A 72089-nucleotide genomic window follows, 5' to 3' on the forward strand; every position below is an offset into this window, starting at 1 on the left:
GAAATATTTTTTGAGATCAAAAGGGGGAGAGATATTTTTTAAAATTGTGAAAGCAGCAGATTGTGAGTAGGAGGAAGTTGTGCCTCTGGTAAGCAGTGGAGTAGGAGGAAGTTGTGCCTATGGTAAGCAACAAATTAGGAAGAAATTGTACCTCCTGTAAGCAGCAGACTGTAAACGAAAGCTTCGTCCCAATTAAAGGAGTGGATTAGTAAAATCCTTGTGGTTTTTGCCCAATGTGAGAACGTAGGTCGGGTTTGGCCAAACCTCGTTCAAATTCAGTGTCTGCGCGCTCTCTCTCTCTCTCTCTCTCTCTCTCTATCTCTTTTATATTTCCGCCCTTATATTCATATTATATCTGCTATGCATGTTTTAAATGTTGGTATATATGAATATCTAAAATACGTGAGAATAATTGGGTAATACTGAATTAATTAAGATATCTACTAATTAAATCAATTTAGTTATATAATACTGAAATTGGTGTATATCCAAATTTGTGGATGTATGGTTGGATTTTCAATTAAGGATTGAAATACCAAAATATTTTTAAATACCTAATTTGTAGTGACTTGGAGAAATTATGGTATTTAAATAATGAAAAAATGGGGAAAAATGAAATTGTATTTTAATATTTAAACAGGGTCTCGTCGACGAACACAGGGGATTTGTCGACGAGCACACATAAGGGGATCGTCGACGGGGACGTGTCTCGTCGACGAGAAGATACCGAGAGGATATATCACAGTTCTGAATTTCGTCAATGAGGAGTAAGCATTCGTCGATGAATTTCCTTCTTGACCTCGTCGACGAAGTGACGTGACTCGTCAACGAAGGCTAGTGTATATGTGACGACCTGCTTAATTTCTATATTTGTTTTTTTTATATATACAATAACATTCTACATGCTCTGATACCATACTGGGGTAAACCTAATCATTAGCCTAAGTAGCGAGGAGCATAAATCAAATAAATATGTCCATATATAATTATGTACAATACCAGAGCGCTAACAGGTTCCCCATAATTTACATATATCACTGTTCCCAAAATATCCTCAACTGGTGAGGACTATACAAAAACACTCTCAAAAATATACTCACTCTCTACTGACAGGGCAGTACTGTGACCCCTCTATCTGCGAGCCTGGTCTGCTTGCCTACTTGGATCACCTGAAAAATGATTCAACACTGGGATGAGCCAACACTCAGTAAGACGAAATATGCTATTACTAGTGTGTGGCAAATGAGCTACAATATTATGAAAATTTGTTTTCATATAATCATGTATAACTGAATATGTAAATACAGTACAAGTAATAAATTCCACCACCCTTTCCATGTTGCTTAACATAACAGTATTGTAGGTTACTATTCAAAATACTTCTAATGTACATAAATATGTTCCTTGTTTCTGTAAGTTTGTACATACGTAATAATAACTGAAAACTTTCCCTGTGGATAACTGTATGTCATGATTTAACCCCTCATGACGAGGTTGTATGGCCCGTAGGCTGGATCTACACTGGTTGGCCGACCAAGGTAAATCACTATACTCCATCGGTTTGATCTACCCACCTCAACCCATATCTGATAGGGAGCCTGTCCACGTCAAGGGCCTAGGTGATCGACCTACTACCACGTATTATCTAAATAGGTGGTTGCACTCATAACATAAATATCTGTAGCAATGGTATCGTGTTCTGTAACTGTATAGTCCAACAGGGTCTGATACTATATAATATATCTCTATATATCACTATCTGATTTACCATGATTCTAAAATAACTGTAATAACCATGATACTGAATAAACTGTAATTGTAATACATACGTCATGGTACTGAGAACTGTATAATCATAACACTGATAACTGCATAATCATAGTACTAAAATTCGTATAATCATGGTACTGAGATTTACATAATCATGGTACTAGAATTCGTAAAACATATCTCTGTACTATATTCATATTCTCAAGCCACACCATACTTTAATATATAATATTCATAATTTAATAAACTGTATAATATTTTAAAATTACCTAGCATAGCATATTTCCTTTACCTAACTACTGAAAAGCCCCTATGGTATACTGGCCTAACACTCGCAGGGCCTCCTACATAACACCCTGAAAACAACGTTTGTCAGAACAAAATATCAATATTTCTGCGCCTACATCATTTTCTATAACTTTCAGAAGGTCAAAAATGGACTAAAAGGCCTTACCTTGAATTTGGGATGAAATCCAACTTCGTTTCACCAACGATCCGCTCTGGAAAACTTGTAGAGAACTTCGCTAGGAGCATCGTGGTGGCTTCGGATCGTCGATCCGACGACTGGCGAGACTGAAATCGAAGAGAGAAAGGAAAAAGTCCGTAGGAGAGAGAGGGGAGAGAGAGAGAGAGAGAGAGAGCACTGAAAATGTGATAAAAATACAAGTTTGCACTATTTATAGAGCCAGATTCGTTGACGAGACACGTCACCTCGTCGATGAGTCCTTTAGTAAATTCGTCAACAAATCTTACCCTTTGTCGACGAAATTCAGAGTAACCCAAATCCTTCTCTCGGTATTTTCTCGTCGACGAGACAGGACCTCATCAACGAGGTTCTGAAGACCTTCGTCGACGAATCCCTATATTCTTCGACGAAGCCTGGAAATTCCTTGAAATTATATTCTCCTTCGCGTTTGTCAACGAAGTCTACTGCCTCCTTCTGTTAATGATTCCATTTATCTCCTTTATTATTATTTAAATACTATTATTCTTTGGGTCACTACAGTATAAATAGGCCTGAACTTCATTTATGGCTGAAAATTTATGCACGAACCTCTCTTTCTTTCTCCTCTTCGGGTTCCCCACCTTTCTCTCTAAGTTTCTTGCTCCGTTCTTCGTCATATTGAAGATCCGAAGCCGCCACGACACTCTTGGGGAAGTTCTCTTCAAGTCTGTTGGAGTGGATCGTTGGTGGGGCTAGCCTGGACTCCATCCCAAGTTTAGGGTAAGGCTTTTTATTCAGTAATTGACTTTCCTGTAATTGTAGAAATTGTAGTAGTCAAGAAAATACTAAAGTTTTGTTCTGGGAGATGTTGATTTCAGAGTGCTGAACGAGGAACCCTGTGGGTACAGGACTAGTATATTTTAGGAGCTCTTCAGGAATCAGGTAAGGAAATAAACTAAACTAGCTGTTTTCATGAAAATATATGTATAATCTTACAACATTTAATATCAGGAAAATAAATATCTATTAGCATTATGTTTGGGAAAATATTGTTGTAAAAGATGATATGATTTAAATATGAGTAACACCCAATTTTTGTGTGGCATGAGTAAAATTTATTATGGTTTACAGTTTATGGGAAATGTTTATATGATACAGAGTGTTTATATGATATGTTGGCGTACGGGTCGAGGGTTTTATATGATATGTCGGCGTACGGGCCGGGGGATTTATTATGATATACCTGCGTACGGGCCAAGGGTTTTCTTATACGATATGATGGTGTATGGGTCGAGCCTTCTATATGATATGTCGGCGTACGGGCTGAGAATTTTATCTGATATGTAATACACCGTACGGGCCATGATTGATAAAATACGAAATGCCGGTGTAAAGGCCTAAGATTTTTATATTATGTTATGAAATGATATGATGATATTGACTTGACAATTATTATTATGAAATATCCATGTATCACAATTTGAAAATATGTTATATGTTATCAAAACCTGGTTGGCTTGGTTTAGGCTTACATGAGCACAGTACTGTAGCTATATGATCACGATCATGATATGTTAGTGTTGTTGCTAGCCGTACGGGGCAACAGGAGAATGGCAGTCGATGTGGTGTATTGTAGTGTTGGCGCCCTTGGTGCACGGACCAGTAGAGGTAGACCCATCATACTTACAGACTTTTGCTTTTGATTCGACAGTGATCAGCCAGCCATTGTCGAATCCCACCTTTAGGCCGTACAACCTAGTCATGTGGAGGTAAGACATGACACCAACCAGCTAACCTTCCAAGATATTTTCTATTATTATTATTATATGAGATGAAATATGTTTATGAAAATTCAGTATGTTCCACCATGATATGATTATATACATATTTTTCCCAAAGATGACATAGATAATTGTACCAAGTATGTTTATGTACAATTATATGTATAAAACGGAAGTACTCATGTTGCCACACACTAGTATTAGTTTATTTTCCCTTACTAAGAGGTATCTCACCCCAAATTATATGAACATTTCAGGAGCCCTAGATAAAAGAGGGGATAAAGCTCCGCAACGCTAATGTTCAATAGTCTAACCTTACCTGAAAGGTAAGCACTTGCTAGGGTCAGACGGCTTTTTGGGTGGCGACCCTAGGACTATTTTGGATATTTTTGGGATGTGTATATTTATATGACAGTTGTAGTAAACTCTGGTATTGGGTTGTATGGTATTTTAATTGTATATGATTTCACGTTTCTTGTTGCTTAGGTAATGGTGATGAATTTTAGGATGGCCCTGGTACCCTTGGGTCTAGGTGGGTTATGGCTTACCAGGATATTATCATTATGTCGAAAAAAAATATAACAAGGAAAAATAGATCGAGATTGTTTCTATTAGGAAAAAAAGTAAGAAATGATCTTCAAAACCTAATTCATTGAAGAAGTTAAAAATGATAATGCTTTCGTGAAGCCTTTGCACAATATATACTACAAAGTTCTTCTCAAAGAAACTAGAAAAATCTTCCTCATATGATGAAAGTGGGACTTTCTTAAATAGAATGCTTAAAGAGAAAGACCTGTTGGGTTGGGTTTCCCTCCTAAGTGAGGATGGCCCAAACTTACCCAATATGAGCGCATGTTTGGAGAGGCCCATTTGGGAGAATAGGGTTAAACACTATCCTTTGTTGTTGCAAAGAGTTGTGCACAATCATAAAATAAGAAAGAAAAAGGAGAGAGAGTCACGGCCGCCACAAAGAGAGAGAGCTATCCAATCTTGATCAATTGCCCCGATTAACGAGCATTCGTGGTTCGAATTGAGCTGAAAATTTACAAGGATGTTCATGACATGTGAAATTTCATTGTGAATGGTGGAGATTGGATTTTGAGCATCCAATGTTGGTTTTCAGCCCATGAACAGTAGCCTCAATTTTTTCCGCCGCCACAAAGAGAGAAAGCTGTCCAATCTTGATCAACTACTCAAATCAAAGAGCATTCGTGATCCGATTGAGTTGAAAATTTATAAGGATGTTCAAACATGTGAAACTTCATTGTGAACGGTGGATATTGGATTTTGAGCGTTCAGTATTGGTTTTCAACCCGTGAATAGTAGCCTCAATTTTTTCTACCAACGCAGAGAGAGAAAGTTGTCCAGTTTTAATCAACTGCTCTGATCAATAAGCATTCGTGGTTCGATTGAGCTGAAAATATATAGAAATGTTTATGACATGTGAATATTCATTGTGAACGATGAAGATTGGATTCTAAGCATTCATTATTGTTTTTTTTCAGCCTATGAATAGTAGCCTCTATTTCTGTGAGATCTTTCTTTAATTCTTGTAGAAGTTGATTTATGACAAGGAACTCTATTTCTTGAAGATAGTTGTTGATTCTATGTGTCTAGTTGAGACTAGATAAGAATCATGTATTCCGATAATTATTGATAGTGGAATTGTTTAAGTGGACTACAGTCCCACGACTTTTCCTTCTCATATCGAGAAGGTTTTTCATGTAAAAATCGTGTCTTGTGCTTGTGGTGTTTGGATATATATTTTCTGCATATAGATTTCTCTATTTTATAGTGATGTAGGACGGGAATGGTCGACCTATGTCCTACGATTCAACCCTCACACAAGCACATACACTTAAAAACTTTAATTTAAGAACTTAATTATCCGAACATAAACACAACAAATCATGCTTTATTTCACATCATCAAGGATTTTGAAAAGGTGTCTGACTTGTCCAGCAATTAAGTCACAATTGGTTCTTTCACAAAGGAATCAAGTTCTATGCTGAAAAGTTGTTATTTCAAAGATTCAAGAATAAAAGTTTTATGTTAGCAAACTAATATTCATACAATTGATTTTAACTAGCAAGTACCAATATTGCAATCTATGGATCAAATGGGCTATTCAAAGATGTGATTTTAATCTACTAGCAAGGGTCCACAAGATATAGCAAAAGATTCAAGCACAAGTACTGAAGTTACCAAGGAATTGGTTTGGATGACTTGACGTTGTTCCACACGTAGTTAGGTCACACCGTAGGTCCTTCGTACAAGCTTTGAATCACAAGATGAATATAGCAATGAAGTGTAGATGATGATCGTCGTGTGGGTGTATGAAGATGCTGGCCATGTGGTCTTGATGGGGGCCGTGAGAGTATTAGATGGAGGAAGGGTTGATGGAGTCGTTGGATAGTTTAGTGGTCTCTCACGAGAGAACGTCGTAGCCTCACACTACTCACTCACAAGGAGAGAAACAAGCTTTACAAGCTCAAGCAAAGAGATGCTTCTTCAATATTCAACTTCAACTTCATAGCATGGGAGACAAAACACTAAACACTCAACAACTCTTAACAACTTTCAACAACAACTCTCAACAACTTTCAACAACTATTAACCTAACACAATTAATACTTACTAAAAAAACAAGGAACTCCAACTTTTAAGCACACAAGTCAAGTTTAGTTGTCTTGTATAATTAAAATTCAAATTTAAAATTTGAACATATTCCAAAAGGAAGGCTAAAACCGTGTGGGGCCCATTGGAGTCATGTGGGACCCATATAGGTTTTGAGTTAGACTTTGTTCAATACTTCACTTGGGTCTTCAAGCATGGTCTTTAAGCACCTAATAATCTTGACACGAAAAATATAAATTAACACAATAGCAAAGTCTTCACATAAAAAAGTCTTCCATCAAAGAAGTAGAAGATCTTCAATTAATCCCATGTGTTCGTGTAAAATAGATATAACAGTAGTGGACATCTGGAGGTCATCCACGTGTCACCATGTCAGCAAAGGAGAGGACATCGGGAGGTCGACCATGTGTCATCATATCACTAAAAAGGATACATAAGGCATGTTGATCCCCATCATATAGTTTCCTGCAGATTCACACAAAAATGGAGTTTGAGTATTGTTGTTTCTCCCAACAAGATCGTCACTAGTAATCTTATATTAGTGACAGTTTTAGAGTACTCCTTATGCAACTAGGTCATGACAAATGCTTTCACCCTTTTTTGGTGGAACCATTGATGCCACTTTTGATTTCACATTAGAGTCACCCTAGCACTGGATTGAACCTCCGCATCCAGAGGGGAATCTTACTCCTCATTGCTCCATTCACTTACCGACTGTACCTTGATCTTGGAATGTCCTTCACTAGGATTGCTAAGATTCCTCGATATAGAGGCATTGCAACCTTTCTTGTGCATTCTTATTTGATCAGATGGTGAAGTCTTAGGATTACTCATCTTTATAAACATATATTTCATTACATTTGCTCGAGTCAACATATGACTCTTCCACTAGTTGTAGTACCTAATGGAAACTCCAACTTGGAATGATATTAGTGGGACAAACAAGAATTCAACCTTCTCCCAGTTAAATTCAAGCCAAAAAAATTGCCCGAAAGTTCTTGATCCATTTTGAATTGTTTTTCATTTTAATTTTTCAAGAACATACAAAAACATAAACTAGCTAATTTTGCATTTTTATAACATTTATGAAATAAATAAATAACAATAAATAATTTTCACACTATATGCGTATGGAAATAATTTTTTTTTTTTTCATTTTTTCGTTGTTGACAATAATTTTTATTTCAAAATTTTCAAATTTATATATAAAATTAAGAAAATATTTTTTAATTATTTTATAGATTTCTAACTCTTACATTGTGAATGGGACGATGAAGTTCAGATTTTGAATTTTAATTATATTGACCATATGTAAAATTTTTTCTAATACATAAATTTAAATCCAAATTCCAAGATAAATGATTTCAAAATTTATTTTATATAAATTTTAAAAAATTAAAAATAAGTTATCTTTTTTGTAATTATATTGAAATCTATAAATAAAACAAAATTTAAAAATATTCTACACAGTTAACCAAACTATTGATTTTCTAAATTTTTAATAAGAATCTTTAAAAAAATTTAATAAAAAACACTATTAATGACGGTTTTCATAAACCGTTGCTTATAACAAAGTATTAGTGACGGTTTATCTAAACCGTCACTAATATAGTTAAATAAATTATTTTTATATTTTTTAAATAAAAAACACTATTAGTGATGGTTTAAAAAATTTGTCACTAAAAATAGACTATTAATGACGATTTAAAAGGACTGTTACTAATAATGTATTATTAGTGATGGTTTCTATGAACCGTCACAAATATTGTTGACTTTGTCTACCAATACAATACTTTTAGTGACGGTTAACTAATCGTTACTAATAAGTGTCTTTTAGTGACGACTTGAAATCGTCACTAATACCCCAAGAAACGTAGCTAATATTTTCCCGGAATAGTTTCAGTGCAAAAAGTGGTCTCCCGTGATAGTTTAGGTGGGAAAACTAGTTTTTAGTGACGAATGTATTAGTGATGGTTGTCAAAACCATCACTAATACTTATACAACACTATTAGTGCCGGTTTTAGAACCGTCACTAATATTTTCGTCACCAAAAACCAGTTTTTTTGTAGTGCATGTCTAACACATAATAGACGTTGAAGATGTAAGCGTGATCTCCAGCCTTCCACTTGATCAAAACATCTCCTCTCCCCCGGACTGGACTTTAAAGAGATCTCTAAAAGAGATTTCCCCCTAAATTTTCTCATCAAGTTCAATGAATAGGTTCTTTCTGCCAGTTATATGATTGCTGACTCTAGAGTTGAGGTACCAAACACTTTGGTCTAGGTTAAGATGTGTGCCATTAGCATCAACGACTCTCCAGCTACATCTTCAGTTTTGGCAAGGTTAGCCCCCTCACTGATCTTTTCTTGTTATCGCCCCCAACACTCATTGCTATAATGGCCAAACTTATGACAGTTATAGCACTCAATATTTCTTTTATCAATATTTTGACAGTTTTTGTAACCACCACCTCTTCTTCCACGTCCTCTTCCTCGTGGGAAGTTGTTCTGTTGTCCACATCCTCCTTGTCCACCTCAGGCTCCTCCGTTAGATTTAGTATATCTAGATCCTCTTCCGCGAGATCCGCGACCTCGTGTTCATCCTCGGTGCAATGTCCCCCCTTGCTCATGTCTCCCATTAGTCAAAGATATTTTTTACTATAAGACTTGTTCCAATGACTTACCTTCTGCTCGTGAGCTTGCAAAGATCCTAAGAGCTCTTCTATAGACATGGTCTCCAGATCTTTCATCTCTTCTAGCGTGACGACTATGTAGTCAAATTTTGGATCCAAAGATCACAAAATTTTCTCACATATCCTCATGTCTATGAGATTCTCTTCAAATATCCTCAACTAGTTCGACACAACCATTACCCGAGTATAGTACTTAGCAATGGATTTAGACGACTTCATTTGCAAGGATTTGAATTCACCTTGTAGAGTTTGGAGGTGAATCATCTTCACTTTGTCAGCTCCTTTGTATGTCTGGTGGAGAGTATTCCAGACTTATTAGGACATCTTGGCGGAAGCGATAATGTCGAAGGTGGCCTCATCAAGGACCTGGTAGATAATGGACATGGTTTTGCAATCCTTTTTCTGATCGATGCAGAGGGTCATTCGTTGAGCATCATACGTAGATGCTTCAGCTTCTTTTGATGAGGCTTCTTGGTACCCATCTTCAACGATGTCCATGACATCATGAGTACCTAGTAAGGCTCTCATCTAAATACACCAGTTGTCATAGTTGTCCTTTGTCAGCTTTGGAATGACCGCTTGTGCAGTATTGTTCGCCATCGGGTTTGATATATATATATATATCAAAAATGAATGTTGGGGATGAATTTTTACAAATATGATGCCACCAATTTGTTCAGAACGTCAAAAAACTTTAGGATCCGATTTTTGGAAGCAAAGAACCGATCTAAATGACACTGAACCAGTTAAAAAACTTTCTTGACCGATTTTTTTTTATTTAACAATAGATTAACAACGTCAAATAATGCCATTAGGCCACGTGGCGGCTTCTAGACAAGCCGCGTGTCGTGATGATCTGGGGATCCGGACGCGAGTCAATCAACCAGGTTGGGTCGTGCTCACAGGTGTGGGTTAGGTTGTTGGTTACTGGGTTGGGTCGCGAATCAAGTTGCGGGTTTTCGGGTCAGATCTTGTCAGTTGGGTGAAGAAGACGCACGCAAGCACGTGAGGCCCATGACGTCACTGGTCAACACTCTCACTGGCGCGTGCAACTCGTGGTTATGACGATGTTTCAGTTGGTGGCACGTGTGAGCACGTGAGAAGGCCTCCAGACTCTATTTGAGACGCGATTGTCACCTATGGACTCATCTCGACGCGTTCTACGCGATGGTATGCTCAAAAATTGATTTCAAGCAACTTCAAATTTGGGAAAAAAAATTCAAATTTCTCTTTGTTCGTCTCTGTTTGGCGAATTTCGGCAAACCGTGGTACTCTGATACCACTAATGGGTGAAGGGGACTTACTCAAACACTGGTTGTGATTGAATTCAGTGAGAAAACGCTCAATTGCACACAAACACTCAATTGATTTCAATGATAATCTGAAGATTACAAATACTCTCCTAATACAGAGTTTCTTCTCTTACTAGTTACTCTCCCTCTCTATACCGCATACAAATTACACACACACACACACACATATTCTATACATATATAGCAACTAATGGGATGGTAGGTGGAGATTAAAATCAACAAAGGTGGGTTGAGGTTGGTTGCCTACTTCAGCTCAACAATTCAACAACAGTGAGCTGGGGTTGAGCTGGGGTTGATGGAGGTGGTTGTCGACGTCTCTTCTGCAGCTCAAGAATTCAAGTTTAATATTCAACAAAAAACATGAATTTTGAGGTTTGAATTTGGGTTTATGTGCATTTAGAAAAAACGTTATACATAATCCACATCAATTAAAGTTCAAGATCCAAATCCCATGCAAAATATGCAAAATAAAGAATTAAAAATCTAGAAAAAAAAATAATGACAAAATATTCTCTAGCTTTTTCATATAAATTTAAAAATTTGGATAATAATGTGGCATTTTTGTAATTATTTAAAAATTGAAAATAAAATAAAATTATTTTTACAAGCAAATAGTGGCAAAGCATCTTATAATCATTTAAATCTAATTTTGTTTTCACTTATTTATTTTCTTTATTTTTATTAAATTAATTTTTTAATTTCTTATTGTTTTTTATTAATCTTGTAGTGTGCTCATTTGATAATCTGGCATTTCAACGTAAACAAATCTTTCAAATCTTTTTAAGCAGCACTGGTTGGGAAAGGACATGACTAACACATGCATCTCAACCTTTTCATAAACTAATTAATGATTGATTTTTACGCATAACCAAAGTTAAAATTAACCTTTTATTAGCAAGAAGTCTTTCCCTCATGCCATATATATGCCTTAAAGATTTTAGATTTGAATCCTGATAATAGAGAAAATGGGCACGAGAACCTAAGATCTACACGAGGACTGAGCCTCATTACTACTATGTTGGTAGAATAGAGTGGGAGTGTAAGTTCAAGAGAGTACGAATTATAAAGGGGTTAGACTTTCTTAATTTTGTTTATTGTATTTCCTCTCTTACACTTGTGGGGGAGAGGAATGGTAGCCCATCCTACAATATCTTTTTTCACAGCTTTATAGTAAATTTGCTGAATTTCATGCAATTTCATCATTTCTTTATTGATTATCGTGCGGAACTGTGGATGGTACAAAAGGTAATTTAATACAGATGGAGACAGGCACGCACAGCCTTCATTGCGGACACACAAAACAAAAAACCCAGCGCAGCCCTGCAGGGATTCTCTTTACTACTTTTTTTGGCCTGAAAGTCTGTGTAGTATTATATGTAGTGTTATATTATAGATCGACCAAGATTCGCAAACTGAGATAAAGAGGTTTCTGGGAAGAGAGCAGAGAAGATTGATCGCCGGTACTCGTTGCCTGCTTTGCGGGGCTGCCGCTGGCCGTGCATAATGCCTGCAGGCTGGCTTGCTTAATTAAGTTCGTCATCAGTAATCATTGTGTTTCATTTCATTTCTTAGCCTCATCAATCTTCACGTACTGTCCGTCTCGGTTATGCGGTGACACTTCTTCTTCTTCTTCTGTGCACTGCCAACTCCATCGTACCAGCTTTGATTTTCAATTTATTGTTGGGGCAGTTGAGATTTTAAGTTTGCTGAGCTCCTTTTTCCTTTTTCGGTCAGGTTTTGAGAATTTTAAATTAAGATCAGACCTTGTATATATATATATATATCACACACATTGTCCAGTGCCAAAAGACTTTGATCAGATGCTATCGTATTTAAAAAAAGAAAAAGAAAAAGGAAAAGAAAGAATTGGAATACCTTATACTTCTCCCTTTTTCTTTATTACTTTTTTTTTTCAGCTAGTTAGGTATAATTTATCTTGGTTTTTAAAGCTAATGGACAAAGATTTTTCTAAGGAAAGAAAATAAGTGAAAGAAATATATTTTCTATTCTATTTTGTCCTTATCTCAAATACTATTAAAAGATTGAAAACTTATTCTAGTATGATTAAAAATTATAAAAAAATTTGAATATTAATTAATGAATGTAAAATCAAGTTTATGTTAATCACTTTTTTATATATTTTGTTTCTCTTTCACTTTCTCTAATAACTAAATATTAAAAAATTATTTTTCATATTTTTCTCTTTATACTCTAATGTTCTTCAAATTCCAGAAGGTCTTTTATATTCTAATTAATTAACAAGTTAATCCTCTCTCTCTCTCTCTCTCTCTCTCTCTACACACACACACACACATATATATGTATATATATTATATAATATTTGAATACATGTAACAGTCGCAACGTACTAGAGCAAGGTCCGAAATGGTAAGAAATAATAATATTAAAAGTTCAATGAAACCGCCACTAACTTATTATTTACTTAAATGCAGTTAGTTCACCTAATTACTACTCATTGATTGATCTTTACACTAATCTTAGACCAATGAATCAGTAGTCTCGGTATGCATTTACTAAAGTTGAGATCGGAAGTTCAGTTATACAAGGGAAATGTACTAGCACTCCCTACATATCCGTTCTATGAACGGTACCTAATTAATTTTGAATTATCCCTAAATTGAATCTAATGGTCTTTTATTAATTCATTTAAAATAAATAAATAAATAAAAATTTGAAGGGAAAGTGAAAAATAAAGTGTGATTTTAGAATGTATGAGACCTCCAAAAAAGGGGATCTTATTAGATAAACCCTATTGAAAACTAATATAGTTAAGGTTTGAAATATCTCTTTACCTTTTGTTTAATCATTAAGACGCACATATACAAAAATAAAATATATGCAAATAATCAATTAATAAAATTTCTTCAAATCTGATTAAAAAAATCTTTAAAATATTATGGATTTTTTTCAAAGTTTTTTATAATTTTCTAAAAAAATTTCAACATTTTTCTAAAATTTTTTAGGATTTTAAAATACTTTTTCTTTATTTTTGGTATTTGTTATTTTCTCATTTTTATGTTATCTAAGTCAAAATAATTAAAATACTTTTTATTTATTTTTATAATTTAAAATATATTTTTTCTGATTTTTCACTATTTTTTTCTATTTTTTAAAAATTAAAAATCAATTTTAAAATAAAATAAAATCGGAGGTTCAAAAATCAGATCGGTTCAAATGGTCTTAACTAGGTTTGACCCAGTTGGGATAAGTGGGTTACGTGTTTGCCAGCAGTGGAGACACGTGGCTCTACTTAATTTATTTTATTTTTTTCCCCAAATTGCCACATGGCAACTTCTTTACCTTTTTTTTATTAAATTTTATGTAGTAGGGTGACATTAACATGATGTCATCTACCACGTGATAGCATTTGGTTGGTTCTGGAAATTTGGCACGAATTGTTGACATGACAGCAATCCAGCCATCAAGAGAAAACACAAATTGGATGACCAATATTGCGTCACGTTACCTTTTGAAGGCGCAATCTTTGTTGGGTTAACTAGTTTGGATTTGACTATGGTTAAATTTGGTCAGGAGCATGGGTTGATGTACTTGGATTTAATATTGAGTTAGATGATAATTGGGCATTGGATTTGGATTTAATTGAAGAGGTTGTAGGACAATTGGTTTAGACTTGGATTCAATTAAACGGGCTACAAGACAATGGGCTATGGGCCTCAACCAATTGGGTCGAGTCTAATAGGCTCAAACTAGGAAACAAGCTTATTGGTTTTAGTTTAGTTGGGCTTGGGATTGGGTTAAAGGTCAATGATCAATGGACCCAGGTCCAAGTTGGACCTAGGTCTTGGGTTTTCGAATCAATTGATTAAGATCTAGGCCAAGTTGACCAGGATTTGATTAAGATGTTGGCCCATTTTATTTTATTTTTTGTTTTTTTTAAATTTTTGTATTGTATTCAAATTTTTTTATTTTTTTCTATGTATTCAATTTATTTTTTCTTGTATTTTTCCATTTTATTGCATTAATAAATTATGCCCATTTGTTTAATATAAGCTCCGGACAAAATACGGTGTCAAAATTTTAACCCTTTATCAAGATCATAATTATTAAAATTAAAAGATAATCAATTTAATTTTCAAAATTTTTATTCTTGCCATAATAATTATGAATAAAAATTAATAAAATTATTATTGATAAAAATAAAATATATAGTTTTAATTTTAATTATTTGGGTATTGAGTTTTGTCATTTTTATTTTTTGGATAAAAATATAAGTGAGACTTGAATTTTCTCACTTAAAACACTACAAAAAAGAAGATTATTAGTGATGGTTTGAAACCGTCACTAATAATAGAAAATCATCACTAATACTTACTAGTGACAATTTCGATATGGTCACTAAAACGGCAGTGACAACTAATTATTAGTGACCGTTTTTAAAATCGTCACTAATAATAGAGTATTAGTAATGATTTTACTCCATCACTAAAAGCCTAAAACCGTCACTATAACTTGCATATTTTTTTACTTCACTACAAAAAAATTGGCTTTTAGTGACGAAATTATTAGTGATGAAATTCGTCACTAAAGGGAGGTATTAGTGATGAATTTGATAACCGTCACTAATACGAGACTATTAGTGATGAAACTAAATCCATCACTAATAATTTCATCACTAAAAATTGAAAAAAATTGTGAGAAATAGTTTTTCATACAGAAATTATTCCAAAAAAATATTTGGGGTAATTTTTACTGTATTAGTGACGACCAAGATCTGTCACTAAAAGATGCTTATTAGTGACGAATAAATAACCTTCACTACTATTATTTTAAAAATAAATAATTTTTTTTTGTTTCAAAGTATTAGTGACGAATTTCTTTATTAGTCACTATTTGCCTATTATTAATGACGGATTTAGGAACTGTCACTAATACTTCCCGTATTGAAAAATAAATAAGAATTTTTTGTTTCAGAGTATTAGTGACGAATTTATATATTCGTTACTATTGCCCAGTATTAGTGACGGATTTGAGAACCGTCACTAATATCTCACGTATTTAAAAATAAATAAAAATTTATTATTTCAGAGTATTAGTGACGAATCTCTTTAGTCGTCACTATTTGCTCATTATTAGTGACGGATTTAAGAACCGTCACTAATACTTCCCGTATTTAAAAATAATCCCAATATTTTTGTTTTCAGAGTATTAGTGATGACATTATGTATTCGTCATTATTGCCCCAGTATTAGTGACGGATTTGAGAACCGTCACTAATACCTCACGTATTTATAAATAAATAAATTTTTTTTTCAGAGTTTTAGTGACAAATTTTTTTATTCGTCACTATTGCTCCAGTATTAGTGACAAATTTGAGAACCGTCACTAATACTTCCCGTATTTAAAAATAATCCAAATATTTTTATTTCAGAATATTAGTGACGATTTGCAAACTATCACTAAAAGTGATACTAAACGTCTAACTTTTAGTATCACCAGTGGCACTATTAGTGATGGCTGTAGAACCTTCACTGAAAGTTAAAAATAAATTTTTTTTTTTAAATCATCCATTAATTCCTGTAAAAACCTGTAGTTACATTTTTACACATATAATATTGAACCGGAATGATTGATAAATTCCAAAATTTATATACAAATTGTTCGGAAACATCATATACATGATCTATTCAAATAACAAAAAATATAGAAAAATAAAGCTGCATTCGACTGTAGTGCTCGATATCATCCTCATCTTCTTGTGACAACCCTCATACCCTACAAAGTAATAATTATACAAAAAATTAGTATACAATTTTTTAATATCTATATGTACTATAAGTAAAAATGATTTGATAGCAAAATGATAGGATATAGTTAAACAAAAAATGATACAATTTTAAATAGTTAAGTTTGATCAGTTGGAATTGAACCCACTTGATGGCTACCTCGTATGCCCGACTTGGACACTTGAGTACTTAAATCAACTAAATTTGTTAGGTTAACTTCCAAGCGCATAATTTTTAATTGGAGAGGATTTTTTAGGTATCGTCAGCTCTAATATGTCAATTTTAATGTAACGGACGTGTCGGGACTGACCTCACTTGGTTTGGATCTCATATGTCCAACTTAGACACTTGAGTGCTTAAATCCACTAAATTTTCTAAGTTTGTTTATATTCTAATTTTACTTCTAAGTGTGCAAAAAACTCCCGAGGAGGAGTTTTTGGGCACCATCAGGTCCGGCACGTCGAGCTTAATGTCACGGACGTGTCAGGACTAACCCCACTTGGTTTGGACGTCCTATGCCCAACTTGGACACCCTAGTGCTTAAATCCACTAAGTTTGCAAAGTTTGTTTGTATTCCAACTTTACTTCTAAGTGCACAAAAAGTCCCCAAGGAGGAGTTTTTGGGCACCGTCAACTTCAACACATCTACCTCAATGTGACAGACGTGTCGGGACTGACCCCACTCGGTTTAGACCTCGTATACCCGAATTGGATACCTGAGTGCTTAAATCAATTAAGTTTACTAAGTTCGCCTCTAAGCACATAATTTTCAGTCGAGAAGAAGTTTTTGGGCACCATTAGCTCCGAAATGTCCAACTCAATGTCACAAACGTGTCGAAACTGACCCCACTTGGTTTGGACTTTGTATGCCTGACTTGGACACCTAAGTGCTAAAATCCACTAAGTTTGCTAAGTTTGTTTTTATTAACTTTACTTTTAAGTGGGCAAAAAGCTCCCACGGAGGAGTTTTTGGGCACTGTCAGCTCCGCCACATCCAGCTCAATGTGACGTATGTGTTGAGACTAACCCCACTCGGTTTGGACCTCGTATGACTAAATTAAACACCCGAGTGCTTAAAATCAACTAAGTTTACTAAGTTCGCCTCTAAGTGCATAAATTTCAATCGGGGGAGGAGTTTTTGGGCACCGTCAACTCCGGCACGTCAAGCTCAATGTCATTGATGTATTGAGATTGATCCCACTTAGTTTGGACCTTGTATACTTGACTTAGACGCCTGAGTGCTAAAATCTACTAAGTTTGCTTAGTTTGTTTAAATTCTAACTTTGCTTCTTATAAGTGCGCAAAAAGCTCTCGGGAGGAGTTTTTTGGCATTGTTAGCTTCGGCACCTCTAGCTCAATGCGATGGACGTGTTAGGACTGACCTCACTCCGTTTGGACCTCGTATGCCCGACTTGGACTTCTAAGTGCTTAAATCAATTAAGTTTGCAAAGTTTGATTGTATTCTAACTTTGTTTCTAGTTAGTTTGTGACAAAAATATGCATATTTCATATTTTTGATACCTAGAACCTCATTTTTGACTCCTAACTATTTTCTTAGCTATCCTTGTAGTCATTCCTACTCACTTATGAACCTCCTTTTACATCTCAAGATTTAACAAAAGCTAAAGAAAAGGAACCTTTGAGAACTAACAATAGATAACGCTACTACGATTGCTCTTAATAGAGTAATCGTTCCCACTTTCATAATCGCCTAAATCAACTAAAGTTGTATCCAGTTTGGAAATTTTTCTACTCCTTAACCTAGCTTTAGTACCCCTCCTCTTTCCCTCCTCATCAACACTTTCTCTTTTTTTATCTGTTTCTTCAAGAAGACGACCTCACTTCCCAATATTATTGTCATTAGTAACCTCGACTTCTTCTTCTTCAAGAAAAGTTCAAGCATTACTTGGACTTGCTGAATGTCTCCAGTTACTAGACGGGAGATGGTCCCAACCTAATGTCCTAAGGTCAAGGTGGAGCAGTAGTTTTATGTTTTCAGTTTTCTCCTAAGGGGTGTATATTTGCCAAGGTGGAGATTATTGTAATATGTGGCTTATATGATTGAGTGGAAGACATGTACAAAGAGAAAACATAAAGAAAATAGGAATGTTGTCTTGCATGAGGAACCATTGACGGTTTGGTCTAGTTCAGTGAAACAGTCGATGGTTCTAAACCTGTTACATCAATTGTGTGCTCTCGGTATTAAACCATCGATGGTATCTGCCGACGGTTTGGCTTGAGAACACGGCGTTTGTTTTTCAAATTTTGAATTGGGACGTTGGGGACATGGTTTATGTTGCAACTATGTAATGTTGGTGTCTTTTGACACAATATAGTTAAAAATTCATTGTTGATTACTTCTGTGGATGTAGACATTACCGAACCACATAATTCTTTGTTATTGTTATTGCTTTCATTATAATCTGCATGATTGTGTTCTTTGTATATTTCACTATTGGTTGCTGTGCTGTATGATCGTTTTATTCTGCTTGCATTCAATTTTCACAACACAAGCCAATATCGGCAATTAAGGCTTAAGTCTTAGCCGATTTTGTAGTTGAGCAGGTCCATGAAAATTTAGAAGAGCTAAAGTCTCGATGCTATATGTGGACGGGTCCTCAAATGGGACAAGAAGAGGTGCAGGTTTAATCCTCATAGCTCCACAAGGGGGTCGAAGTATAGTACACATTGCGGTTGGAGTTCGTAACAACCAATAATAATGCATAGTATGAAGCCTTACTGGTAGGGCTCTGATTTACAATGTACCTTAAGGTAAATAGGCTCCGGGTTTCGAATGACTCTCAGCTTGTGGTTGAGAAGGTGAAGGGTGATTTTAAAGCCAGAGATCCGAAAATGAAAAAATTTCTAGCAAAAGTATAGGAGTATCTCCAGAAATTCTCTAAGTTTACAATCAAGCATATCCCTAGAGCAGCGAATGCAAAAGCTAGCGCACTGGCAAAGGTGACTTCAGCTTCAAAACCAGATTGGGAAAATGTTGTCTACTTGGAGCGAATAAAGAAGCCAACCTCTAAGGAGACCTGGGCCAACATAACAACAATAGGAGATGATGAAAAGGATTGGGGGATTATCTTGGTACAATATCTTCAATATGGAAGTTTACTAAATAGGAAAAATAAGTCTCTGAAGTTAAAGAGGAAGGCAGCGAGGTATACAATCATAGGTAAGGAGTTGTACCGGTGATCATTGACATTGCCATATTTACGGTGCCTCGGCAGCAAAGAAGCAAAGTATGTATTGAGAGAAATTCATTAAGGGATTTTCGACAACCATCTAACTGGTAGAGCTTTGGCTCACAAGGCTTTACGGTAAAAATACTATTGGCCCACCATGAGAAAATACGTGCTAAAGCTACTAAAATGATGTGACATATTTCAAAAATGTGCTAACATACCTCACTTACCTGCCAACACATTATCTCCACTGACCAGTCCATGTCCCTTTGCTCAATGGGGGCTAGACTGTAATGACCTACTTAACTTATCACATAATAAACATAAATAATAATAACATCAACTTGAACCCGTGGCTAGCGGGGATAGCCTGACATAAACAGCGGAAACCTAAGCAGCAGTAAAAATAATTTACATCCATCAAACCATTAATTACATAATACCAGAGTCTACTACATTCCCAAATACAGTATTTGAATACAATCTCCAAAACATCAGAATAGACCTAGGATCTCACAACAAAAATCTCCTGATCTTAGATCAAAGCTTACCTTTCTAGCAGGGAAGCTCAACTCACTCAACAGCGGCCACGACCCACTGGTCTCTCAGGGTCTCCTGAAAAATTAATTAAGTTTGGGGGTGAGACACATCTCGGTAAGGGAAAATAAACTAAATGCAGCTGTGTGGCAATATGAATATATAATGCAGTTATACATATACAATACATTTTATATATCTGTAAACATTCATCATAACATTCTGAATCATCATATACTTTCTTATTTTTCTAGTAACTTATATCATTCATAAATTATCTGTTATATCTGATACTACTAAAAACATACTCAGAATGAATAGCTAGCTGATGTCATGTATTACCCCCCATGATGGGTTGTGCAGTTCGAAGGCGGGACCCCCACAATGGTTAGTCGACCACTGCCGAGTCAAAAATGTATGTAAGTACGATGGGCCCGCCGCACCCTGGTCTGGACTGCCAGGTGGACATCTACAACTCTACACTGAAAACCACATCGACTATCCATCTCCCACCCCCTTATGAGAGAGTTAGCACAAGTCTGAATATAGATATTTGATCTATATAGCTACAGTACCGTGCCCCTGAACTGAACTAAACTAGCATCCGGGTTCTGATAACATATAATACATGATAATATAGCATCTTTCATAATTTCATAAATACAGCCTCGCGCCGAAATCATTTCATAAATACGGTCTCGTGCCGAACATTTCATAAATATGGCCTCGTTCCGAACATTTCATAAATACGGTCTCATGCCAAACATTTCATACATATCATTCTGAAAATAAATCAATTATCATATATTTCAAAATCATCATATACTGCATTATTACATAATTCATGAAAACATGTTTATTCGTAAAATTGCCATAACATAATACATTTCATGAAAAATAATACTCATGCCACACAATGCTGAATTAAATCATACGTCCCATCTAAAATTGTAATTCTTGTATACCGCAATATTTTCCCAAATATACATTTACTCAATAATATTCATATATAATACATGTTTTTCTGAAAATCAATTTGTTGAGAAATAATGGTAATTAGCGTGGAAAAATAATTGCTTTAGTTTATTCCTTACCTGGCTACTAAGAAAGCCCCTATAAATTCTGGTCTCACACTCGTAGGATTTCCTACTCAATACCCTGAAAATGAAAATTCCTAGTGCTAAATTTCAGTATTTTCACGTGTATATCATTTCCTACAACTATCGTAAGACCAAATTTGGCTTAAGTCTTATCTCAACTTAGGGATGATTTCCAACTTGCTTTCACCAATGATCCGCTCCTGCAGATTTGGAGAGAACTTCCCTAGGAGCGTCGTGGTGCCTTCAGAACGTCAAACCGGTAGAAATCCGGCCTGAAATCAAAGAGAGAAGAGAGAGAAACCGTAGGAAGAGAGAGAGTGAGAGATTTCGTAACTTTGAAGTTAAAATCCGGATTTTTTATATTTATATGACTAGATTCGTCGATGAGCCACGTCATCTCATCGACGAGTCCTTTAATAATTTCGTCGACGAAACCCACTCCTCGTCAACGGAATTCAGACTGCTCAAAACCTCTCTTGGTATTTCCTCGTCGACGAATCTTGCCTTCGTCGACGAGGTCCTCTTATACTCTCGTCGACGAATCCCTTGTGTTCATCGATGAGGCCCTGGTAATTTCCCTCGGTGTTTCCTTCCAAAGTGCAATGTCGTCGACTTCCTCCTTCTGTTACTGTTTCCATTTCCCTTCCTCTTTATTATTTAAATCTCATTATTATTTGGGTTGTCACATAGACATTATTGGGCCATTGCCCCAAGTAGCGAGGCAACGAAAGTTATTATTGGTCGCCATTAATTCTTTCATGAAGTGGGTAGAGGTTAAATCTTTGTCTCATATAATAGAGCAAATCATCACCAACTTTGTCTAGACTTCAGTTATATGCAGATACGGAGTACCTTGGACAATAGTGACAAACCATGGAAGACAATTTGACAACAGTCGTTTCAAAACTTTTTGTGCAAACCTTGGTATAAACGTTTTGCATTTGTAACACATCTGCAAAGCAATGGGCAGGTGGAAAGTATGAACAAAACAATTCTACATGGCCTAAATAGACTCCTGGAGTTAGCGCAAGGTAGGTGGATGGAAGAACTCCCTTCAATTATATGGGCATACCACACAACCCAACAAACAACTACAAGAGAAACTCATTTCCTACTCGCCTTCGGAGCAGAGGCGGTCATCCTTGCAGAGATAGGAATTCCTTTTTGGCGGAGACAAAATTTCAACGAAGAAGGGTGTTAGCTTTGGTGCAATCCCAAGAGGGGGGTGAATTGGAGATTTAAAAATTCTTCCTAGGATTATCTAATCCAACAACAGTATAACTCAACCTAGGGTCGTCTAAGCATTCCTCAATAACGCAAATATATAACTGAGCAAATATTTAAACAATCATCACAATCTCAGTATTTCCCCAGCATTCACATAATTTGAAATATAAACAAATAACTGCGAAAAATTAAATAGTGCAAGGAAAGTGAATGACACGGGATATGTTATCGGGGTTCGGCCAACTGCCTATGTCCCCGCCTCTAGCTCGCAAGGTTGAGGATTCCACTAAAGCTCACTTAACGGGTGGAGTGGCACCGGTTACAACTAGGTCAATTCACAGAGCTGACCTCAACCTATATCTTACTAGGATGGTGCACCTACCTTTCCTAACCGAGTCTAAACCAATTCGGAACTATTTACCAAGGCTAATCTCCCTCTTTAGGCCCGTGCCTAGAATACAACAAATTTAACTAATAATGTGCGTACATGTAAAATGCTTCTTATACTAAGCAAATACGTACTAATACAATCAACACACTATAGTACGATAAGATATGACAAGCTCAATGTAGTGTTAATGTCTACTCTCAAAAATAATGTCAATATTGCAATCAGTACGTGAAAGTGTAAGTAATAGGATCTTTGTATCAAAATAATAATATCAACCACAATATTTAGCAACAAAGATCTTCACAACACAAGCAAGTATCCTAACAGGATTTTTCTCAAAAATAAGCACAAGGGATATTTGAAAACGGTTTGTAAAAAAAATTTATTTCATAAACAAAAAGCAATACGAACTTTTGAGTATTACAATGATGATGCAAAACTCACAAGCTCAATGAAGTTTTCCTAGGGAAAACTTATTAATGAAGTCTCCTAGAAAAACTCAAGCTTAGACTCGAAAAAAATATATCTCAATCAACTAGAACTAACGAGAGTGTAAGCTTAACTAGAAACTCATAATAACACTCTTACCTAGCAAGGTTTGCAATGAGGTTGAGTAGAATGAAGAAATGAAGTTTGAATGGGAGAAATAGAGCTTTTGAAAATTAGAGAAAATTTGCTAATTGTTTTTGCTAATTTTTCTAACCTTTGCAAATGAGGGGGTATATATAGAATTCTCCAGAATTATAACCGTTCAGGACATATTGGTCATTTTAGAAAAAAGTTTAAGTGAGGTTAATAAAATTTTAACAATGCTTTAACCTCGATGAAATTCGCCAACCCGAGAGCACAGGTCGAATGTACTCAAGGTTCGATTGACAAAGTGTCTTAGTTCAGTCGGACAGGAGTATTTTGATATAAAAAGATGGTTGACCAAGTTAAAGGTGATTTTCTGATCCACGCGATTCAGTCGACCATGCTTAGTTCGGTTGACCGAGATATTTTGAACTTAAGGGTTCAGTCGACCAGGTGGTTGGAATTTCCCACGTGGGGGTTCGGTCGACCAGGGCATTGCCTATATGTTTTTGGTCGGTTAACCGAAAGGTCAACTTGTTGGCCTGGTGGGGCTTCGATCGACCGAACTCAGTTACACTGAGATCTTCGGTCGACTGAACATGCCATCCTTGGGCATTTCCTTCTTTTTCCCTTTATTAAATTGTCCCTAATTATATGATATTTATTTTCAAGACTATGGGAGACATTTTTATGCAATATTTAGGGTCTTAAAAACAATTTATGGTTTTTGTGAGTTAACCCCAAAAATTTGGCGTCAGTCGAATCGCTAAGGTCATTCAATAATCTTTTAAGCTTATCTACCCTATCATGCATGTAGTGCATTGATTATTATAGACCATTTCCTATTTGCTATTACAGACCCGAATAAAACTCAATTAAATTACAACAAATAAATGTTTTGGGTCTTTATCTTCTTCAAGTCCATGTGCGTGCACCATATGATACTTCCATTTGATCCTGCTCACAAACTCATCAACCATTAAATATCAAAGTATTTGTCATAATCAAAATGGTATATGACCTCTAAGGTCAACAAAGGGAACAATGAGGAGTTGAGAGCGGAATTAGATTTGCTAGAAGAAACGCGGGATCAAACCTAGAACAAGGTTGTGACATACTAGCAAAGGGTGGCCAAATATTACAATGCCCAAGTCAAAGCATGGATTTTCGAGCCAAGAGATTTGGTCTTAAGGAAAGTGCAGAATAATCCTGCCAATCTAGGGCCTAGCAAGTTGAAGCCCAACTGGGAAGGGCCATATAAGATAGCAACGAAGATCAAGTCGGGCACATACACATTCAAAGACTTGGACGGGAAAAATATTCTAAACACATGTAATTCAAATTTGTTGAAAAAATATTATTCATAATTGTATGCTTACAAAGCAACTACATGACAATAATAAAGTTACCCGACAAAATTTTTGTTCCCAAAATTTCTTGTTATGTCATCTTCCTCATCCTTCTCTCCAGATGGAGGACTAATATTGCCATATCCCGCTGAACAAATACCAGATGTGTCAATGTCGAGGTATTTCATTTTAAATTGTTCATGGCATCTCTAAAACCCCTATGGTATGATTGAAGGATGAATTTTCTCTTGTCTTGCATAAATCTATTAGAATTAGGGTAATTGTTTAGAGCAGACTCAACATTGGAGTCAAAGGCTGCTGGGATGTCCACATTCTGGATCCAGGTAATCTCCTCTTCAAGGTCTTTCTCTCAGGCAACACTTGCATTCAACTGTTCCTATAAATCTAGGGCTTGCTGCCACGATTCAATGGAATCTCGATACATCTCACTTACCTTGTCTTCCAATGTCAGGTTCATGGTTGCCAGCTGAAAAATAATGACAACAATAAGAAAAAAGGGGGTGAACAAAGAAACAAACCTATAAAGACACCAAAGACATACCTGGTAAGCGGCATGGCGAGCAGCCAAAGTGAGAGCTTCTGGGAGCATCATCTTCAGCTCATAGGAATCCTTAGGTAACACAGCACACCTGAGGACTATACCTGAAACCACAAACTCATGTAGGCCTAACCCCTCAAGTACACCAAGTGAAGGTGGTGGGGCTGGGACTTCATCAGTAGCCTCAGGTATGTCCTCCACTTGGAAAGACCCCCCTAGCGAAGCTATCTTTTCTCTAGCTTTTTGTCTCTTTTTCTTGGCAAGTAAATCCTCAAAGTGACTCCAATCCATGCTTGCAAGAGGAGAAAGACATATGAGAAGTAATGTAAGCACATATAATATAATAATGTAAAGTTAGGCTATGGAAATAAGAGGTGAGAACCAGATGGAACGAGGCTAAAACCACATTGCACAAGGTTCCATTCCTTAAGTAGCTCGGAATTGGGAACAATTCCTTGATGGGCCCTGAGACTAAGCTCTTCAAGGACATGGAGGACAAACTAAGGAGCATGTGGCACCGCTGGGCTGAAAAGGTAGGCTAAAATAGTTTTGAATGAATAGAAAAAATAAAAGGAAATGCAGGATAAGAGATATCACCATCAAGAGGGGCCAACCAGATGCGCGGCTGATGGAAGTTCAATTCCCCAGAAGCAAAGAAGAACCTATGCTCCCATTGATGGATAGACGAAGCGCCTGGGCTAAACAACTTGAAATCTGGTAGGCATTTGAAATAAAATACTTCCTTTTACACATAGTGCTTCCTCATCTGATGGTAGGACCGAAATAGCATAACTAGAGGCTGGTAACCCTTTTGGATAATGAGAGTCGCAAATCATATCGGGGTAAGGAATGAGTTGGGGGCCAATTGACAAGGTGATAGGCTGTAAAATCGCAAGGCATCAGATACAAATGGATGAAAAGGTAGCCTAAGCCCAGTATCAAAGTAGTCAATGTTAGCCTTGGTGGCTACATGAGCTTAATTGTCTTGTTTTGATGATAATAACCCATTAGTGGTTCTAGGTAAGCTTACCTTTATATATCAAGTCATGGTTAGTATAAATAAAAATTCAAAGAGTAAGTAGATTCTTAATAAGATGGACATCATCCAAAAAGGGGAGATTGTTAGCCTTGGTAGGCTACATAATCATATTTTATATGTTTTGATAATATTAACCTATATGTTGTTCCTAGTGTCTCCTATCTTTGTAGATATTGTTTAGTACAAGTTTTAGTGACGAATTCATGAAGTATTGGATCGAAGGCAAAGATCGGACCAAGTTGACGTCAAGCATGAAAGATCAAAAGGAAACTTACTCGGAAAGGACTCAAGCACAACCAACGAAAGCTTAATTGTTAAATTATACGTAATAAGGGTTGTGTGAGGTAGGAACATTTTGTAAATCTTGTGGGTGTGTTTCTTACATGATTTCTGAGCAAGAGTTGAGCAAACACATACATACTAGGACACATGAGTTTATAGGACTTCACCTAAGTCACAAACTCATCATTCAAAGTTTTCAAAGTCAAAACAAAGAGTTTGTCAAAAATATCCTATAATCAAAATATGTTTGCATAAGGGACAAGTTTTCAACATCTTAGTATTTATATTTACATAGTCCCAGTTTTATCAAAACAAGTGTTATGTCCTAAGGGTTCAAAGAAAGTAAAGTATATTTTCAATAAAGGATATACAAGTATATAAGATATCAAAATGGTTTTTCAAATGTGTTTTTATTAATAAGATATCTTATATTCAAGGGTAAACTCATTTGGACAAGTATTAAACTTTATTAGACTTAATATATTTCATATACTTTGGTCCAAGAATGTTTTAAGTCATTAAAAGGATTTTTGACAAGGAAAAAGGAGCAATCGTCGTCTAACGCAGTGCAGCCTTGTGTCTTGAACACTTTTCAGTATTTGAGGTATAACTTTTGCTTGAAAAAGTCCAAAAAGGACAATCTTGGTGTCCCTGGAAAGTTAAGAAAAATTCCCATAACTTTCATGTTGATGACTTTTTTTTTATTCAGGGCACTCATCGACAAGTTGGGGATACTAGTAGATGAGTCACTAGTCTACACTAGTCGACGAGTGCAGGGCACTAGTTGACGAGCCCAATGGGCAGAATGATGCTAATGGGCAAAATGACTAGTTTCTTTTGAGAATTGCTCCCAACGGTCCAATAACAATTAGTAAAGGTTTTTGGCTATAAATACAAGCTGTTAGGCTTGTTTAGACATGGTTTTGAGTATTTTTAATCATATTTGTGAGAAATATTATTTTATCCAAAATCTAAGCACTTAGTACTTTGCACTTTGCATTTTACTCATTCATCACAAGTGCTCAATCCTCTCTTACTCAATCATAGTGTTTGATTCCTTCCTTGAGAGAATAGAGTGAGGATTTGATTCATATTTCATATTTCATATTAGCTCATTTGAGGAGCATTGATTTGTATTTCCATCATCTTGTAAGGTTCATTGTGAACCAATTTTTGTAAGGTTCTTTGCGAACCATTTGGCGAAGGCTCTTTGTGAGCGCGGTAGAGATTTGTTTCCAAGTGTAGGGATTGGTTTCTGAGTTGTAAGGCTTGATCTGCCGGTGAAGGAGTACTTTAGTGGATTGTGGAATCTTTGAGTTGGTCCCAAGGCGTGGACATAGGCTTGGTGTCGAACCACGTAAAAATACCGGTGTTGATCTTTGCTCCCTATACTCATTATTATTTATTTTGTGCATGATTTAAATTTCATATACTGTGATTTAATTTCTTGAATCTTGCCAAGAGTTTTATTTTGTAGAGAAAATTTTATATCAGCAAAAGAGTCCATTCACCCCCTCCCCTCTTGGACTCCATTGTATATACTCCCGGGGCTGGGACGGTTAACAGTCAACGTATAAACAAATTACATTTGGACTAGGCTGGAGATTTGATTCTAAGCTGCTAGGCACCTTGAGATGAATGGTGTCTGGAATAAAATATAAATGGCGTAGGCTCAACAGATCCTCAAGGGCAAGGCAAGACCTAACACTACTTATGCTAAATACCGATGAAGAGTGAGCCTCAAAAGTGTCCATCCTAAACAAAGGGCTAGCTCCTAAAAGTAAACAACACAAAAACCTTTTTTATTCTTATTTGCTAAAGATCAAAAGAACCCTCCTTGGGCAAATTTTTGAAGAATGCAAAGAATATACAAAGATTATGTGAGAAACATTTCAAAAGTTGTGGAAAGTGTATAAGGTGCATACAAAACACAAAGTATGTTGAGTACAAGTATAAAAGGTAAAGAAGAGAGGAGAAAGGGGTGTACCTGATACCTAGAGGAAACCTCCACAAGAAACAAGGCAAGAATGAATGAGAGAAGGCTTTTATAGAACCAAATTGGTGCGTAACTAAGAGTGACGCGAATATAAAAATACTGCGAATCCCAAAGTGGTGCAAATCTCAAAATGGCGCAAATTCCAGAGTGGCATGAATCTAAAAACAACGCAAATCCCAGAAGTCATGTGAATTCCAAAACGTCGTAGATCTCTAAATTGACCCAACTGATGAGCACAACTCATGAGGCTCGAAGATTGGCCTAACTGATGAGTACAACTTATGAGGCCCAAAGATTGGTCCATTTGATGAGCAAAGCTTATGAGGCTCAAAGAATGGCTCATCTAATGAGTAAAGCTTATGAAGCCCAAATACTAGCCCATCTAATGAACATAGATCACGAGGCCCGAAGACTGGCCTAACTAATCAACATAGCTCATGAGGCCTGAAGATTGGCCTAACTTATGAGAAAAGCTCATGAGGCCCTAAGACTGACCCAACTGATGAGAAAAGTTCATGAGGCTCGAAGACTAGCCCATCTGATGAGCAAAGCTTATGAGGCCCAAAGACTGGCCCATCTTATAAGCACAACTCATGAGGCCTGAAGACTAGCGCAACTGATGAGCAAAGCTTATGAGGCTTGAAGACTGGCCTATCTAATGAGCAAAGCTCATGAGGCCTGAAGACTGGCCCATCTGATGAGCACAACTCACGAGACCTGAAGACTGGCGCAACTGATGAGCAAAGCTTATGAAGCCTGAAGACTAACCCAACTAATAAGCAGAGCTCATGAGGCCCGAAGACTGGTCCAGCTAATGAGCAAAGCTCATGAGGCCCAAAGAACTGACCCAACTGATGAGCATAGCTCGTGAGGCTCGAAGACCAGCCCAATAGATGAGCACAGCTCATGATGCTCATAAGCCCCCAACAAACAAAGTTATCGGCCTACAACAAAGATTCAGCCAAAGAGCTAATCAGATCGATGGAAAACATCGAAAGAACTTTTTAGATAGATGGAAAACATCTAAAATGTTGCTCGGATTGAATGAAAACATCGAAAGAGTTGCTCACATTGATGGAAAACATCGAAACAACTGCTCAGATTGATGGAAAATTGAGAAACCGTTGTTCTGATTGTTGGGAAACGATGATGATCCAGTCGAACAACTGCTTGGATTGTTTAAAAACAACATAGTTTCAGCTGAATAGCTGCTCAAAGTGTGCCAAAGCAATTCATATGTAGCAGAACAACTGCTCAAATTCAGCCAATATAGCTCAGATGAGCTGAAGATGACTTGAATTGAAGTCGAAAACTGGAAAGACAGAAGCCAAAATTGTAGAGACCTGGAAAATATAATAATAAAAGAAAATAGGAAAAGTGGAATTTTGGCCAGAGGAGGAGAAAATCGGTGACGATTTTCTCAAGGGGGGAGAAACCGGCGACGATTTAGGTTTTTACCACGGGTTAGTAACGGGTAAATGGTAATTTCTGGGCCCATTAAATAGAAAATTGGCGACAGTTTTCTAGGAGTCCGAGAAAACGGCAGTACTGAAAACTATAAGATCCTGCGATCCATTTGTGAAATTAAAATCAAAACCCTCTCTCTCTCTCCTCTCTCAAACCCACGAACCCCTCCCTTTCTCCCTACAATTCTCGCTCCATTAAAGCCCGGATTGATGATCAAGAACCACCATGGGGTTCTTGGGAAGATTCTATACAACGTAGGTGGAGAGGAATTTCAGTTTGGGGTTCCAAGGCACCATCCCAAAACTGAGGTAAGGGTGTTATTTGAGTGTTTATGGGTTGTTTATCTAAATTTTTGGATTGTATAGATTTAGAAACGTGAATATGAATATAGTTCTGGAGTTTAACTAAGGAAATGGGAATTTGTGAAATACAGGGTTATGGTGTAAATGATGCAGGCATGAGTTAGAGTTTCGGTGAGTATTTTCCTAGAAAATAAGGTAAAGATAGTAATACTTGTCTGGTTGACATTTTGTAGATAAACTAAAATCTGCAGGTTCAAAAAAATATGATATGATAACTATTTTAGGAACTCAGTGGGTTGACTGGGGAATATATGTGTAATTTCATGGCATTGAAATTACGAACACCACAAGCGTGAAACAGGAAAATAATAAATAGTCCTCAGAAAGTCAGGTAAGGAAAATATTTTATGCCAGTTAAATTAGAAATTTTATCAGTAAAGCATAATATTTGATTATGAATTATAGAGCATGATTTTTGAACAGATTAGAGCATGAAAATTATACAGTATTATAGATTATATTTAATGAGTTTCGTTTAACTGTGTGGCATGAGTAATACTGGAATATTATAGAATTTTATACAGATTTACAGAATTATGATTATATAGTTTTTACAAAATTATGCTATATAGATTATACAGTTTTATTTATAGACTTATGACTATACAATATTTAATAGAACCATGAATATATAGTGTTTTATAGTACCATGATTATATAGTATTTTACAGAATCATGATTAGACAGAGTTTTACAGAACCATGATTATACAGAGTTTTACAGAACCATGATATACAGAGCATAGAACCATGACATACAAAAATATAGTTGATACAGATATACAGTAATATTATAGCGTCATGGTTAATATAGAGAATTACAGCGTCATGGTAAATACAGTTGATATAGAATCATGGTAAAACATATAGATATTATATAGAAATAGTATTATACAGTATCAGACCCAAATGGAACACAGTAGTTTACAGAGCACGGTACCGTAACTATACAGTTTAGACAATGCAATCATACATGTCAGATAGAGTATGGTGTGGAATGCCGATTGTGCCACAGGTAGAGCAGAGGGCTCCCTGGTGTCCGGACCATGTGGAGCAGGCCTTTCGTGCTACAGACATATACAGAAATACAGTTAGACTAGCACTGGTAGACCAACTAGTGTTTAGTCCCACCTACGGGCCGCATAACCTTATCATGAGGGGTTAAATTATGACATAAAACCATCTAGGGAAGTTTTCAGAATTATATACATATACAGTATACACAGAAAACAGAGATAATATATATGGATAGAAGTATGATTGAATAATTAACTTAGAATTACTTTATTTTAAATGACATAGATGTGGGTTATAGTACAGATACTTTTACATGATATCTCATTTATAGTTTTAATATAAAGTTATGTTTTGTGTATAAACTCATATGCCACACACTGGTTATAACATATTTCTCCTTACTGAGAGGTGTCTCACCCCAAGATTATGAACATTTCAGGTAACCCAGAGGGACATATAGGGTCGGCTCAGAGATAGAGGAGGCGGCTGAGTCGGCATAGTTTTGGGGTGAGTCTCGGGCTAAGTAGTAGAGCCCTTAGTATTTTGAGATTTTTGGGAAATGATGTACATGTGTGTATATATTTATTGGTGGATTAGTAGTACTCTGGTATTGTGTATTATGGGATATGGTTTGGATATTTATGTTTTTCCGCTGCATAGGTAATATACATGGAATGCACAGGTTACCACGACATCCACTCTGGGCTGTGATGATAACAGATATTTATATACAGGGTATCAGAGTTATGATATATAGCTTGACAGTTAAAAAAAATGGTTAGAAAATTTGGGTCGTTACAAAAATGGCTCAGATGAAGCTGATAATGACTCAAATCAAGCCGAGTAGGCGGTTCAGCAGAAGTCAAAAATGGATCGTAGTAAGTCAAGGTAATGACTCAGCAAAAGTCAAACGACTCATATTAAGCTAAGTAGGCGACTTGACAGAAGCCAAACAACTTGGTAAAATGGCTCAAACGAAGCCGATAAGGCCTTGTATTCAACTGAGAAAGCGGCTCAACAAAAGTAAAAAAAGGCTCATAGAAAGTCGAGGTAATAGCTCGATAGAAGTTGAAACGACTCATATTAAGTCGAGTAGGCGGCTCAGTAGAAGGCGAAACAACTTGGCAAAATGGCTCGGATGATGCCGATAACGCCTCGTATTCAGTTGAGAAAGCGGCTTAGCAAAAGTCTAAAATGGCTCATAGTAAGCCGATATAACGACTCATATTAGGCTGAGTAGGTGGCTTGACAAAAACTGAAACGAATTGGCAAAACAGCTTGGATGAAGCCGAACATAATTCGGGCTCAGTAAAAAAAACAAAGGAGCTTAGCTGTTTCTTAAACATTCGAACTTTGGAAACTAATTTCCAAAATTCGAAACCAGAGGGGAGGAGGCAATTGATATACCCAAAAATATCTTTACTAAAAAGGAAAATGTTTACGAAACACCATTAATTCTCTCTAATGTACGCATATGTATGAGAGAGAATGGTTACAAAACTATACTTAAAACCTCCTCATAAATGCCCATAAAACCTCTGTAACCCCCAAAAGCACAATAAATGCCCATCAATGCCGTACTGAAAGAGGGTCAACCTCCACCACTATAAAAAGGGACTTGGAGAAGAGGTAAGCATCTCATTCATATCCACTTCTTTCTACTGTTGAAATTCCTAATCTCTTATTAGTCCCTTACTTAGGCATCCGAGTGATCTCCCTGAATACACCTCGGGTCCTTCAAACCATTCTTGTTTGATTTTTTTTAGGTGATCGTGATCGGGGAGTGATTCATGAAGATCATTCAATTTTCAAACAGCAAACTAAATCTATACTAATATATTAAAATAGATCATCTTATCTTTATATGCCTCCAAAACTAAAACTGAGTTTTCTTTGAATTTTAAAATTTTTAATTATATAAACTAATTTGTGATTGGTTGATTTTTTAACTCCTAACTTCTACCAATGACTCATTTAATAATTTAATCAATTTCTTCCCTAAAAAAATTGGCTCTACACATTCTCCCCTCCTCGGCTACTAGATGAATGCATTATGCTTTCCCATTCTTTTTACCTCAAATGCATGATCAAGAATCTTTCTCAAGACTCACCCGAAGAATTCTTCATAATAGTGAGATTTGTAATCATTTTGATTTGTTGATAATTTGGCAATTATGCTTATTTTGGCTTCCCGGTGACTTTTTAAAAGGGCATTTTAAAAAGAAGTTGATGAAAATGAGCATTTTGATTTTGTTTTAAAAATATTTGCGCCCTCTACGAAAAAGGAGTTGTTACAAAGAAAAAGTTGATTTTGAGTATTTGGTAAAAAAGTTGTAAGGTGTTTAAAAGTATTTAAAATGACAAATATATATATATATATATATAAATTTTTTAAAAATATAATGAATGCATTGATAGTTTTATAATATTTGGAAAACATAAAAAATAGCAATGTAATTGAATAATTTTTGGAAAAAAAGCTAGCTTTTACCATTTAAAAGTTTTAAATCTATAACTTTTAAAAGTCCGCTAAAAAGTTAAAAATTGGCTTTTAAAAGTTAGAAAAGCTATTTACCGAACACATGAAAAGTCGTTTAAAAGTTGACTTTTACTTTTGAAAAAAAAAAGAAAAAAAGTTGACACAAAAAGGTGGCCAAACTCACCTTTAGGACTTTATTTTGGAGCCTTTATTTTCTAGCTTTGAGTATGCACATAAAAAAATAATAATATATTAGGAATTCATTCTTTAAAAAAATGATGTATTATCAAAGTATGAGTGTTAGGGATATTTGGGGAGTAGAATTATCTTGAAATATTACAACATATGTGTTTTAATTTTGGTTAGGAGAGTATTAATATTGAATTAATAATATTTATAATCATTGTTAATAAATGAATTGGTCTATTGAACAATAAATAAGATAGTTAATATTTTGAAAATCCACATAGATAGGTAATTAATATTTTTCAGCTCCCCATAAAATTATGGTTTAATTTTTTGTAACTATTAATAGTAATTGATTTAATATTTTCTAACCACTAATTTTAGTTGAATCAATAATTCTAATCATTAATATTACTTGAATTAATAATTTATGCAAACCATTTATAATAAATTAATTTGAATTAATTTACGAAATAATAATCAATTAAGATAATTATTATTTTAAAATTTTCCCATAAATAAATTTTTTAGTATTTAAAATCTTCTTATAAATTTTAAATTTTATTTTTTTATTTTCTAATGATATTTTTGTATTAATATTTCTCATTCACTAGTAATAATTAAATTATCAGATTTTATCACCACCAGTATTAATAAATAAAAATAACAACTATTATAATATTACTTTAATAACATAATCCGTAAAAAGTATTAATATCATTACATAACTATTTTTAAAATTTTAAATATTCAATTATATAACATAATTAATATTTAGAGAATCCCCATAAACAAATTGATTGTTATTTTGAAACCTTCACATAAATTTATATTTTAATTTTTTAAAAAAGCTAATAATAATTAAATTGATATTTTATGACTACAAACAATAACTTAATTATTAAGTTCTCTAATCATTAACAAATAATTGAATTAATAATTTCTATAACTATTTACTATAATTGAATTTGAATTTCCTTATGAAATGATAAGTATAATAATTACTATTTTAAAACCATACCATAAATAAATTTATCAATATTTAAAACCTCCTTATAATCTTGCAATTTTATTTTTTATATTTGAAGTAATATTTTTGTAGTTACTATGAAATTGATAACCATAAATAATAAAAATAAAAAATTATTTAAACAATACAATCCATAAAAATATTTTTACCATCATTCCACGACTATTTTAAAACTTTTAAACACTCAAATAGAAAAAACTACATTTAATTTTATACTTAATATTATATACTTGTATTTTAAATCTAAAATAAGTTTGTTAAATGAAATTCTTCTTATTTTCAGACTATATCCAAGACTATGTGGACTGCAAGACTAATTTTATGATTAAAGATATGTATCGTAAAGTACTTTTTTATTTATCTTGAAATATTAGAGCTGCCTTCGAAGGTGAATTACAATTTTTTTTTCAAACACATTTTATCCAGAGGCATTATTATTTTTTTAATATTTATTAAAGGGCATTTGTCAATTTCTGATAAATAAAAATACATTGGGTTATAATTTTAATAAAAATTTTAATTATTTAAATTTACATCTTGCGAAAAAGGATAGAAAGGATAGGTAATAACTAAATTACTAAAAAGTAGTTTGTCAAGAAAATTCATTAATTATTAATTTAAAATTTTAAAATAATATTTAGGAGCATAAATTTTAATGTGTGAATTTAAAAGAATTTAAAATTACTTTGAGAATATGAAATTTGAAGTTTAGATTTAAATTTATGTTGAATTTTTAAATAAATATAATACAAAATTAATATAAGAATTTATATAAATTCAAATTTAAACTTTAAAATTCATTTTTTCAAGTATTACTTAATAATTATAATAATTTTATAGCATGCTTTGTTTAACTATAAATAAATTCAAATTTACGGTCAAATTTGTAAAAATACACTATAAAATTTGTTTATGTTATAATAGTTATATATATATATATATATATATATATATATATGTTTTTTAAAATTTGAGAATATTGAGAATATTTTTTTTTATATATATTTAGAGAATATTTTTATATTTCAAACCATCAAGGCATCAACTGCACTGTCTTCCCTAGTTTCTTTGATTTGCACACTCTTTCATTGTTCATTCGTCTGCGACTGCAATTCGCTTCACCATTACCATGGAATCATCGGTCGTGAAAGAAACTTTGGGAAAACTGAACGAGGAGTCCTTTGTCACCCTCCTATCCAAGCTTATCGGAGAGTCCAAATACGTGCAGAACAACCCACCTGACCTGATTCCCCAAGAGGACAGGGTCGCCAAGCACGTCCTCGACGCCCTCCTCCCCTACAGCACCACTACCGGCGGCGGACCCCTCCTCCTCAACCATGTCACCTACTTCCCTGGCAGAGGTAACCTCATCGTTGAGTACCCCGGAACTGTTCCCGGAAAGATCTTGTCCTTCGTCGGCTGCCACATGGACGTCGTCACTGCTAATCCTAACGATTGGGTTCGTCTCTCTCTCTCTCTCTCTCTCTCTCTATCTCTCTCTCTCTCTCTCTGTTTTTGGAATTTTCTTTTCTGGGTTTGATTCGAATTCGCTTCCCCACTTTATATTTTGTCAGTTTAAGCTCTGCCCTGTCAATGTTTAGTTGTTTTGGGTAGAAATTCCTCTGGGGTTTAACGGTTGGAACATTATATTTTGTGTGTATAAGGACTTGACAATGCCAATTTGTGCATAGACGCAGACTAGCTTTTTTGCCGAATCTTCTTCACGGTCACTCTTTCCAACCGGTGCTTTCTGAGGAAAATTTGGCATTTTTTGGGGGTCAGTTTTGAGGCTTATCTATTTAAGAAATTCATTGATTCAATCTGGATTTCGCTGATTTTTTGGGTTTCACTATTTCAAGATTTGCATAGATGCATCCTATTCATGCTGGTAATTCTAAATTGTGCGATTTGCTTCTTGTTTCTGTACTATTTTTTTCTGGGTTTAATGGTTTTTACTCCAATTTGGCTTCAACGCCTTCATATATATTTTTTGGTAAAAATGCTTATCTATTTCAAGTTATTCAAAATTTCAAATTCATTTTGCGGTTTCTTCTCTGTGCACATTAGATTTGGCACTCTTTTTCAGGTGATCTGAATTCACCTTGTTGATAGACCAGCAAACCTCAGGCTGTGGCGCCAACCCACCCCAACAGAAATTTGAATGGGGTAATGCTGAAGGGACTCGGATTGTTGACTAGTGCTTCCCAATGCGCTAGCTTAACCACTTTGCTGCCCCCTTTTGGGCATTAGCACTTTTAATTTTTTAGTCTGAAGCCACCCTTCTCTCACTATTCTCAAAATCAGTCCATCTGCAAAGTTCAAGCTTTTTGTTTTGGATTTGGTCTTTTAGATCCTTTTCCATATAGAATGTTCTGTATATGATAATATTTCAATCATTTTCTGGATTTTAGATTTTGATAGTAGTGATAACCCTTTGTGGTTGACATATATTGCTCCTCCTGTAATCTTTGCACCTTAATTTTTGTTAATTTTAGGGTTTTGTGTTTTAAGTAATTTACAGCTTCTACATGGGTTGCTGTTAATTCCATGTTTCCCCTTCCTGTTGACTGAACGTGTTGCACAGTGCAGTTTTTATTTCAGAATTGTGAGTTATGGTTGTGAATGTTCTGCATGGATATAAAGATTTTTATGAAGGTAGGTGTGATGGTTATTTCTTGTCTCAGATGATGTTTATATTTGTAGGAGTTTGATCCTTTCTCATTGAGCATTGATGGGGATAAACTTCAAGGACGTGGAACTACTGATTGTTTGGGGCATGTTGCCCTCATTACTGAACTTATGAGGAGGCTGGGCGAGACAAAGCCGGATTTAAAGTCGACTGTAGTTGCTGTCTTTATAGCTAATGAAGAGAACTCATCAATTTCTGGGGTTGGAGTGGATGCACTTGTGAAAGATGGATTGCTTAATAAGTTGAAAGAAGGCCCTTTGTAAGTAGCCTTTTTTTTTTTTGTTATTTTTTTTTTTGTGGAAGAGCAAAAAATGAAGTAGAAATTATGATGTCATATTGTCATGTAGTGGAGTTTAATGTATGTGTTTAGGATTTTGCTATATGTGCTTTGTCTTTTTACTCGCAGGTTTTGGATTGACACAGCTGATAAACAGCCTTGCATTGGTACTGGTGGTATGATACCTTGGAAACTTCATGTGACCGGAAAGCTTTTTCATAGTGGTCTACCTCACAAGGTACAGTATAATCACTGTTGTCTATCATTTATTCTGTTATTACATGACTAGTAAGCTTTTTCATGGTGGTCTAGCTCACCAAGTAATCCATTTCAAAATTTGTCCAAAATCATTTGTGCAACTGTAACCATATTTGGTGCAGACTGTAGCATTAGAGGAAATACTGAAAGGCCTTTTTTTTCCCTTATCCAAAAGCTTCTGGATTTATCAGGATTGATTTGCTGCCTCTGTCTATATGACTCAACTTATCTCAGCCCTGATGCTTTGTTGAGCTACATGAATCCCTCTTCATGCTTTGTTGAGCTACATGAATCCCTCTTCCTCTCCCCCCCCCCCCCGGCGGAGATGGTTCAGCTCTATCAAGGGCTGTAGTCTCTATTAAATCCTTGGCAATCCTGTGATATCATCTACTTAATGCACATTCTTCATTGTATTTGAGGTCCAATCTGGTTTATTGCTGGCAGGGCAGCTCCAATTTATATGATTTGAGGATTTATGTTCAGAAGGTGTGACTACATGTTTTGCACTGGCTGTAAACGTCCTTTCTGTAGTGTGGACTGGCCATGCAAAAGATGATACGCTAAACATGAGAAAAGCAATGTTTTCCTTGAATCTATATACTAACAGAAATCTGTCTCTGTAATTTATTTATTTATTGTTGGGAAATCCTTCCCTTTATCTGGTTGTGTATGAAAGCGAGGAGCACTGTTTAGTATTCATTCTCAACTCAGTATTCTATCTTTCTCCTTTTTGCCCTCAGTCAGTTTGCCACCTCTGACATGAATTGCTGCTGTGTTATTTGTACCAGATTGAGTGCCCAACAGAGTGCCAGGATTGTGATGTTCTACTCTATCCCATCAATAGATCCTTCTTAATTACTCTGCTTCCTGAGGCTATGAGTGCATTTCATTTGGTATAATAGGTTTGTGAAACAATATCATGAATTCCCCGTCTTTGAATTAATAATGTACTTAGCTATCTGTTCATACGGGTCATCATTTAGAGCATGAGATTATTACAACTGCATCTAAGGAGTTCTTATATGAGTAGCTAATCAAGCAGCTTAAGGGACAAATCCAGTATGCTTATATGTCACTGCCTGTTCCTCATGATTTTTTTTTTTCAATCAGCAAAGAAAATTCATTAAAGGGCATCAAGGGGATGCCACCCACCCAGCTGCGTAGTTGATTCGTCAAAAGCTCTCCTGTTTCTTTCCCTCCACTCCAGCCAAAAAATTGCTAGGGGAATGAGGGAAAGAGCTTTCCTTGCTTGTGTGGATACCTTTCCAAGCCCATAGCTCACCCTCCACTGCTCCGTTAGTTACCCGCTGCTGCCTGATTAGGAAATGATCAGGTTCCAAAAAATTCTAGTCCAGGAGTAATGCAAGAGGATATGCTACACTATTCGGCATATTTCCAGATATAAGCAGCGCACATTAACAAGAGGCAAACCCCTTCTCAAGAGTTGCCTCCCACAAAAAGAAAGCAAACTTTGTGGGGGCTGCAGTTCTCCAGACGGGCTTCCAGGGGAATTGCTGGTTTCTATCAGAAAAGTGGGATAATTATATTAGTATCTGACCATAAAATTCTCATTTTTGGCCAGGGTCTACTTAGGTTCATTGGTAGTGTTCCTGCTCTGGATTTTATATACTATCGTAAAATTCTAGAAGATCGTCTATTTCCCAAACGAAAGCATTCCTAACCAAAGGAATGTTCCAGGAAGTCCTATGGTCTGTGTGTTTGAGCTGCTTGCTAGTAAGGGCTTCTTTGTCACAGGCCAGCCTGAAGATGAAGGGTATTTTTTGCTAAATGGAGACTTGCCACACCTAGTATCTTGCCAAAAGAAAACATTCTCCCCGTTCCCCACTCAAAAGATAAATGAGAGAGAAAAAAAATCCCATCCTCTAGTGACAAATTTCCAAACACCAACATCACAAGCTCCGATCACCTCTTTAAAGGCCCAACCAACTCGCTTGTGCTTTCCCAAAGTTTATACCCTAACAGTCCTACATGGAAGGCTCTTTAGTGCTGATCCCCACTGGAATAATTTTGCTTTTTACCCATGTTTGACCTCAAGCCTGAAACTGCTTCAAGCCCAAGGAGAATGCACCGGAGGTTGAGGATTTGCTAAGTGTCAACTTCACAGAAAATGATGGTGTCATCTGCAAAAAAGATGTGAGACTTCCAGTTTTCTAGCCTTTTGAGGAGGCTTTCTTATGAATCACCCTAGTAATTTCTAGAGAGTGAATTGTTGGAGCTACTGTGTTGGTTCTGAATATTGCTGCTCGGGAGTTTGGTAAAATAGCTATGAAATAGAATAATTTGTGCACATGACAAAAATAAATTATAAATGATGTGCTTGTGAAAAGTTGGAAGCTATGGCAACTGGGGAAATACTAGAAAAGGTTGACTTAGGGCAAGCATTAGTCTAATGTTGAGGTTTGTGAACCTGAACCTTAAGGTCACACATGGATTAGGACAGTTTGATAATGTGCCAGTCATCAATTGCCAGGTTGCTGGAATGATATGGAGTTAACTGAGCAAGTTTCTGAGTCTGTTTCCGTTCTCATCCTCCCTGGAACCATGGTCTTGTTGCTTCGCTTGCATTTCTTCCTGAGTCTGCTTTTCTCTTGCCCCAGCGTTGGGCCCTGTCTTTTCTTTCTTCCTGAGTAATGTTATTCATCTCTTTCTATTGAGCAGCTATTTCAATTAAGGCTGACAGCCCTTTTACAATTCAAAATATATATGGAAGTGACGGATTTAGAAGACACTTTAAAAAGTACATAGGCAGCTATTAACATGTATCTTTTCAATGAGCCCCCATTCGAGTAGTCTCAAATGTTGTATAATAATAAGCGGTAACAGGCAGACAGGTGCCGTAGCAGCACTGCAAGTCCAAGAAGAATGCCAAGGTGAAAAGAGAAGTGTACTCTAACTTTGAGACATGACATGATTACTTGTAACATAGCAAAAGTTGTGGTTCCAGTGTCCAGACAAGAGCATAACGTAAATCAGGAGATGTGTAGCCAATTTAAGGCATCCTTGAACTGCCCGTATTAGTTTAGTCATTGAGAATCCAACAGCTCGATTAATGGTGTTTAATTTCCAATTATTATATACAAACATGAGGATTCGTAATCATATGCTTAATGTAATCTCTGGTGAAGAAGTCTGCTTGATTTGCATAGAATCAACTTAAAGCAGATTGTTTAGACTTGAAGAAATTACTTGTCTAGTTTCTACTACAGTATTAATGGAGATCCATGTTAAATATCTACACTCTACAGGCAATAAATCCTTTGGAGCTAGCTATGGAAGCATTGAAAAATGTCGAGTCACGGTTCTACAAGGAGTTTCCTCCTCATCCTAAGGAAAAACTCTATGGATTTGCCACACCATCAACCATGAAACCAACTCAATGGAGCTGTAAGTCTCTAGTCTACAGGTGGAAAATAAAGCTAGAAAGAAATTTTCTTCTTATCCATTTGTGACGAATGATTTTTTTTTTGTACAAATCTTCACTGTACAGATCCGGGGGGCGGGATCAATCAAATTCCAGCTGAGTGTACTATATCTGGAGATGTCAGGTTGTTACTTGTCAAACAGTTTTCGTAGGTGACTGATGTAAACTGATGTCTGACCATGGGTTTTTTTGGGTTGCAGGTTGACTCCCTTCTATAAGTAAGAAACCTACTTCCTGTTACCTTGAAATTTTATTTTAATTATTCAGAAGCTATCATTTTGAAATTATGATTTGGTTTCCTTTTATTCTTTAATATTTCCTTTTGTTTTTTTTTTTTTTTTTGGGGGTTGGTGGGAGGGATTTTGATTTCTAATGCTCGTGTAGTTGGTTCCAGTGTAAAAGACGTGATGAAGAAGCTACAAGACCATGTTGATGACATAAATGAAAATATTGAGAAGCTAGATTCATGGGGTCCTGTTTCAAAATATATCCTTCCAGACGAAAATATGAGGGGAAGGTGTGTTCTTTTTCTTCTATATGAATTGTATAAGCAATCATGATATTGCTCTGGTGCTGTAAACTTAAAAATAGTTGTTCCACAGAATATCTAAGTCCATTTTAGAGAAATTACTTTCAGGCATGTTAATTTCTTTTTCCTGCAGGCTTACAATTAGTTTTGACGAAGCAAATTCTGGAGTTGCTTGTAACCTTGATTCTCGTGGCTTCCATGTATTGTGCAAAGCAACTGAAGATGTAGTTGGGCATGTGAAGCCTTACTCAATCACCGGTACTCTGCCACTCATTCGAGAACTGCAGGTAAGACATCTCAATCATCGTTGTCATTATGTGACTGCAATGGAATTCCAATTCCTTTATTCACCTGTAGTCCTGTTGTTCCTTGTCAGGATGAAGGCTTTGATGTTCAAACTTCTGGCTATGGTAAGGCACTTTTTCCACTTTATTTTTTGGAATTTAGAATTTTTGTTTTGGAGGTTATTGTAGTCACTCCATAAATTTCAGTACAAGGTAGTAATCATTAGTTCATGTTGTTTGTTATTTTTTTTACGTGCATGAGCATGACATAAGCTGTGTCCACGCCATTCCATATGTTCCAAATCTCTTTTCCAGCTTCTTTCCTATGTTCTTCTTTTGCTTCTAACTCTAGAATACTTTGTAATGTGGTACTTGACCATGAATATGATGCAAATCGAGTGATTTGATCATCCACATGACCTTTTGGAAAATTTATTGCTATTATTTATTTATTTTTTATTTATTTTGTTAAAGCTTGAATGCATTGTTGTCCCACAACCTAATAACTTAAGCTTTTAGGTAAAGTGGTATTCTAACATGGTGTTAGAGCTAGTTACCAGCAGGTCCTAATTTCTAGTCTTGTTGCCCACATTTATTGTGTGGTGTTTAAAAAAAAAAAATTGTATTCCCTATGATGGGTGTTATCTATTGTGTCTTTATCTCTCCACATGCTGTCAGGCTGCTTCTGTGGGGGAGTGTTAATGCTTGATATACATAGTTAGCCCACAACCTAATAGCTTAAGGTTCTGTTTGGTATTGTTGCTGTTTTCAGTTTTCGGTTTCTGTTTCTCAACAGTGAAGAAACAAATTATAAAAATGCGTTTGTTTATATTGCCTTTTTTCTGTTTCTGTTGCTTGTTTTCAGCTGTTAGCAAAAAAACTGAAAACCAGATTTCATGGTTTTCAATTCTTTTGACAACTTCTTGTAAAAAATTTTAATATCTAGAAATAGATTTTTTTGGATTAAATTATTTATTTTATGCACTTTTAAATTAAAATCAAAATTAAAATATCATATGAATTTAAATAAAATCAATAGGAAAATATACATAAATTTCAAAAAGTAATAATAAAGCCAATTACAAAATAGTTTTACTATATTTCAATTTTCATGTCCAATAAATTTTTTATTGTATAGTAAATTTTGAAACTAGAACAAGTAAAAAAAATAATTATAATAAACTTTATTTTTATTATAGTATTTTTTAATGTGTATTATTTGTAATTTTATTATTTTAATCATATTTTTATAATATTATTTGTTTTAAAGAAGAAAATGAGCATTTTTTTAATTTAGTTTTTATGAGAATAAGACATCTCCTGAGAAAATTCTGGAGCAAACCAGAGGGAAAAAACTATAAACCACAGAAAAAACAAACATCAAGCCAGCATATTCCCCAATCTTGCTGGAAATCTGGAAAGCTAACTCCCCTAAAAAACCCAAAACCAAAACACCACAAAGAGGCTATATAATGAATCTTTTCCCACACCAGCAGCCAATTCAACTTCTTCCCTGAAAAGATCTGTGCATGACACGTCAACCATAACCCCCGTAAACTGTTAAGATACTACATTTCAACAATGCTACCCTATCCTTCCTCCTTCCAAAACTTGTAAATGAAGTAGCTAGCAATTCCTTCACTGAAATAGGAAAAACCCGACACTAATTGAAAACTTGTCCCAAATACTCCAAGAATAATCACAATGCAAAAAAAGATAAGAAGCTGTCTTAGAGTTCTTATAACAGAGACAACAAACATCTGGAGGAAGAGCCTTCAAAGGTCTCCTAATCTGCAACAAGTTATTGGCATTGATTTTTATAAGCACAACCAACCAAATAAACGCCTTAAATTTCAGGGTTACTTTGGCCTTCCAAATAATAAATTAGGGAGGCAACAAAGAATTGGAACGGGTCAAGAATTCAAAGAATGATTTGCGAGAATACACCCCCGAATGATCCAAAGACCAAAATGAACATCCCTCTCTGAAGAAAGATGAAAATTATTCAATGAGGACAACAAGGAAGACAGCTCTACCGACTCCTTGTGATCAAGAGGTCTCCTAAAATGGAGATTCTAATAAACCAAAGGAATACTCAAAGTGCCAGCAAAAAGAAAATGAATTTAATATTATCCTATCTTTGCTCAATCGAAAGAGATGAGGAAAAGATGTGGATAGGACATCATTCCCTATCCATGGGTCCTCCTAGATACGAATCTGAGAACCCCTCCCCACTTCAATTTAGTTTGAGGAGTGAAACAGGGATAAATTTGAGATAGGCCTCCGCGGACTCTACAAAGAACATCTTAAACTAGCATTGATATTCCAACTATTCTCAAGTCAACTGAAAGTTACTTCTAATAGATCTATGCCAAAGGGAAGAATCTTCTAGGGGAAAACACCATAAACATTTAGCTAAAGTGTGTTGTTTTCAGACACCAACTCACCAAGACCCAGTCCTCCCTCCTTTTTAGACCTGCAGACCTCGTCCCAACTCCCTAAATGGTCTCTATGACCCCCACTCCAGACCACAAGAAATTTCCCATTATTCTCTCAAGCTTGCTAGCAATCCCTACTAGAATCTTAAAATCGAACAAGTAATACAATGGAATACTAGACAGACAAGCTTGAATAAGAGTGACTCTACCCTCAAGAGAGAAGAGCCCCCTTCCAATCATCTAATAGCTTCATCAATCTTTCCACTATCAGATTCCGAAAATCGACAAATCTAGGATTACCTCCCAAAGGGGAGCCCTAAATAAGTCAAAGGTCAATCTAGTAAACTGCACCCCACATTAGAAGCCCACTCACTAGTGTGCTTAATGGGCACATTGATAGCTGAAAGCCACTCTTCACCATATTAATTTTAAGCCCATACACCCTCCAAAAAACTTAGAATACCCAAAATTCTCCTAAAAGAAGGGCAATGATTATCTAAAAAGAAAACAGTGTCATCGGTAAACTAAAGATAAGAAACCACCACTCTCTCTCTCCACTGCTAGCATTTTCATCATTCCCTAGGCTGTTGCTAGATAATAATTTCTTATGGTTACATATTTAGATTGATGACTTTTGCAAATGCTTGGTATTGGAACTTCTAGACCAAGAATTGAGCTTAAATACCAAAAAGAGTTCCATTCGAAATGTTATTTTCTAGTGCACGAGGATTGCGTGTTATTTAATGCCAAAGGTGGATTTGACTAATATTCATGTATTGCATGTAATCATTAGTGTGTGCAATGTCATGAGCTAAGCTTGTTTAGGGCATTATGCTTGCTTGTGACCGCTTGCCTCGTGTGTTTGGGATGAGTTTCCATCATGTAAATACTAGTGTAGGGTTATTTTCCAGTATTTATTTCATTGTATGCCAAATAAGATAGTATGACTCCTCGGTCACTTTGATGTTTCCTAGTGCCAGAGTGAGAATAACCTAGAAAGTTCTTTAGGGGAGGGTGAGTGTTCATCAGTCATTGTAAAACTCACTAGCTTTTGTCAACGTGTTTAGCCTACTTGCCTCCCTCGCTAAGCACACAATGTCAACGGAGGTGTTGTAAATGAAGTACGTTTGCTTCAATGTTTGCTGCTTGCTTGCCACGATTTTCATGAATTGATAGTTGTTTCTACTGCTATTTGAATGAATGCTAATGAAAGTGCTTCGTGGATGAATGTTGATAAATGATAGGCTGGCTAGTTAAGCAAGAGTGCTTTAGCCAGCGCCGCACGGTCCTTCACAAGGGTGTGAAAATAGTCGGACCGTGACACTATGGCATGTTCACAAGGACTTGTGCCGCGTTTATGCAAAGGATATGGGATGTTGGAAGTTGTTGTGATGCAGGACAGCAGCATCAAGGATTTGCTGCCAAGGGATGATTTAGAAGAAATTGCGGAGAGAAGGGACGAGGAAGAAGAGAGGGACTCATGTTCACTTCAATTCAAAATTATCAGGAACCTGCCTCATGCATGGCTTACATACCCTATTTATAAGAAAGCCTAAAATATAAGAAATTGAGCATATACCCCTAAAGATACATGAAATTATAGAACCCTACAATACACAAATATTACAAACAAGCCCGCAAATATTCTTAATTATATACTAAGTAAACTAGACACACAAGACTATTAAGCTATACCCAACAATCCCTTGACCCAATACTTTTGAATTGATCTCCAATGAGGGATTACCCATGGTTTGGCTTCCTACATCAAATCTTCCCTAGTTAGAAAAAGATTCGGCCTTGAATTTTGAAATGTTGGAGGATGACAATTAAGAAGCAAACTTGGACTCTTTGAAAGCTAGTACTTAAGTGATGAAAGAAAATACATTCCTAAAGAAAGCACCATAGACTTGAATTGAGAATTGGCACAATGAACACATCAGAATGACTAACTCAATAATAGGAATGTATTGAAGACTTTTGATGTCGTCAAAGTTCGAACACATGCATTTCCTTTGTTTGTACTGTCTTCAAGTTGAGTAACTTTGTCATGATCTATAATGCGAGATTCTTCGTCTTGGGCGGTTGGTAGAGTGGGGTTCAAAATGATCTTCTTATCATTATAGTGAAAAACATATGTGTTCTCATGTTGAGCTACACCCAAATCATCCAACCAAGGAGAACCAAGGAGTACATGGCCAATATTCACGGGTATGATTCACAACCAACATAATCAAAATAGTCACCACTTGTGGTAGGAACCAAATATTTTTCACAAACATGTAGAGTAGAGTAGAGTAATCAACCTAAGGCTGTAGATGAGGCTCCTGATGAAGTTGTATACAAGTTACTCTATTTATAGAAACGAATTCATAGGGCATCTTTGGTTAATGATGATTCTGCAAACATTTTCTCCACACTTGAGAAAGGTGTGAAAAAGCTTGAAATTGTGCCCAAAGTTTGACAAATGGCATTCCTTTTTCCAATAATTTGTCACCATGTTGCTGGATTTATGCATATATATACTGCAACTATATATCACTGGAAGTCCTGAACATAATTTGCCCACAATTCTCAATCTACTCATGTAAATTTAACTCTCAATTTCTCAAGAACAATCTTCTAGTAAAACAAACCCTCATAAGCAACTTACAAATGGCAACCATTTTATCTTGTTCTTGGTGCTTGCAGCCAAATTTCTATCTTTTTGTATCAAATTATTGTGTTTGCTAGCAATATATCATGTTCACAACCAAAATATCTCATGGAAACCCAAAATCTTGAAGTTGTAGTACTTGAGTGTGGCCTTTGACGGTTTGTAGTAGATCACTCTTTATTTTATCATTATACTCCATCCGATAGGATTTTGCTTATTGTGTACATGGATGACATTGTAATCACTAGTGACGATGATTAAGACATCTAGAACTTAAAGCTTTTCCTACAAAGTAAGTTTCAGACCAAGGATTTGGGACCATTGAAGTATTTCTTGGGTATAGAAGCATTGAGATCTTGTACAAGAACCGTCTTGTCATAGAGGAACTATGTTCTTGATCTTTTAGATGAGATTGGACTGTTAAAATCCAAACCTGTTGATACACTTATGGATCCCAATAGCAAGTTGGTGCAAATATAGGTGATTTGTTGCCTAACCCAGGACGGTGTCAGAGACTTGTTGGGAAATTGAATTATATCACAATCACTCGACCAAATATATCCTTTGCAACAAGTGTAGCGAGTTAGTTTCTTGATTCCCTGACAACAAGTCAATGGGATGCAATAATTTGCATTTTGAGATATCTCAAAGGTTCCCCAGGAAGAGGTGTCTTATATTAGGATTGGAGTCACACTCATATACAAGGATATACGGGTGCAAATTGGGCCAAGTCGCCTTCCAACCAAAGATCCATAATTAGGTATTGTATCTTTGTTGGTGGCAATTTGGTGTCTTGGAAGAGTAAAAAACAAATTGCGGTGGTCAGGTTAAGTGCGGAGTAAGAGTATAGGGCTATGGTGCATACTACATGCAAACTTCTTTGGTTGAAGAATATGTTGGAAGAATTGGTTTCACATTCTCAGCCGATGGAATATAGAAGCTCGTTACAACCAATCATATGAAGTCTGATTTTCAGTTTGCTAGCTTGTTCACTAAGGCCTTGGGAGGTGCTCATGTGAAAGTCATTTGTAACAAGCAAGGAGTATATGATATATATGCTCTAGTTTGAGGGCGAGTGTCAATGGCTATTCAGTTTTTTGGCATTATTAGTATGTGTTAGAGTTATGTTAGTAGGTGTGAGTTAGTAAACGTATTATGGTCATGTTGATATTGTACTTGACATATATTATAAATAAAGGGAGAGACCTATCATTGTTGTTAGATGATCCATTTTACCCAAGAAATTGCACATATACCCTCAAAGGTACATGAAATGACAAAAATACACAAAAATCACATACAAGCCCCCAAATACACATAATGCTATGCTACTTAAATTGAACTCACAATAAACTATTAACTATAAATAATAATCCTTTGACCCTATTCTTCTGAAGGGGTTACCCATGATTCGACTTCTTGTCCTATATCATATAGCTTTTCAAAATTTTAGGGCCAGTTTGGTATCATCGTTGTTTTCAATTTTTTGTTCGTATCAATGGTTTTCGACTATTTGCAAAAAATTAAAAACTAGATTTTATGATTTTTAGTTGTTTTGACAAAGTGTTGTCCGAATATTTTAGTATCTAGAATTAAATTATTCATTTTATCCATACTTTTTCATAAAAATAAAAATAAAATGATTATATGAATCTAAAATATAATTAAAATAAAAATGCCCACAAAATTTCAAAAAGAAATAATAGTAAAAGCCATTTACAAAAATATTTTACTATATTTCAATTGTCATATACAATAAAATTTTTCTTGTAAAGTGAATTTTGAAATATAATAATTAAGTAAAACAATTATAATATTTTTTATTTATTATAGTCTTTCTAATTTATATTATTTTGTTCTTTTTATTATTTTAACCATATTTTGTGATTGTTATTGGATTCAAGGATAAAAATGGGCATTTGTTTGATTAATTTTTTAATTTGTTTTAGTTCTACAAATTTAAACCAAACAAGTTGTTGATTTTCGCTTTTTAGTTTTAATTTCTGATTTTTTGTTTCGTGTTTGGTTTTTATTTTCATAATTTTTTGATAGTTGTGAATTTATGTGTAATCCTAAGGAGGGGGGGGGGGTGAATTGAGTATTTTAAAAATCTTGGTCTTTAGATTCTAATTTTGAAAAACTTACAACCATACACGCACAAACTAGATGACAAGTAGTTTAGTATTTCTCAACTTATCAATTTAATGTGTGACTTTATCGAGCAAAAATATTACCCAATTACTTAACATACACTACAAACAAATAATTAAGTGCAAGCGGAAATTAAAGGAGTTAAGGGAAGAGAGATGCAAACACGATTTTTACGAGGTTCGGCCAACCCCGGCCTATGTCCTCGCTTTGGGTAAACTACCCAAGGATTTCACTAAACTGCTCCTTAATTTGGGACGGAGTTTCCTGTTACAATCCGTTGCTTACAAGAGACGTAGCTATCTCTTAATCTGTTGCTTACAAGAGGTGTAGCTTCCTCCTCACGATTCACAAACCGAACAGTTAATACAAATAACAAATAAATATTCTTGAACACTCAGACACTTCTCAATAAGCTAATGAGTACAATTAGTCCTAAGCATTCTCACAAGGTACAATATGAATCTCAAGAGAGAATATATTTTTCTCAATGATGTATATGAAAAGTATGATCTTTATATGAAAGATGTATATGAAGTGCTTCAAAGATCTACACTTTAATCAATATTTTCCAAAAATAATTTCTCTAAAATTTATGCTTTGGAGATTTTAGAGTTTGATTTCAAATAACCTTTTGTAAGAATAAAATATGAGATCCCTTTAATAATATCCTTGAATATCGCACAGATCTAAGTTCTTGCTTTCAAATATTTTATGCAAGAAATATAAAATCTTTGAATAAAAATATATACTTGAATATCACAAAGATTTAAATTCTAGAATACTTTTCCCAAAAGATTTTTCAAACAAATATATATATATATATATATATATATATATATATATATATATGGGAAAATAGGTTTCTTTCTCCCAAAAAAAATTTTAGATAAAATGAATGAGAGAGTAGTTAACAGTTTATCAATAAGATTGAATGCTCAATAAAATACTTTACCAAACCTAAAGATCAAACTAGTTTTTCGTAAGATGGTATGAATGTAAGCACTTAAATCTTGAAGATGATGTTAACGAGTTGCCCAAACTTGATGTGAATGCTTTGGAATGCAGGCAAAGTTAGCAAAAAATATGCAAAAGTCTCTCTAACGTATTTCTTCTTGCTTCTTAATGTTTCTCTACGGTTTAGGGTTGGTTTAAATAAGTATTTTCGGCCTTTGATCAATTTTCAACCGTTGGATCATTTAATTAAAAGATTTTTGTCCGTTTTTGCATTGAAGCGCCATTTTGCTCCATGAACGTGTCGACGAGCGGATACATTCGTCGCCGAGTGTCCTTCATGAGTTCATCAACGAGATCAGGGGATTCGTCGACGATTGGGCTGTCTGAGATTTTTATAGTCTTAGTATTTTCTCGTCGACGAGACTAAGCATTAGTCGACGAGTGGCCTTCATGCATTCATCGACGAGATCAGGGGAATCGTTGACGAGCTGCCTGTTATTCAGTCCGATCCAACCTAGGTCAAATGCATATGAATATGTCATGAAAAACACGCATCCTAATGTCATTTTGAGCTTTGCATCATATCTTATGAGTTATGCAAATACAATCAAGCCTAATGCGAATTACAACTGAAAATCTGGATTGCCTTTATCCTTCTGCTCTTCGGCTTCCATGGATTGAGTCAAGTGATATGTACTCCGTGTTCCTCGTGGCTTCCATAGCATACTTACCATCCGTGCATGCTAAGTCATGATCCTGTTCAAAATCTCAATACACAGGTAAAATACCAAGTGATTTGTCATTATCAAAACAAGATTGGACTCATAAAGTTAACAATAATGACACCAAATCCCTTAGCATGTCTAGACATGTGTTTTGATTTTTCTGAAGTCATAACTCGCAATACTAGGCATACATGTTTATCTTTCTTTGAGTTTATTTATGTGTGAAGAACTGTATAAGAAAGTCGTAACTTAAGGATAGGGTATAGTTGGTTTCATTGCATTTCGAAGTAAACAGTGATGGATATCACTAATGAAGCCACCATAGCGTGGCAGTGAAGCAACCCAAACCACTAATAAGGCTGTTTGTGGGTCGGGTTGGGTCAGGCTGACCTCAACTTCTCAACCAAACCCATTAGTTCAGTTTTAGAAAATAAATAAATAAATAAAAATCAAACCAAATTTGAACCATATTGGATGTAGATTTGGATGGGTTTGGATTGGGTGGGTCAAGATTGTTAGTTCTATGAACACCCCTAACCATACCAAGATGGGCTATAGTTTGAAGGTTTGATTTTTCAGCCTAAGAAAAAAAGATTTGAAAAAAGTGGGCTAAAAAGTGGATAACCATGTTAGTTCCCATCAGAGCAGGGATGCACATGGATGTTGTGTGGCATTTGTCAATAGTTAAGGTTTCCCTATAAAAAATGGTAAATACCATAGTTGTTCAAATCTTACAATTCGTATCAATTCCAAGCCAAATCGATTTGAATCTTACTAGTCAATCTAAAAACAATTGAATTGTTGCTAAATTTATTGATTCACCTCGTGAATGGTGAACCTAACGAATCAATATGAATTATTGATTCACATGGTTTGGACCTGTGACTAGTTTAAATCCCTAACAACAACATTTCTCTCTTCTTTTTTATTGCTTTTGTTTTTACACCGTTGCCTTCCATTCCTTGTCTACATATTGCTAAAAAAGAGTAGGGAATAGAATTTTGGGTCTTGCCTTGACAAACCATTCCTCTTCTTTGGAGGAGTATAGTGATCTGCCATTGAGTACAGTGTTTTACCCATTGAGGAGTATAGTGTTTTACCCATGTTTCGTAGCCTGGTTAGCTGATCTCACTTTCCTTCTTGCCCTCGATTTGTAAGTGTCAACCTCTGATTTGGTTCATGACTTCTAGGTTCCGCTCCTCTTTCAATCTCTTGTGTGGTTGCTTTAGTTTATTCCTTGTGTTGGTAGCTTGTGGTTTTTTTGGGGCTTTTTTTTTTTTGCCTAGACAAAAAAATGATTCAAAAGTTGTTTTTCTTAGTTGTTTGTTACTTTGTTCAATTATTACGAGTGTTTTTCCCCCCTTTTTAATCTAAGAAAGAATAAGCATGAAATATTATCATTTTTTTTGTTGATAAGTTCAGTTTTTATTATTATTTTTTTCTCTATTCTTTTTTTAAAGAGCATAAAGTTCAGTTTTGAATTAATATTTCTGTGACTAATTACTTTTCATTTGTTTAGGTAAGCATACACATGAAATGTGATTTTTTTGTTGTCAAAATTTAAAAGTATTTTATTATTTTGCTTCTTGTTCATGTATCAATACATTCACGTCCTTTAGAATTGATTTTGAAAATTTGTACCGAATCTTGCGATTTGATTTGATTTTATTCTCTTCTTGAAATTGACATTTCAATATTCGATTCAAATCTTGATTTGATGAGTATAGGAAATACTTTAACCTCACTTTTGGGATAGGATTTGGATTTGAATTTGCACGAACTTAACAAATGTAAAACAAAATTATATTAAATTTTGCTCAAATCCATCCAAATTCAAATTCAAGATCCGAAATTCATGCCTAGCTTTAAGTCTTTTTTTTTTTGGTTTTTGGTTTTATTTTTAGTTTTTTTTTTTTTCTGTGATGCGTCGTGGAAAGTAATGTTGCTAAGCATAAATAGGGTTGACTTAAAAAAAAAATGGGTGTAGATAGATCAATGCATAATATCTTGTTGTGTGGTGTTTTATTTTATATTATATACATGATGTTCTGTGATGGAGAATGAATTATTCAGGTAAAATAAACAAAACACGCCAAGTAAATCTAACAAGGTTTTTTTGAATATTTATGCAGGCTTAATGGCCACATACCATGCCAAGAATGAGTACTGCCTTCTGTCTGATATGTGCCAAGGCTACGGAGTATTTGTCAGCATTATTTCACAATTAGAGGCTTAACAGTACTTAGCACTGACTAATGTTACAAAATCACATCCACAAACTTATAACATTATACTGACAAATAAGTTGTGACAAAGTGATCTCATTTCATCAGCTTCTTGATAAGTAAAGGTATTTGCCAGTTCTGCATCATCTTGGTTTTATGTTGTGATTTTTAGGTTGGCTCATTGAATCTTGCCCATTTCTCACATGAGACGATGGCAACAATTTTTCCCTGCAATGGCTTCAACTTCACTAGCCTGTGTCTCAATTTGGAATCTGCTCTTGAAAATGCAGACTTAACTTAAAACTGCATGAATGTAATGCCCTAATATGTAAAATTTTAGGTGAGGAGTAATCGTTCACCCTGCTTGATGGAAAGAAAGAAGCCTTTTTCCGAGTAAAAGGTGTATTTGCAATATGGCTACTTCTACCCACAACATAAAATATAGCTCTAGGCCTTCTCTGTGATTCTAATGGGAGCTCAAATGCAACTCTGTTTGCCAATTTACTATCAAAATGATTCTTTATTCATATTGAAAATACTTTTCAGCTACTATAGTTTATACACATACAATGCATTTCTCTATCTGCATGCATTGTTCCGTAATGCGCTCGAAAACTTGTAGGCTCTCTATGTACCAAATTTCCTCCAAACCCAAGTTCTCATTTATACGTCTGGCTCCTTTACTGCCTAGAACATTTTTCCTTTAATTTAAGCTCCTTTACTCTTTGGCGTAGCCTCTGCTGGTGATCATGAATCTTCCAAAGCCCATGACCCAATATTACAGCGGAGTATATGCCATGTGTGATCATGGGAGCAAGAAGATTGTCCGTCTAGCACATTGTGTTGAAGGAAAAATATGTTAGAAGAACCATTACCTAGAATCCAGACAGCTGATAGTGAAGACAAGATAAATCACATAACATTCACCTGGATCCATTCAAACCCAAGGTACAGGGCTAATAGTCCTTCCAGCAGGGGGGAGTATATCTTCTTCATTTGCCTTCTTTCATACCAAGCTGCAAGATGTTTGCCAGATGGATAGAGAGTAAATACTTCAAACAGAAATTAATATTCATTAGCATGCTAAAGTTTCTGAAAGTGAATATTGGAATCGAGAATTTGTCCCCATTTTTTGGTGTTTGATACCATGTTCTATTGATGATTATAGTCCGCCAGATGAGATTAGGATACTATAAAGTGAATTCTCCAGTATTTTCAAGCTTTGAGCACAAATGTGGTGCTCAAGTTAAATATAAAACAGAAATAGGGCCGTCTATCAGGAACTCGAGTCCTGTGATAGCCTATCAATCTGATTTCAAACAAGTGCTGTAAAGAAGTAAACTCATTTTGTGAAAAACAAAAAATAAATCAGTCCACTTTGTGTGTAAAACAAGAAAAACAGTTACATTAAGGACTTCAAATTGGGGAAAAAAGCGTTGAACCTGCAAAGAGCTTTTTAAGATCATCACGACCAGACCGAGATCGCAAAACTGGTGCAACTACATATGCAGGATCTGATAGGAAAAAACACATTTAATTAAAATTGAGAATGGGATCATCAGGAAAAAAATTCCTTCAATGAGAGAGTTTAACCTGTTGGCGAGGCTGCCATGTAATAGAGTGAACCAGTAAGGGCAGCAGTGATAACAGCTGCAAAAGCTTGAGCAAATGGTACAAAAGGAGGAAGCACACCAGTCTACAATTTAAAGAAATAGGGTACAAATTGGCAGATGTTATACTTCAGCACTTATCAAAGAGAGGAACAAAAAAGGGATTAATGCCTTACCAGTGATACCATGCCTCGGGCATCTGTCACAAATTTGGTGCCCCTAAGAAATATGTCAGCCAATGCTCCCTGCAGTGGTGCAAAATATTGATTCTGTTTGGAAATTGTTGGAGGTATGTACTTAAGAAACATAAAATGGGCAAAGTCATAAAACAAGCTTATGAGAATTGCGAAAGTCAAGGCCATAAACATTATATTTGAAGTCACAAATTTTTCTGTGTACCACTATCAGAAGTTGGGTTGCTTTCTACATGATGACTAAATTTAAGCAACATACTTAAAGTTGAATGGTATTACTTATTTCTGTAAAATATTTTTCATGAATATTGTCATTCCTAATTATTGTTGAATAATATTATTTGGTTAGTCCAAAGGCCTATAGTTCTAAAAGACAAGTACCATATTTCTATCCAAATTTAATGCTATTTGAAATATTACATATTAAAATTGAGAAGTCAGATGAAGGTGTTCATAAGAAACTGACCTGAACAGCAGCCCGGTAGAAAAGCTCTTCCCCCACTGAGCTTGCAGCAACCATTAGTATAAACTATAAGATTGCAGTATGATTGAATCAATAATCAGTACAAAAAACCATGCTGCAACACAACAAAATCAATTACATTTGCCTTTGTTCAAGATGAAGACCATGGAGGAAGCATCAATCAAGAACCATGCAAGTTTCAAACAGTTTACCTGCCATGGTGACATTCCATAAAAGAAATTCCTTAGCTCCTCATCCTCCACATCCCTGATGGCTCGAGCATGAGGTGATAATTTCACAACTTCATCCTGCATTAGTTCATTTGTTAAGTACCAAATTTTGACGGTGGGAAGCGCATTAGAAAGTATAACATCTTCTTTCCATGCCCCATAAAACAACAAAACTCAAATGACGCTCAGGGGCACAGCCGAAGAGCCCCCAGCTCAACCAACAGAATATCAATTTGGATCATGAGGATACAAAAAGTGATCAAACTACATACCCAAATAACAGCACAAGAAAAATCACGTGAAATGCAAATAATCCTATGTGGAAAATTCACAAAATTACAACCACTCACATACATCTAATATAAAGAGGAGGGCCATGATTGGAGGAGCAGCATATCCAAGACCAGTTAGAAGAGCATCAAGGGATGGCTCGAAACCTCCCATGCAATCAATTCCAATCATCGAGCATAAGAATCTTCCCGCAAGAGCCATTGCACCATATATACCTAATTTCACCAAACATGAATTGATATATAAGGAAATAAATAAATAAATGAAAATAAAGAAGAAAATATCATATTGGTTAAATATTTTATTTACATTATGACACTTATATCTTGCTTGACCATTAAAGGGAAAGAAGCTCTAAAAGATGTTGATTTCATGCCATGTTTAACCAAATACTTCTTGGACATCTATCCAAACACTCCCATGTTTACAACCTTAAAGGGGTAGAAAGGAAATGAGAAAAGCTCTATAACTGACATATAAACATATAACTATGAGATAATACAACAACAACAACTAGCCCTTAGGTCCTACTTTGTGTGGTTGGCAACTACAAGATAATGAAGTACATTAATATAAGTTGATTCTGTTAACAGACCATGATATTTTTTCATGAATGACATTGAATGTCAGATTGGGTCCAGGTACTTCCAATTTTTTCAATCCAGTGGCTCAAATTGTTCAATGGGATCCAAGAGCCAACACCATAACACCTTTCTGTCAAAACTGCAAATATGGCTAAAATAGCTTCTTAACCACATCAACAGCACACTGCTAATTAGATGGGGAAAAGAAGACAATAGATCCAAGTTTGGCACACAAAGGGAGCCAAAGGAATCGTATAACAGAAATGCCATATATTCAATGAAAAAGGTTAATTATTTGCAGATTCAAGTACAACCTCTTCTAACCCAGTAAAAAGAAACAAAAGTGCAATCCTCTTCTAATTATTATTCGTTTGTTGGAAGTTGGAACTTAAAATAATGCATACACCAATAATGCAATTTTTTCCATGAGGATTGATGAGAATAATTACCACCCAGAAAATGCATTTTCCACTTTTGTAGACCAAACAAGGGAAAAAGGGCCAAAGTCTTCCCTCCATGAACTGAATTATCTGTGTATTGGAACAAATCAAGCATACAACAATGGTATCCCCCCCCCCCCCCCCACCCAACCCAAGATGGCAGGTCTCTAATTATCACATAAAAAAACTACTTGCTTTTGCTTTTGAAAGCGAAAATAGGCAAAAAAAATTTTTTTTTTTTAAATCGTCTTATGCTTTCAGTAAGAAAATAAAAGTAAATAGAAAGTAGAAGTCTTTCAGCAACAGGTTCAAAAATAATCATAATCAGTTGCATTCGATGCAAAAGTTCATTATTTTGCCTTTGTACGATCAATCAAGTCTTCGTTCTGTAAAGAAAATTACAAAGGATATCATTAATTTTTGCCCCCTCCCTCCCCCCCCCCCAAAAAAAAAAAACCCCAAAACAATGTCCCCAAAAAGTCAACCACAATCATGTGAAAAAATAATTAGCAAAGAAAGCGCACGAATATCTGCCGAAATAACTAAAACAGAAATTAGTCATAAAAATTCTGAATTCCAAAAAAACAAACTCATAGTCAAGCGTAATAACAATCAAAACGCACCGATTCCGTAGCTCATCCTCACCACAGCACCGATCTTCTCCCAGACGGCGAACTCGGGTTCGCCGAAGCCGTGACCGAATGTCGTGACCTCCATCCCGGAGCCTGCGAACCTTCCCTGGCTCTCCCCTTCTCGCAACCCGTCAATCCCTTCCCGGCGCCGCTCCGCAGACACCTTAAAGATGCCGGAGACGCTCCGTTTCCTCCTCTTCTTCTTCTTCTTCTTCGCATTCGCCAGAAAGTCGCTGATACTACCCGCAGTGGCAGAGAAGCAAAAGGACGTCGTCGGAGGGTTGAGCACTCGAGAGACCAACGGAAGCTCCATCCAGATGCAGAAGCGGTGGATAAAGCAGTTCAAGACCGAAACCGATGGTCGGCGACGCTGAAACGACGACGTTGAGAGTCGAGAAGGTGTTCGACGTCGCGGAGCATAGCTATGGAGAGAAATAGATTCAGAGGAGGTGATGTAGTGGATGGATGTGGTCCGTTGGTTATGTTTCTGATTCGATTAAATTCGTGGGCTGTCTTTGAGCGTCCGATTTTTGATAGACGGTTGATGCGGGAGGGGAGGTGGGGCTACCTCGTCCCAAAGGGATCGCATTTTGGAGGAGTATCCAGGGGGCCAATAAGTGCCAGCCACGTGTGTAGAGGATAGAGAGGATACTGTAAATGGAAATGAATGAAGTCGAGTTGGGTCTGGTTTATGAAAAGAACGTTGAAAAACGGTGGGCAAACATTTGGTGTGGGACAAATTACAGCGACGCTTAATCTCTCTCTCTCTCTCTCTCTCTCTCTCCTCCCCTACTTTCAACGCCTCATATTGTGAAAGCCTAAATGGTCAATATATACCATTCGACATTAACTTATCAGATTAGTAGACGAAAAGACATTAATGAGTTAATAGAAAAGAGATAGCAATCCATTAATTAAAGTAAGGAATAACAAACCAATTTTACTCTTTAATAATATATTCATAGTCCAAATATAATCCATGCGATTCAAATAAATATCCATTGATAGGAAAATCAATGATGAGATATCTTGAATGCTTTTAGAAAAAGACCCATAAAGAGGGTAAAACATTTTATTCATACTCACTCATTTATTGTTGCAATCAAATAGTCCCTCCAAAATCCATAATTTAGGCATTAGAGTGATCTCGTAGAGTACAACTAGGGTCTTTCAAACCATTCTTTTTTTATTCTTGACAAGTGATTGAAGCCGTGATTGATCAAAATTCTCTCGAACAAATTTTAGCAGCAACAATCAGTGTCGTTTGTGAAAAAATTGGAAGGATTTATCTCTAAAACTCAATCATGGTTGTATCATGTAATTTCGGGTTTGAACTTATTGTTGGCAATTATTCGCCCCGCTCAGTTCACTCCGCCCCCCCCCCCCCCCACCACTAGACAATTTGTCGCAAATTGTACCTTTAAACTATTTTCTAGTATTCTAAAGGAAGGTAGAAGACATGTTTAGCATGATCTTACAACAGATTAAAGATCCTATGGAACATGACTTAGAGGCTATTCAAGAAAAAACAACAGCTAAGGCCGAGGCAATGGTGCCACATGAAGTAGTCTTGAAAATTTTATACCCAACAAAGGAAGTAGAAGATGCCAATAGTAGGGAAATTGATGAGTGACGGTCCCAAGAATTTAAAGAAAAACTCAAAAAAATTAATCAACTAGAAAAGCTGGTAAAAGAAGTTTGTAACCAACTCTTAATCGGGAAAACCTCAGCTAGATCTTCTCATCCCCTTTTACCAAGGAAATAATAGAAATCCCTTTACCCAGTAAATTTAAAATGCCCAACATAAAAGGGCATGATGAGTTTTCAGCTCCCCTAAACCATCTCGATACCTTCAGAATGTTGATGCAATTGCAAAGTACACTTAATACTACTATTTATCGAGCAATTTGTGGGGCATTTTGTCAACATCGGAAAAATGAAGAAGACTTTGGACCAATTGATGAATCTTGTTCAAGGAGAGGAAGAGACATTAAAAGTGTTTATGCGTCTTTTTATCAATGCAACTCTAGAGATTAGAAATCTGGACTAAGGAGTAACATTAGCCTCCTTGACAACAGCTTTGCAACCTTGTGACTTCTTGAATTCCACAAAAAAAGAAACCTCCGACAGATGTAGGAGAGCTAATAGTATAAGCCTAAAAATATATCAACTTGAAGGAGGTTATCGCCATAAAAATAAGCAGACCATATTTGAAGAGAAAACATATCAGAGATGCTGATGAAATCATTGAGAGAGGAGTAAGAAAACATGCCTCTAGTAAAGACTTACCTTCCAAGTGTGGATAATAAGAGAAGGGGAGAGGGACTATTTATAGGAGGAAAAGAGGTGGCACAAACCATAAGATTTCATGAGATGTGAATCATATTAGAAAATTCTATCCAAAAAGCGGGCTCTGCTTGTCGAGATACTTCCTATCTAATGACCACCACTCATGGGGCTCTAAAATATTCATCTGATGAGCACTACTCATGTGGCATCAAGAAGCGAGCTCTTCTTACTAAGATGACCCATCTGATAAGCACTATTCATGAGACATCAAGAAGTGAACTTCGCTCGCCAAAGTATGATTTATCTGATGAGCACCACTCATAAGCCCCTAAAGTGTTCATTTGATGAGCATTGCTTATAAGGCAACACGAGATGAACTTTGTTCAATAAAAAAATTGGTTCATTTGATGAGCATCGTTTATAAGGTAACAAGATACAAGTTCTACTCGATAAAAAATTGGCCTCATTTGATGAGCACCTCTTATGAGGCAATAAATAAATGAGTTCTGCTCATTATAAAATGACTTGCTTGATGAGCACTAACCATGAGGCCCAGAGATGTCAATCTCTGGAACACCCTTTTCTTACCACCACACTATATTATTTTATTTTATCTTTCAACGGATTAAATGTTATATATATATCCAATGCCATCCACTCATATAAATATCAATAAAAATAAGTTATAATAAAATATATAATAACTTCTAAGAATATTTTCAAAAAAAATAAGAAAAGAAATACAAATTTTATTTAGATACACTACAAAAAAAAAAAGATTTTTAATAACGAAAGTATTAGTAACGAATTCAATTACGTCATTGAAAGTTGGTATTAATTATTATTTTTAAGAACAGTCACTAATTGTGTAAACATTAGTGACGGTTTTAGCAATTGTCACTAATACAACATTATTAGTGACAGTTTTAAAACCGTCACTAATACTTTCGTCACTAAAAATCGTGCGAAAAATAATTTTTGCGTGAAAATTATTTTAGGAAAATATTAGCGACAATTCTGATGGTATTAGTGATGGATTAAATTCGTCACTTAAAGTCACTTATTAGTAACGATTAACTAACCGTCACCACTAGTATTTATTAATAAATAAAAATAATTTATTTAATACTATTAGTGACGGTTCAGAGAATTCGTCACTAATAGCTAGTTAGTAGTGACAATTTAGTAATTTGTCACTAATAGTGTTTTTATTTAAAAAAATATAAAAAAATTAGTTACCAATATTAGTAACGGTTTCGAAGATTCGTCACTAATAATAGGATATTAGTGACGGTTTAGTAATCCTTCATGAATAGTATTTTATTTAAAAAAATATATAAAAATAATTTAGTTAACAGTATTAGTGACAGTTTTGGAGATTCATTACTAATAATAGGGTATTAGTGACAGTTTTTTAATCTGTCAGTAATAGCATTTTTATTTAAAACATATAAAAATAATTTAGTTAACAGTATTAGTGACGATTTGGGAGATTTGTCACTAATAAGAGGGTATTAGTGACTGTTTTGTAAACCATTACTATAGTATTTTTATTTAAAAATTATAAAAATAATTTAGTTAACAGTGACGGTTTATGAGATTTGTCACTAATAATAGGGTATTAGTGATAGTTTTATAAACCGTCACTAATAGTATTTTTTTTAAAAAAGATATATAAAAATAATTTAATTAACAGTATTAGTGACGATTTGGGAAATTTGTCCCTAATAATAGAGTATTAGTGGCGATTTTAAAACTGTAACTAATACTTTAAACGAAACTAAATTCGTATCTGCACCGGTACTCAAATTTCCCTCCTTTCCCAATCTCCCTTTTCCCCTCCTTCCCCTCTCCACCTCATCCCCCTCCTTTCCCTCCTCCCTTCTTTCCTCCTCCTCATTCCTACTTTTGGCCTGTGCGCGTTCTGTCCAGCCTTGTTCAAAAGCAGCCACTCGCCCATACCCATCCCGTTCCCCGAGCTCCCCTGCTAAACCCCATAAATGATCATAATGACCAAACCCTTGCCTTCTTACCTTCGTCGTCTCCATGAATCCTGCCCACTAGCTCGAGCTGGTATAGCCATAGGCAGCTTTAGAGCCACCCATTTCTCACTTCCTACTCCCACGGAGCTCTTCATCAATGGTGTCAGAGAGCTCATCCTCAAAATCTATGTGTTAAAAAGAAAGAGTTAAGAAGATCTTATACTGGCCTTAGAACTGCTCATAGAGACAATGTGGGACTAGAAAGACATTAATACTCCTTCTCGAGTCCATGGAGGAAATAAGGCGACAAGAGCCCATGAGAGGAAATGAGGTGAGAAGAAGTCCAGCCCACGAAGGAGCTAAGCAGTGAGGAGAAGTCCAACCCACGTAGGAGTCATATAACCTAAGGTCCAACTCTGATACCATGTTAGGGAGCTCATCCTCATAACCTAGATGTTAAGAAGAGAGAGTTAAGAGGATCTTATACTGGTCTTAGAATTGCTCACAGAGATAATGTGGGACTAGGCAGACATTAATAAATGGCGTCACAAATGACGATCTTCACCAGGACTTGGACCTTCTTCAAAACCATCAACCACGTCTCCTTCAACCACATCACCACCTACACCTTCCTCGCCCAAGAGCCCCAGCTGGCTGAGCCCTCGGAGCCGCAGCCGTAGCCGCGGCCGCCGTCATCGCGGTTGAGTCCTTTGCCTCCCAACCCCGCCTCTGGCAGCCCTCTCTACAGCGAGAATTGGCGAAACCCTATCCCCAACGCGACGCTCGCTCAGTCCCTCATCCCCCTGGGGTTCATGCAGCCGGCGTCTTCCCGGATCCAGGCGCTGTCGCAAACTCTGGATGGGCAGAGCTTGTTGAATGTGTTTGCCGATTGGATGACCTCGCAGCGGTGGGCTGATATGAAGCAGCTGTTTGAGTTTTGGATTAGGTGAAGCCCTTCCCAATTGTAATCTCCCCAAACGCCTCCTTCCCCTCTCTAAACCCTATCCCTGTTCATCGCTGTGAAGTCTAAACCCTGATTTCCCAAGCTCGTCTCTTTCGGGGTCATCGCACGGTCATCTCGGATTAAGCAGTGAAAAGTTCGATTTTGTTGGTTATTTGACATGGTAAATCCTGTCGCTGTCTCTGATTTTAATTTTTTTTTTATTTGATTCGCACATTCGACTTTTTTTTTTAATTTCTGGGTTTTTGTTTGGTTATTTTTGGGGGTTTGGTTTTTGGTTTTTGATTTGTTCTTCAGATCAGTTCGCGGCTCTGTGTGCGGGAGCTCCTGAGCAAAGACTAATGGGACTTGCTTGTTTGTGTACCATGGTTTGATTGGATTGAAGGGGTTTGATTGGATTGAAGGTGTCTAAGTGTTTGGGGGAGGTGTTTGAGGTTAGGGATTTTGTATGGTGCTCGAATGAGATGAAATCATGAGAGAGGGCATGAGACACCACTCAGGGTCTTTACTCTGTTTAAGGGGGGTCTGTGAACTCGTAAGTAAGGTTGCTTGGCCATTTTTATTGTATTTTCTTTGTATTTTGGCATCATTTTATTTTCTAGTATATTAGACTCTCTCTAATTAAATGCAATCTTCACAACTTAACAAATTCACATTCAATTTTAACATCACAAAACCAACATAGAATCACCTTAACCTACAAAACATGCCCAAAGTCATCAAAATTCAATCACAAAACCTCACACAAAGCACAAAAACATAATAAAATTCACATGAACACCAAGCTTGAGTCGCAAAACTTCTCTTCCACCATTTGAGCACGATTTTTCAAATTGAGACTCAATTAAATTCTTACTTTCAAATTGAAGCACAACTGAACCTCAATTTTTAAAATTTAAGCTCAATTGACCGTTAGTTGCAAAATTAAGAATTTTAAAAATTAAGGGCAGTTGAATTTTGATTATTCAAATTGAGCTCGATTGAACCTTGAATCCCAAAAATAAACCCCTAATCATGTCCACATTTTAAAATCAATTCAACACCAAATATTTTATTGGACACAAATTGACACCATGTGCACCAAATTGACATAAAATTCACATATTTCTCACACTATAGACTCACAATTCACACAATTTCATCCAATTTCACATGTACACTTTCACATGCTATCCTCAATTTCACCAAATTTTATCTCATGCATATCTAATTTCATCATCCATATTTATTTAAATCACACTCATATAATATCTCATCCCAATAATTGCATATACACACATGCACTAAATGCACGTGCACACGCCCAATCTTTCCCTTGAGTCCCTCACACCTAAGCTCCCATGCACTTAAACACGCCCTATCCCTTCTCCCAACCATAGCATATTTTTCCCTAACTCCCTTGCCATATGGCAGCACCTCCTTTTTCACCCAACACAAGAAAAAATTAAATGAAAAATAAATTAGTTAAGTGGAGATTCTCTCCAATTAATTTTAAAGAATTTTGAGCATAAAAAATCAAATAAGAAGGGGGAGGGGAGTAATTTTAAGGTGGCTTTGTGAGAATAAGAAGAAGAAGCAAACATAAGAATTTTTACATATGTTTTAAAGATAAGGTGTGATTATTTAAAACATGAATGCAGTCTAGCGTAAGTCCCCTTGTTCATCGATCTTGCTTTGTACATATTAAAATTATTGGTTTGAATCACAATCTGTATCAGTTGCTGAAGTCTATTTGTTTGGTCAGATTATAGGATTGAATCTCAATCTACGTCTGGTTTGAATTGGATCTATTGGCTCTGTACAGAGTCCATCGACTTTTATGATTAGGATCTAGGATTGAAATTGTTCCTTTTGAAACTGTTAGATGAAAATTAATTATGTTGAAACCTTTATGCTTGGAGCATTTATATATATAGATTTTTAATTCATGTGTAAGAAGCTATGCTCTAGTAATAGAATAAATTTTTAATTAAAATCTCAGCTGCAGATGAGTTTTGCTAAAGTTTGTTAAGGTTATGCTGAAAAAATAAAATAAATAAAGTGTGTTGTGTATGTTAATGCTTGGTTTATGTGTCAGTATGTTCTGTGTTCATTCAATACTGCAGAAATTGTGTTTATGATTTTGCCAAGCTGGTTCATTGGGTTTCATGTTTCTAATTTCACTTGGTATTAGAGGGTTTTTCAAATCCATAGGTCTCACAATATAGCAATTGCATGGTTTAAAATTTGTGTGTGTAACCTATACAACAACATATATTGGCATAAGATTTCTGTTCTTGGTGGTTGTTAGAATTGGTGTATTCCAAAGAGGGGGGTGAATTGGAATTTTAAACTTTTATCCTAGGTTAAATCAGAAATCAATATGATTTAGCTACCTAGGGTCTTTCTATACAATCCCAAATGCGCAAGTAGATATAATGTATGGAAATTTAAATCACGCGCATCATTCACACCATAACATACACGTGTGATAAATATAGAGTGCAGAAATATAAACAAACACACGATATGTTATCGGGGTTCGGCCAACTGTGTCTACGTCTCCGCCTCTAACTTGCAAGCCTGAGGATTCCATTAAAGGCTCACTTAAAGGGTGGAGCAGCACCAATTATAACCAAGTCAATTAGCATAGGGCTGACCTCAACCTTTACAATCAGGTCAATTAAAGGGACTGACCTCAACCAACACGCCTTACCAGGATAGCGCACCTAACTTTCCTAACCGGGTCTAAGCCAATCCGAGACTATTTCAAAGGGCTAGTCTCCCTCTTCAGGCCTGTGCTTGGAAATACAACAAATTTGAAATACAATACAATGGTATAGTGATTATACTTTCATGTAAAGCAGATATGTATCCAATTACGTGCAATCACATACACCACCAAATGATATAATATGTAAGCTCAATGTGGTTTAATATATCAACTCTCAAATATATTTACTATTAGTGTAATGCGTGCGTGAGAGTGTAAACCAGTATAATCTTTGTGTCACAAGGTATTCAATCAGCGTGCTCAAACAAAGATATTAGCAAAACAATATATATATATATTTCAATCAGCAGATTTTCTCAATCGTATGATGCTCAAGTAGTGTATATGTTTGGTTTGCAAAAAGAGATTTAATCTTTGTATACAACAAAACAGATAACTCAATGAATATTTCCACAAAGATCAATATCACATAAACAAATGTCTCTTCAAATATTTTTCAAGATAAAGCGTAATAGATATTTGAAAATGCTTTGAAAGAGTTTTTGCAATCCAAAAATAAATACAGACTTCCTAAGATATTGCAATGAATGAGCAATACTCGGAAGTTTAATATAAGTCTTCTTAGGAGAGACTTATTAACAAAATTCCCTAAAAACACTTAGATTTGTCGCTCAAGAAAATTGTATCAACCAAGTAGAACAGGGAGAGCAAACCTTTTCAAACAAACACTTAATCAACTTACAGAGAGTTTAGGCAATAGTAGAAGGTAAGTATGAGTGAATGGGGTGAGAAAATGAGTAGTATGGATTTTGGGATTTTCAAGGAATTTCTCCTAATCAAGATTGCGAATCCTCTGTTAATCTTTGCAAATGATGGGCTATTTATAGATGTTGGAAGAATTATAGTCGTTAGGACATGTAGGGTATTATTAATATTGTTTAAAATCATTTTAATCCTAATTAACACTATTTAAAATATTTAACCATGGTAAAAATGTAGGGCATCTCGAGAGCAACGGTCGACCAAAATACTTTCGGTCGACCCAAGCTCATATGGTTCGATCGATCGGGCCAGAAATGAACTGCCTAGGTCGGTCGACCGGATGAGTATGTCCGAATCGATTTTTTCCAAATCAGCGAGATTTAGTCGACCAAGGTAAAAATGAACTAACTGGTTGGTCGACCAGAATGACATATCTGAGGCAATTTTTCAAAATCAGTGCGGTTCGGTCGACCAGGGCTAAAATGAACTAAGTTGGTCGGTCGACCTGACCGTTGGGACAACTCCCGAGGACCCTCGGTTGACCAGGAAGTTAAATTATTGACTTCAAGGGTATTCAGTTGACCGGGATCAAATGAGCTTTAGAAGCTCGGTCGACCGGACTGCGGTCAACATGTTGACCCAAACCTGATTCGGTCGACCAGGGGTAAAATGACCTGTATAGGTCGGTCGACCGAAAGTGCATAACTTGTGCAGTTCGGTCTTGTTTTATTCCACAATCACCCTATTCAAGTGCCTAACACATACAAGTGCAATGGGAAGTGTCCTAAGGTCCTTTCTAGGTCTTTTTAAAGACACTGAAAAAATTCAGTGTCGGTCAAAGGGTATTCCCTAAGGTCTTTCTAAGGTCATTTTTAGTTTACAATTGGTTTGAGCTTACTTATTAGACAATGCATATGATGTGTGTGAGCTTATTACAAACCAATCCTTATTTACTATTATAGACTATTTGCATAAAAATGAAATACAATACAATCGTAAATTGAGTCTTTAGCTTCAGTTCCTCTTTGTGCTATCACTATGATCTGCCAATTAGAATACCTCTACATTAACTCGGCAGACATTAAATATCTGAGTATTTGTCATAATCAAAACAGGGATATGACGTATAAGGTCAACAGTGGTTTATAATGTGGATTATCGTTACAACTTTTGCATCATTGGCTTACTACATGATATTTCGTTTCAACTTCAAATTTTAAGGGTTGCCAAAGGGGTCTTATTTACTTCAACTTTGTCCCACTCCATCCCATTCACTATGGGTGTTTAGTTGTTGGAGGAGTTTTTGTTAAAAAATTCAAAAATGACTAGAGAATAAAAGATAAAAAGACTAAAAATGGATGAAGTTAAGAAAACTATAAACCTCAAAAGTTCAGTGAAAAGCAAATTAATTTCTATATCTTTATTCTTGTTTGAGCTTTCAAAATGAGTCGATTACAATATAAGGAAATCCTACTTATCACGGGCTCCTTATGCAAACACAGTTCCATGTTGCCAACATACAACACACTTACAATTCTTTCTTGTACATACAACACACACAATTTCTGTTGTTTGCGCGCGCAAAAATTCTATATAAGTGCAGAGGGAATTTTGAAAAATCATAAATTATAGAATACTTGAACTATGACATTTGGAAATGTATTGCAACATCTTGTATTATTGTTTAAAACTTGAAATATTTTTTGTAGATATTATAGTCTTCTTGATTTGGATATTGGATAATAGAGATGACTTAATTCTGCTGATTCTGATGCTTATTGGGCAAAATATCATGGCATTGGCCAATATTTAGGCATGTATGTTTGCTAGCCAACTTCGCTGGCATTACTTGCTCTGCTACTTAATTTTTTTGTATATGGTAAGCTCACTGAGGTTGAGTGTGTGCTTAAATACTTGATTCATGCTGAAGGTATTACCCTTACTAATATGCGTCCTCATTGTGCTAATTGCCAAATGCGCACTATTACAGTAGAAGTGCACTATTACAGTAGAAGAGACTGTTTATTTCGCAAAACAAAATTTAGGCTAAGGGACTATCCTAGCATAGCTAATAGTGCATAGCTAATGATATGAGATGGGTCTGGGACGTATTTCCTTAACATGGCAACATGGAACACATCATGAATTCGAGCCAAAGCTGGCGGCAAAGCTAGCCTATAGGCAACTAGCTCTATTCTCTCAAGTATCTCAAAAGGACCAATATACTTAGGGCTTAACTTGTCTCTCTTTCCAAACCTCATAACTCCTTTTAGTGGAGCTATCTTCAAAAATACTCTATCTCCCACATCAAACTCTAACTTCCAATGGCGAGTGTATACATAGCTTTTCTGCCGACTCTGTGCTGTACTGATTCTTTCTCTAATTAATAGGACTTTGTCGGACGCCTGTTGTATTATCTCAGGACCCAAAACTCACATTTCACCTACTTCATCCCAGAAAAGAGGAGAACGACATCTCCTACCATACAATGCCTCATATGGAGCCATGCTGATACTAGCATGGTAGCTATTATTATAAGCAAATTCAACTAACGGCATAAACTGAATCCAACTGCCTCCAAAATCAAGCACACAAACACGAAGCATATCCTCTAGTGTCTGAATCGTCATCTCAGTCTGACCATCAGTATGGAGATGAAAAGCAGTGCTAAAATCTAACTGCGTACCCATAGCCTCCTAAAAACTTTTCTAGAATCATGAAGTAAACCAAGAATCTTGGTCCGAGACTATGGATACTGGTACTCCATGAACACGAACTATCTCCTGAACATATATCTCTACCAATCTGTCCATGGAATAACCGATTTTAATAGGGATGAAATGAGCGATTTTTGTCAAACGGTCAACAACCACCCAAATTGCATTTAATCCCTGTCGTACTGGTGGTAACCCCGTAACGAAGTCCGTCGAAACGTGGTCCCATTTCTACTCTGGAATGAACAATGGCTGCAACTTTCATGCTGGTCTCTGGTGCTCAACTTTAACCTGCTGACACGTTAAGCATTGCTGAACAAATTAGGCTATCTCCCTCTTCATTCCACTTCACTAGAAATACTTTCGCAGGTCCCTGTACATTTTAGTACTGCCGAGATGGACTGTGTATAGGGATTTGTGAGCCTCCTCCAGTATAGTTCTCTTGATCTCAGTATCTGTAGGAACACATAGCCTAGTACGGAATCGCAGAGCTCCATCATCTGATATGCTGAACTCCTCACCCTGACCATCACGTACTCTAGTTATCACCGCTGCCAACTCTGCGTCATCACCCTGAGCTGCTTTAACCCTCTCGTAAAGTGTAGGCTGAACCACTAGACTGGCAATAACTGCCTGAGGAGTCTCCTCCACCAATTCTATACTAAGCCTCTCCAAATCCACCAGAATTGAGTGTTGAATCTCCATAGCTGCTAGTACAGATCCCCCTGATTTCCTGCTCAGAGCATCCGCTACTACATTTGCTTTTCCTGGGTGGTAACTAATCGTGCAATCATAATCTTTAATAAGTTCTAGCCACCTTCTTTTCCTTATATTCAACTTTTTCTGAGTAAAGAAATATTTCAAACTCTTATGATTCGTGAAAATCTCGTATTTTCCACCATATAAATAATGCCTCCAAATCTTGAGGGCATACACCACTGCAGCAAGCTCTAAATCATGGACAGGATAATTCTTCTCATATTCTTTAAGTTGCCTAGACGCATATGCAATAACCCTGCCATGCTGCGTTAACACGCATCCAAGACCCTTCAAAGAGGCATCACTGTTTATTACAAAACCGTCCTCCCCTGATGGAATAGCCAGTACTTGAGCTGAAACTAACCGCTGTTTTAACTCTTGAAAACTCAGCTCACGGTCATCAGTCCATTCAAATTTTACATTTTTCCTCGTAAGTTGTGTTAATGGACTTGATAGCCTGCATAAACCATCCACAAAGCGTCGGTAATAACCTGTTAACCCCAAAAAACTCATGACTTCCTGAACATTTCCCGACCTCTCCCAATTCACCACTATCTCTATTTTGCTTGGATCAATTGATACACCTGCTTCTGAGATCACGTGGCCAAGAAATGTGACCTGCCTTAACCAAAACTCACATTTCTTGAATTTTGCATATAATTTCCTTTCCCTTAATACCTACAACACCAGTCTCAAATGATGCTCGTGGTCCTCAAAACTTCTCGAGTAGACCAATATATCATCAATAAACATAACCACGAACTGGTCCAAATACTGGTGGAACACTCGATTCATCAAATCCATGAAAACCGCTGGTGCATTAGTCAACCCAAATGGCATCACTAAAAACTCGTAATGCCTATACCTGGTACGAAATGCGGTTTTTGAAATTTCTTCTGCTTTAACTTTCACCTGGTGGTAACCTAACTGCAGATCAATCTTAGAGTAAACCTGGGTCCCCTGGAGATGATAAAATAAATCATCAATCCTAGGGAGAGGATATTTATTCTTGAATGTCAATTTGTTTATCTCCCTATAATCGATGCACAACCTCATGGTTCCATCTTTCTTTTTCACGAATAGAACTAGTGCACCCCAAGGTGACACACTGGGCCTGGTAAAACCTTTATCCAACAATTCTTGTAACTGTTCTTTCAATTCTTTTAACTCTACCGGGGCTATAAAGTATGGTGCTTTCAATATTGATGCAGATCCCGGCAACAAGTCTAAGTGAACTCAATCTCATGATTTGGTGGCAAACCAAGCAATTCTTCTGGAAATACATCTAGGAATTCCCTCACTACTGGTATGTCAGCTTGTCCCAATTCTTCTTTTGGCAATTCTTTTATGTATGCGACATACCCCTGACAACCACCCTGTAACAATCTCCTCACCTAAATAGCCGACACTAGCTGTGGTAAGGCACGTACACATGAACCCATGAATCTAAATTCTGACTCGCCCGGGGGTCTAAAAATTACTTCTTTCAGATGACAATCAATACTTGCGTGATAAGTTGCTAACCAATCCATGCCCAGTATCACATCAAACCCCTGCATATTTAGGACCACAAGAAGATTGGCTAACAACACTCTCTCCTGCATACTTACTGGAAAATTCCGAAGTACCCTCCTGCCTCTAACCACAGA

The 72089-nt window shown here is 35.9% G+C and overlaps 2 protein-coding genes and 1 long non-coding RNA gene across 4 annotated transcripts; 2 read left to right on the top strand and 1 right to left on the bottom strand.

Annotated features, from left to right (window-relative positions):
• The first annotated feature begins 36166 nt into the window (after positions 1 to 36166).
• LOC131164982 (acetylornithine deacetylase) lies at positions 36167 to 53962 on the top strand. Of its 2 annotated transcripts, XM_058122558.1 has the most exons (10): positions 36233 to 36647; positions 37892 to 38136; positions 38284 to 38392; positions 41679 to 41817; positions 41921 to 41978; positions 42055 to 42072; positions 42249 to 42371; positions 42517 to 42670; positions 42760 to 42793; positions 53724 to 53962. In XM_058122558.1, exons 1-10 carry the CDS (start codon positions 36318 to 36320, stop codon positions 53825 to 53827), a joined length of 1314 nt encoding a protein of 437 aa, XP_057978541.1. In that variant the 5' UTR covers positions 36233 to 36317; the 3' UTR covers positions 53828 to 53962. The 2 variants fall into 2 exon arrangements, with proteins under 2 accessions (XP_057978542.1, XP_057978541.1); XM_058122559.1 differs by lacking the exon at positions 42055 to 42072 and having other exon boundaries at positions 36167 to 36647; positions 41921 to 41996.
• Positions 53963 to 54316: 354 nt separating this feature from the next.
• On the bottom strand, positions 54317 to 59063 carry LOC131164983 (uncharacterized). The gene is made up of 9 exons (XM_058122560.1): positions 58252 to 59063; positions 56668 to 56819; positions 56296 to 56391; positions 56087 to 56149; positions 55603 to 55671; positions 55410 to 55512; positions 55259 to 55330; positions 54744 to 54832; positions 54317 to 54646 (listed from the first exon to the last, which is right to left on the bottom strand). Exons 1-9 carry the CDS (start codon positions 58571 to 58573, stop codon positions 54497 to 54499), a joined length of 1116 nt encoding a protein of 371 aa, XP_057978543.1. The 5' UTR covers positions 58574 to 59063; the 3' UTR covers positions 54317 to 54496.
• A 4034-nt stretch (positions 59064 to 63097) lies between these two features.
• On the top strand, positions 63098 to 64118 carry LOC131164723 (uncharacterized). The gene is made up of 2 exons (XR_009139326.1): positions 63098 to 63655; positions 63790 to 64118. It is a non-coding gene; the product is annotated as an uncharacterized LOC131164723 (long non-coding RNA).
• Positions 64119 to 72089: the final 7971 nt, after the last annotated feature.

Source organism: Malania oleifera, chromosome 9 (assembly GCF_029873635.1).
Source record: "Malania oleifera isolate guangnan ecotype guangnan chromosome 9, ASM2987363v1, whole genome shotgun sequence".
In the NCBI taxonomy this organism is placed as follows: Eukaryota; Viridiplantae; Streptophyta; class Magnoliopsida; order Santalales; family Ximeniaceae; genus Malania; species Malania oleifera.

Excerpts from the sequence above, each read along its gene's own strand:
- LOC131164982 (XM_058122559.1), top strand. The coding sequence starts at position 36,318 with ATGGAATCATCGGTCGTGAAAGAAACTTTGGGAAAACTGAACGAGGAG. Across the intron at positions 38,393-41,678 it reads ATAGTGGTCTACCTCACAAG|GCAATAAATCCTTTGGAGCT; the intron begins GTACAGTATAAT and ends TACACTCTACAG. Across the intron at positions 42,794-53,723 it reads TGTTCAAACTTCTGGCTATG|GCTTAATGGCCACATACCAT; the intron begins GTAAGGCACTTT and ends ATATTTATGCAG.
- LOC131164983 (XM_058122560.1), bottom strand. The coding sequence starts at position 58,573 with ATGGAGCTTCCGTTGGTCTCTCGAGTGCTCAACCCTCCGACGACGTCC. Across the intron at positions 56,820-58,251 it reads GAGGATGAGCTACGGAATCG|GTATATATGGTGCAATGGCT; the intron begins GTGCGTTTTGAT and ends TGGTGAAATTAG. Across the intron at positions 55,672-56,086 it reads TCTACCGGGCTGCTGTTCAG|GGAGCATTGGCTGACATATT; the intron begins GTCAGTTTCTTA and ends GCACCACTGCAG.